We start from the raw sequence: 53,162 nt of genomic DNA, 5'->3' as shown, positions 1-53,162 counted from the left end.
GATAAACTATTAGACAGGGATCAGCAGGATATTAATCCTTAATACTGGTTTTATTTATTCATGAACTGGCTCGCAGGTCTAATTCTGGTCTTTGCTTTCTGGTCTTTCTCCTTGATGTTGATTAAAACCATCAGATCAAACCGGACTGCAGAGACCAGCTCCGGGCTTCCCTCTCACCTCCTGCGTTCATTAATAAACTAATTGGCCATTTTGTTTCGCATTAGCGTTGTGTGTTCAGCTAATCTGTTCCACTTAAATACTTGGAAAATTTCACCCCATTATAACGGGATGGGAAAAGTAGCACGTCGCTGCGTTTGTGCCACCTGCATGAGAAGTGCGGTCGTTTAGCCACCTGTGCGGGACTCCGCTCCTCCACCGGCTCCCCCATCAGCATAAACAAACATCCCACTTTTAACACGACCTGCAGAAAGAAGTCAGTGTTCATATGCAGAGAAGTTGCCTCCATGTAATCTGCTTTATCTGCGATGTTTTTCGTATCTAAAAGACGGTTTTAACCACCTTATGTCAATGGTGTAAACCTGAGCCTTTATAAAAAGCGTCACGTGACTGCTGAGTTTCACACACAGGCTTTATCCCCGGTGCTGATAGTACGTAGTAGTACGATTTTTTTCGTTTTATTCGTTGTGCGTAAAAGACGCACGTTGGATAAATTACGCGTTATTCGGGAAGCAGCGGATTCCTGGTGAGACACAATTGGCTCTGTTGTCTCTGTTTGGCCTTTAGCTTCCCTCGCGGTGTTCTCTGTCGCTGAACACGACGTGAACAGGAACTGCTGTTTCCTGGGAGAAAAAGACTCTGTGCGCCGAACATCAGGACGACCGCTTGGCTCGTCAGTGCCCGTGTCAGAAGTCATTGTGCATCTCAAATGCGGCCCTTTCACGGCGAGACAAAGGGCGGCTTCTACTTCAAACGCTTGTAATGAAAGCTAATGACTATTAGATGGAGTAGAAGGGCCCTCGGCTTTGCAAATAAAATGCAAAGGAGGATTTTTTTTTTATTATTTTATTTTACAATCGCCTACCCTAAAACGCGCGTTGGTCAAATGAAGCGCGCTCTTCATCCTATTGGAGGTGGAGGTTATTGCTCTCCATGAGAACTTTCACACCTTCTCAGAGCTACATTACATCTGAGCTGAGTCATGTGACCAATGGCATTTAAATTTAGGGAGCACAAACAACAGACACTTGTTTATAGGTATTTAAAGATTCAGCTGAGTGACATGAACTCTAAGAAACACCCAGTGATGATAATTAAAAGCTATATAACACAATCATTTCATATACATTTGCATGAATGGGATTCATCACCAACATACCCTCATTAAACTTTCTATTAAAAAGTAGATCCTTCATTTAGAAGAGCTACTTATTTGACCATTAAATACACAGTAGAACAGAGCTGAAATATTCTGTTATTTATTCATTCAAATATGAGGATTTGTTGCTTTCCTTTGTCACTTGATAGTAAACTGAACATCTGTTGGACAAAACCAGCAGTTTGAATATGCCTCCTACAGGTTCTGGGAATTTGGCACAATTAATCAGTTAATGGAGAAAATAGTTCAAAATAATAATTAGTTGCAGTTTGGTAATGTCTGTATTTGTACTTGTCTTTATGATTCTGATCGACGTAATGCTGAATATCTCGATTAAGGCTGCTAATAATTCACCAGCTTACTTGTACTTGCACTAAAAATGAGGATTTAGATGAAACAGGAACAACATAATTGAAAATTCTGAATTATTTTCACTATCTGTTAATCTATAAAATGTCAGAAATTTGTGAAGAAGACAGTCTTATGATGTCTTCACATGGATCGTTATGTGTGACCAACAGCTGTAATCACATAAGACCAGGAAAAGCTGGAAATCCTCACATTTTACAGGCTGAAACCAGCGATGGTTTTCTCTTGTCACTTAGAAAAACATCTTAAATGATTAATTGAGTTGTCAGAATGATTTCAGATTAATTTTTGACCAATCAACTAAATGTTTCAGCTGTAGAAGATTCGGTACACACCAGCAAAGACACAGTATTGTCTAACGGGCCTGTGAGGACTAATGAAAAGTACCTGCTGTCTCTGCCACCAAGACAAAGTGTTTAAAGCGGTGAAGTCAAAAGGAATCAGAGCTGATGAGAGCAAATGAAGACGTTACAGTTGCCTCTCATAACAAGCTTCAGTTCAGAACCTGTAGAGAGCCTTAAGAAACCCAGCCGGCGTTGGCATGTTTCCAGCCGTTAAGGTGCCCTGTGCTAATTGGGACGATGAGCCCGGTGACCCCCGCCCCCCCCTCCCCGGGACTCTCCAGGTTTTCCCAGGCCTCTGACTGCTTCTTTCTTTCCCTCAATGGGATTACGTCGGGCTGAGGAGAGAGGAGAGGAGGGGGGAGCTCTGACTCCCGGCTGATCACATCAGAAACGGCTCTCTGGGGTTTTTACACAAATTCTGCTCCTTCAGCGGCGCTTCAGCCCTAATCAGACGGAGCGGGGACGCCAGGAGAGAGCAGGCAGGGGGTGGCGGACATGAGAAAGAGATCAGCTCTGTTACTGTTTATTAAACTTCTCTCTTTGATACTGTCACCAGCCGTCGTCTGCAGCCGCAGCAGAGCTGAGACTGAGGAGGGGGTAGATGGAGTGTGCCTTTACACTAGTTTGATGTGTTTATTATTATATAATTATGCAATCAACACACTAAACTCTGTTATGTACAGCAAAGGCAGAGAGCTGTAAGCACAGAGACAGTGAAATTGGGAAAAAAAGGTTTGAAGTTTGGCAGCGATTAACCAAATCGTGAAAGATGCATGTGTATATATCAGGGGCAAAATGCCAATTTTCTGTGTTTTTCAGCTGATAATTAGTTGGGCTGGATATTGGCACTGATCTCCCGTTTTGATCCAGTTTTAACTGACCAAGTCCAGAATCACTTTGTTTAAAATTGTAATGTTTTTAGCCCAAAGTTACACATTTTTATAGCATGATAATTTCCATTTGGTTAAAAATGTCAAACGTTTTTTAAGATAAATCTGAGGGGTCATATTATTTTTTTTCTCTGACGTTGTCCCTGTTTTTTTGTCCTTGTGAAATACTGAACGCCTTCAAACAAACAACCTTAGAGGAGGAAAACACTTTTTGGATGAACTGGTCACGGTTTCTGTCCACACTGAAGGCCGTTACCTGGTTAGACGTCACAAGTCGATCTTACTTCATTTTAAGGGGTGAAAAGCAACAAATGTTGGGAGCCACTGATGTAAATGAATCCTGAGAACCAAACATTATCAGCAGGACAGTAATCAAACAATATGATTAATTCAAGTTTGAGCTAGCAGCTGGTTTTATGGGAGTTTCAGGCATCTGGAGTTTTGTCCTGTTCATGACATTTGATTAGTTTCCTGTTTCTAAAAGCTATAAAGGGAGCTTATTACTTTGTTGGATGGGTAAGCAGATTCAAAGTCAACCTGTTTCTGTTGAGTCAGTTACAGATAGTCAATATTAGACAGCAGGTTTATATGTAGCTCTTCTGGTAAATCCTGCTCTTGTTAAGTTGTTTGATACAAGCTAAAAGCAGATGACAACACAAAAATATTTCATGTGAAACCCTAGAGGGATAACAGAGATGGAAACCCGCCGCTCTGTGTCCCATCAGCTTTCTCTGTTTAATACGGCCGAGTTATCCACAAGACAGGACTTTCAGCTTGACCACCCCAATTAGCTGCTCTGATGGACTCATTTGCTGCATCCCAATCCTTTCTACACGCTGTCTTCTCCTCTGTTTTATCCGTCATGTCTGCCAGGCAGGCTTCAGCGGACAGCATGAGTCCCTTTCCACCTGGAAGGAAAGACGTCGAGTTTGAATAGAGCAGAGACAGGACACCTGCCGGCCGTGGGTGGGCATGTGGGAGCCCCGTCCATTGAGAAGCAGTGAGAGCAGGCGTATTGACCGTTTAAAGAGATTAAACAGTGAGACCCAGCTCTCTAGCCCCGAGACAGACTGACCCCTACCACCCCGGGTTACAGATATCCCAGCTAATCCCTGAGCTGGTTATTTATTTGCTTAGCTTAAATCAGAGGGGAACCCAGTCAGTCCCAGACTTCAAGCATAAACGTGCTTAATTCAGACCAGGGAGGAAATGTCTCCATCATCTCCAAACTGGGCACAGAGAGAGGAGGTCAGAGGGTAGGATGATGGGTTGATGGGATACAGGAGACAGGTTCTCTCTCTCTTGAGTTAAATCAGCTCATTCATTCAGCTTTTCAAATTAAAGGTGAGAAAAGTCTCATTTGGTTGGCTGAGCTCAGTCTCATCACATTTTCTTTACTTCTTTGTAACATAAGTGTTTTTGAAATTTAGATGTAGTCAGACAGCATCAGCTGCTAATTGGACAAAATGTATGTAAACCTGTGCCCTGTTTGTTTTTCTTTAACACCCTGAAAACACGGCTTCAGATCTTCAGCATTTAAATGCAACTAAATAAGCCCTGAACCATTTTGAAATGTAATTTATTAAGACTTTAACATTCACGTTAATCTGCTTCTGTGTGTGATTTCAGTGAGAATCAGAGGAAACATCACAGACAGAAAACCCATATGAGGAAAAACTGTCTAACTTTGGAGGAAAATTATGCAGCAGAATCTGGTTGAAGGTTTTTTGTCAGGTTTTGTCACCTCAACTGTGTCACGTGCAAATAATAAACACAGATTTCTATTTTTAAAATGTCCCCCTTAACTTCTGAAACACATGGCTGAATAAGAAGAATCAATAAGACAAGGTTTCCAGTAATGTCATAAAATATATTTCTGAATATTTCATTCAAATATACAAAAAACAACATGTGAAGTGAACTCATCAAAGAGCAACGAAATGTAGAAAATTAAATATATACCTATACATCTATTAAATAGTCATAGTCGGAGACACAGGCCTCCTGTCTCAGCTGTATGTACAGAAAGTCTTTTCTAAAGTCCAGTGGTGTTGGCTCAGCAGTGGTCGGTAGAGTCATCGGACACGTCAATATCCACGTCCAAGTCGGAGAACTCCTCATCCTCATCCCCTTCATCCCCGTGGCCTTGAGATCCGGGACTTTTCGGCGGAGCAGCCAGGCCCAGCTTGGCCAGCTTGGCCTGCTGCTGCTCCAGACTCTGTTTGCGCCACTTGATGCGTCGGTTCTGGAACCAGACTTTGACCTGGAGACAAAAACAAGATGCATATCAGATCGACTGGATTCAGCAGTGAGTGTGTAAATATATTTCTGAGGCTACGCTTGAAACGCCTGTAATGGTTTCGGTTTCTGTTTTCTTACCTGAGCTTCGGTGAGCTGGAGAGCCGAGGCCAGGAGGAACCTCTCTGACCCGACCATGTACTGCTGCCGTGCAAACTCCTTCTCCAGCCGGGAGAGCTGCTCGCTGGTGAAGCTGGTGCGCATCCGTTTCGACTTGCCTCCTTTAGTTTTGAAGGAATGCAGCCCCGCGTTGACTTTGGACATTGAAGCTGCAAACAGATGACACATTTAATCACACAGCCAAGTCAGTGTGGTTTCATACTTGACACTAAGACTCATTTTGTTCTTTTAGTTTCACTAAGTAATGAAAAACAATCCATTTACCTTGTGCGTAAAATGCTCCACGACACGATGACTGGTAGGTGAAAGGCGGGCAGCAGTAGACTGAATATCCAGGCTGTGTGTGGAGCGCTGAGTGCAACATGTTCGGTGAGTAGACGTAAGGTGCTGTTGCTATCGGTAAGCCTACGTGTCCGGGGAGAGGCAGAGCTGGAGCTGCTGGTTGATATTTCTCTCCGCACAGAGTAGGGCTCGTCCGGCAGCTGCTTGTGTCCTCCGGCTTGGCGAGCAAAGCGTCAATAGTGAAGGATTTTCCACTGGGAGGCTTCGTTGACGACGCGCACTGGCTTCCCGGGTACTGTGGGTACAGCGACGCTGGTGCGTAATTACGCACGGAGTATCCGTAAACTCCGACTGGTCTGTTGGGAACCTGCATTCTGTCACTGGTTTAAAAAAATGGAAAAAATAGGATCGCGAAAGTCTTTGCAGAAACAAGTTGTTGCTCCAAGTGCAGCAGGGTAGTGAATGCTGCTCCTCCGTGCAGAGGTCGCATTTATAGTCCGGCCGGACACAGAGGTGTCAACAGCCCCCCGTCGACCCTTTGTCTTTCTAAGTAGCAGATGAGAGAAACGAACATCCCGACAACGTATCCAATTAATTGGTGGAGTAGTACAAGCTGGGATTGTCAAACATCCTAACCCTTTGAATGACAAGGCTTTTGAAGAGTCGTGGGGGCAGGGAACTCAGGAGATTTACTGGGCTACAAATTCTTGCATGGATCTTAAGTCCAAATGTAATCATTACCGCTGGGAAAGCCTTGATGTTGCCAAATCATCTTATTTGGAGCCTTTTAAGTCCTGGCTGGCCGACAGATGCTTTAAGCAGCGTAACAAGTCGCTTCACGATTGGAGGCCGACTTCAAGCTGTACAGCTGACAGAGAATCCACTGTTTTCTTCATTTACACCATTTTTTATCCTCTTTGATTCTTTTTGACGCACTTTTTCAGCCTCTCAATTTATGAATATTCAAGGCTGTAACTTATGTTTTTCTCGACCAGCTGTAAACCAGGAATCCCTCCTGTATGTAAACAGTCCATAATCTTTTTCCTGTATAAAATGAATGCGCTCTTTTTCCAAAGTGTGCCCTTTAACAGCAGCGGTGTCGCTCCTAAAATTGAATAACGGCCCTGCGTAATTGAGGCGTCAAATTCAGCGGGTCGGGTGTGGTGACAGAGTGGTGCTGCTGGTTTAACCAAACTGCAACTCCACTAATGTCAGCCACTGCGTTAATCCACACGTTGATCCACCCCATCCTTTGAACGTCGCTGCTCAGACTGGGAAAGGCCTGCGATCAGGTTGATTCCTGAGACAATCCAAGTTGCTCTAAAGCCTTAAATGTGAGGCTGGATTTATTTATTGCGTATAAATACAAAATGTGAATGACATGAAAGCCTCAAGCAAACCCGCGCACAGTTGGATCAGAGACCTTTATTCTGAAATATATTTTTGCGCAGGAAATAAAAACCTGAGCTGCTTCGTTTTATGTTTCCTCATTAAAAGCTTGGAAGATGAAGCGCTCTGCGGCTTCTTTAAAGGAAGTGATTTGCTTTCTTACACTACCCGAGGACAAAGACATCCTCTCTTTCAACTTGGATTATTGCCAGCTCTGCAAACTTTGCAGGCTCATTTCCATCATTTGGAGGTGGCAGCGAGTTTCTCCAGAGCCTTAAGTAACTGTTAAAACACATTTAAACACCGAAGCGAACCGCTCTTTCCCTTTGACCTCGGAGCGTTTTATTTATTCTCTTTCACTGACACTAGAATGTCTAATGAAGAGGGCAAACACAGACTTTCTCGACCTGGCCTGAACAATAAGGACGCTTCTTGTGATGCGTCTACGAGCGGACCACCCACCCCATGACCGCTGTTTGCTGGCGTGCACTGCAGAAAATCTCCCTCCTGACAAATCATTCAGTTCACATTTAGAGTCGAAACCTGCATTAAACATGAAAAGATTCAAGTTGATAAGTTCCAGATGTTTCTTTGTCAAATCAGCTCAATTATTTTTAATTTAGTGAAGCATCAGTTTGTTGTAATAAGTGAGACTAATCAAAACAAGTGGAATGAACTTCAGAATATTTTTAAAGAAAAGACTTATACACTAAAATTGTCTTGTTGTGGACACCTGTTGCAGTGTGAAACCATTAGTCGATTAATTGATCTTTGATGGACAGACAATAAATCACCCACTTTTTTGGTGACCAGTTAATCCTTCAAATAAAATTAGAAAAGTCTCTAGTTCCAGGTTGTAAAATGTGAATATTTGCTGGTTTTGGATTAATTTAAGAAGTGTTGACTGGTGAAAATAAGACATTGGAAGACATCACAAACTTCTGATGGACATTTTTCACTTTTTTTTCTGGACATTTTACAAGATAAACAATTAATTGATAATGAAAATAATCCTAGTTTCACGCCTACTAAAAAGACTGAGGAGGGAAGTCTTTTTGCCATTTTCAGCCAAGTGCTCGTCCTATATTCTGCCTCACAGAACCTTTTTTACAATATTAGGAGTGAAACCTCCAAGAGCTGCACCTCCGCTTCCTCTAACGATGGAGCTGCTGTGGTGCTGCAGCGAAGGCAACACGCCCTCCTTGTGTATTGGAGCCAGACAAGGAATACGCGGACCATTGTCCCAGAGAGTCCCTTTTCATAGTCATGGCCTGAGGGGAGAAAGAAGCTGAGGGGCTGCTCTCTAATAGCTCTATGGGCCATCCTCCACAAATGAGGCTCTCACTCCTCATCAGCTCTCTTTCATGCAGTATCTGTGCTTGGTTACATGCAAAGTAGTGGCTCTTTTTTTTTTTTTTAGGATTTGTTGTTCCAAATATTCAACTGTGACTTTTCCTGAAGCAACTTAGTGTACAAGCAAACCTACATTTATAAAATAATGCAAATTAGACACACAGGCTGAACATGACACATCTCGTCGATGTGCACAACACACCAATCGGTCATGACGGTCAAACATGTCATTACAGTATATACTCTGGAGTCAGATCTCAGTCAGCAGCACACTGAGTCTGCAACAGGATAAACGAATGACTTCACCTGATATGTAAACGTAGTGGAGTTAAAAATACAACGTTTCGCTCTGAAGTCTAGTGGAGATGAAGAGAAAAGTTTTAAAGAAACATATGAGATTAATGTTGAAGTGTCTAAACACTTTTCTGCATGTAAAAATCATGAGGTTTAAACTTCTATGTCTGTTTCTGCTCTGATTTAGAGCAAATGCAGCAGCGGCGATCTTTAATCCCTCTTTAAAGAGTTTTAAAGATCAAAGTCGTGATCTCAGTCAATGGATGCTCTAAGTAATCCTGCATCTTACGACATACGACAGAGTCTGTTCTGTCTCACCTTCCAGCTCAGTTCACACATGATTGAATGGAACAAAAGCATGAAGAAACACTGTCATCATTATTATTATTGAGGTGAAAGGGGATCGTTTTCTCACCTGCCCGACACATTTAACAGGCACTGTAGCCTCGGCCTTTCCTGTCCACGCACATCCATGGCTAATGAGTTTATGAAGTCATTTACAGAGCGACCTGCCTCTGCCACCTTGCTGCTGGGACCGAGGGCTCATTACTGGGACCTGCTGGGCCTTGGCCCTCACCTTGACTATGAATGGGAGTCTAGTAAAAGGCCAGGTATGCTCTGTCTGGCTCCAATACACATTCAGGCTCTGCTGTGGGATGATAAATGTGTGGTTGTGTCTTTTTTCAGCCTGATTTGATGCTGTAGGTAAAAACTATTTGTGGCAAAAGAAAAAAGATGCCTAATTTAAGTGAATTTTGATTTGGATTTGTTGAAGTAATACATCTGTTCTCACCAACTTAGACAAAAACAAAATGAGCTATAGTTTTTCCAGTTAAAAAGAAATTTTTGCTGTAATTTTCCTTGATAACTCAACACGATCCTCATGTCTGGATAACACTTCAAACAGAAAAACTACCTAAAACGTGTCTGAACATGCACGCCTGTTTGCAGTCCAACTTTAAACATTTATTTGTGACTCCATACTAATACATTTAAAGTATTTGTATTCACACGGATGTTATCAGAGTTTAGAACATCAGATCACAAACACACAAAATACAGTTTGTCATTTTAAAAAGTGAAAGTTTTTGGCTGCAAATCCATCTTCTTAAAGCAGGTCTTCGTCTGCAGACCTTTGCACTGATAACTACGGTGGCCTGTAGAGCTCAACACACTGCAGCTTGACAAAACATCTTCACGTGAGCAGCTTTTGGAAAAGATCCTGCAAAACAACCAAATACAGAAAGTGACATGTCGTAAGTTAAATCTTACAGCAGTCAAGTCTAAAGTCCTCATTTGAACTCAAATCCAAGTTGAATCTACAGCTCTATTAAAAGCAGCCTACACTTTGAGATTTAAGCAGTTTATATGACTGTACTGTACTGTCATGGACTGTGGCTGCATGTGAGTAATGTTACTGTTCAGGACCACCGCCTGAAGCTAGGAGAGATCTTGTGTCCCTCTTCCAGTCCTCTGTGCTGTCGGAGCCTTTCAGCCTTTCAGCCCTGCTCTCTCTCTGTAAGATGGGCAGCATTAACACACAATCAGCTAAATGGTTAAATGTGAAATGAACTGCTTAATTCCAGCATTGATTCGGCCTCTTTTGCATGTCACTATGCAGATTGTGTGTGTTTTTCATTTACATGTGTGGCAGAAGGGGGGACCGCCACTCGCTGCAGCTCGGTCCTCCAACCATTAGCATCGACACCAGCGCCGTGAAGTGCTACTGTACGAGCCGCTCTCCTCTGGGCTAATAGCGGCCATTCAGGCCAGAAAAACCTCCATCCATTCACAGAAATGACCGTCCATGTCATTACCAACTTAATGAGGGATTAACTCTCTCCCGGAACGGTTTCTGTTGACTGACATGACGGCCCCGTCCTGGGAATGGAGGATGTGTGTATTCGACCTGTCTGACACTCCGTACAGGCCGCTGCACCTCTGAACCGAGGACAAGGATGCCTGCAGTGAAGTCCTGGTTTATGCAGGAAGAACATTGTTCAGCCAGGTCGTTTCTGGTAACACGATAGCTTTTATTTGGCTCGTAATGGATGTTTTCTGAGTGATTTGGTGGAGGACATCTTCAGTGTAATGCAGGCAGGGAGACACGACACAGTGACAGTATTTGAATAGCAGCAACAATACTGGTCTGGATTGCCTTGAAATTTGGTTCAGACATTCGTGTTCCCTTCAGGATGAATTGTAATGACTTTGATGATGTTCTGACTTTTCATTTAGCGTCTTCATCAGGTCAAAATTTCCTCTCTGTCTAATATGTTGGTTTATTCTCGTCGTCACATGTCGCTTCAGCTCTTGTGGCTGCCGGAGAGTAAGCTGCTCAATCACCCCACCCTCCTTCACTCAGCCTCTCTGCACCTTGCTCTGCTGCACCTACATGAGCCTGAACAGCAGGTGTGTTTGGAGATACAGTCCGTGCACCCAACACCTGCGCTTCTGATACTTTTGATCCATTAAAATGTCCATTTGGCCTTTTTTCTTTTAAAGCTCTTAAAGTTTCCTTATATTCCAACGTGAGCTGGAATCCAACAAAATGTCGTGAATGTCAGCAGACTCGCCTGAAGAGGTTCTCTCTCTCTCTTTGTGTTGGTTTCAGACTTTGCATCGCAGCAGCAGAATCTGAGAAAATAACTGTTCAGTTTGCTTTAACCTCTTCTGTTAAGCTACGCTAAGCTGTAGCTTCATGTTTACCACTCTGATAAGAGTGGTCTCCATCTTCTCCCTCAGTTCTGAAGAAAGAGAGAAAATGAGCTAATTTTTCACAAAATATTGCACCATTACTTTACGTTCAGCATCATCCAGTGTGCAGATGCTGTTTTTCTTAAAAAGTTGTTTTATTTACATTTCTGCTGTTTACACTCAGGAACATTTTTTTCAGACACAGCATGAATGGTTTGATTCGAAGCTTTTTCTTATCATCGTGCATTTTTTACCTAAAGTTTGGTCAACGTCAGACCCCAAACCGTCAGAGTAATGTCAAAGAAGTTAAAGGTCAGCTGGGAGCTCAGAGGAGTTTCATTACTGATTTTGTAGAAAGTTTCTACTCCTTCACGTGGTCGATATCTCATCTTAAAATCAAACTTTTAGTCTTTTCCTTCCTCTGTAATCTGGGTACCATTGCCACCAGTTTCTAGATAAATGTATAAAACATAAAGGTCCTGTAGACATTTCACGTCTTTGCTGATGTGTAAAGCTACTTTATGAAACCAATCATTGCAGTGTTTTAAAGGGGCCCCTTCCCAGGTGCTTTGAGGGCTCTGTGGAGACCCCCCCCCCCACCCCACCCCTTTAATGGAGGTGAGAATTGGCGGGTTGGACTTTAACACTTGACCTCTGTTTACACTTCCTGTGGGTGTCAGGGCTCGTCCATAAAGCGCTGCTCGCAGGCTTCTGCTGCACTGAAAGGAGTCAGAGCGCTCGAGCACCCCGGCGCTGAGGGCTGAATGCACTGCTGCTCCTGGCCTGTGATTATGAGGGCAGGCCATTTCCTCTCTTCACATTCTCTGTTTGCTTATATTACTGCCACACTTCCTCGACCCCCCACACGCCTCCTCGGGCCTTTTAGAGGAAGATGATGACAAACCTGCATATTCAACCTGACTGTTCTCAGCTTCAGTCTGGTTTGTAATGAGGATTTAATGGCTGTTTTCAGTCAGAAATGGAGAATTGTTTTAAATGACTGTTGTACTTGTTGTACAGCAGCGACTGGTGATCGCTGCTTTCCTTTAACAGCACTCAGTACACAGTACACAATGTAGTTGTTGTGTTCAAAATGTGTCAAAAGATGCATTTGTTTACATTTGGAGTGTGTCTATAAAGTTTTATTTTAATGGTTTTCTTATTGAATTAAATTTTGTCTGTTATGGAGAGTATTGCTAGCTTTCTGTAAGTGTGAGGTTTTCTTTGCCTTGGCCTCCAGAAAGACAGGCCTGTTTTTCAGCCTCCTCTCTGCACTGATGTAGCTTCAGGTTTACAGTCGTCCCACCTTGTTTGTAGTCTATTGTGTCTGTCCATGTAACTTTGAGCTGAACAGGGGGAGACAGCAGATCAAAGCAGTGGTCTCCCTGGAGAAACGCCAAACAAAGACAGGTTTTCCGACTGTGTGGACTGTGATGTGGAGGCTGAGGGTCGGGAGCAATAATCGGGGCAGACAGCCCACCTAAAGGCGCGTTACACCTCACTTCCCCGTCTTTTAACTCATGCAAAGAGCGAAGGACACTGCAGCTAATTTAGTGTCTTTACAAGAGCTGACTGAACACTTCAAACAAGACCACACACACAGGCTGACAGGTAGACACCAGGCCTGCTGAACCTCTGCTGACATCTGGTGGACAAAAGAGGGTCAAGCGAGGAAAAAACAGGTCCCGTCGCTCCTGAAGAAGTACTCTTTTACTCAAGTAAAAGTAGTAATACCACAGTGTAGAAATACTTTGTTACAAGTAAAAGTCCCACATTGAAACTCTTTATCAGGTGAAAGTACAGATGTGAAAGTGAAAGTACTCATTATGCAGAAATATTGATTCCAGAATAATTTACTAGATTATGATTAGCATTAATGTTGCAGCTGCTAAAGTTGGAGCTAATTTTAATCACTTTATCCAAAACTGAGAGCTTAATCCATAAAAATATACCAGAATTTCTTAGTTACTTCTATTTAGTTTTAATAATCTGAATCTGCAAGGTAACTAATGTTGTCAAATAAATGTAATGGAGGAGAAGTATAAAGTAGCATGAAATGGAAATATGCAACACATCAAAACTGCAGAAAAAACAGAATACGGAAAAATCATAAACATACACTGACACACGTTATCTCACAGCAGATGTTTGTGGAGTGAAAGTGAAAACCTGACAGACCTTTTTACCTGCAGACACTCTGAACGGTGAGACACTAACGACACTGTTAACGGCTGGAATGGAGACATCATCAATGTCCTCAGTTCCTCCTGAGCTCGTCCAGACATGTCAGAGTGTCTGCTGTGAAAAAGGTCACATTCATTTGAGAAGGACACAGAATCATTGTCTGATGCTCGCAGCGTGTGAAGATCCATTGAGGAAAGATGAGAACAGGGAGGAAAAAAATAACTGCTGAACGCTCATTAAGCAAACACATCAGCCGATCCTACATACACGGATTCTTCCTCGTGTATTTGCTGTCAGTACAGGATCTTGATCTGAGTACTTTTCCATCACTGGGCACTGAAAGCATGACTCATGTAGATTTTTATCTTTATTTTTTTATCATAACATCTTTCAGATTGTTTTGATGGTAGACGCTCAGTGTGTTCTCTGCTGTCATGTCAGAGTGTGTTCTCTGCTGCAGTGTCATTCTTGATGTGACCAGTAGATGGCACCAAAGAAGTGTGTTTTAATACCGACAGCCCAGAGGCCACACAACATCACGTTTACAATTGATTAAGTCCAGCCAGCAAATATGTTCTTCTTTCCAGTTTGACTGGACAGTTTTTTTTTATCTTGGGCTTATAATTGGATTTTTATTCACTTGTATTGAAAAACCGCCTGTTTTCAGCTTTGTGGCGATGCATTTTCAGCTGATCTGAGAGGCTTTTTAAAGAGTTAATTTTGCTGAGGAAGGAGGAGAATTTTCTCAGCCCATAAAGAAACATGTCATCCTTCAGTTTATCACAAACATTCAGCACATTTGGAGATATGTGGTTTTCTGGATGAGAATCAAAGTACAAAAAGGTCCAGTATTTGCCTCTGAGATGTCGAGGAGTAGAAGCACAACATTGCATAAAATGGAAATACTAATCTAAAACTAAATCTAATCTCTCTCTAATCTAAATCTCCCACCAGATTTCCCTCCAGTTCAGGGTTCTGCAGCAGCTGCTGCCACCATTTTTGTAGTCCTGATTTTCTTGTAGTCCTATTTTTGAGCTGACCCAACCCCGCAGTGCCAGGATTTTGCAGCAGGTGGCGCCATGCTATAAATAAACCTTTGGTCAAGTCTCTCAACTGCAGCTGTCATCACATATATCTCATGAGTGGCTCGTGTGCAGACTGTGATTTGGATGAATTAGTGGTGAAAAGCATCAAAATGAAGATAAAATGTAGGAAAGTTAAATTGTCAATGCAGCTGTTTTACAAATTCAACACCGATTTACACCTCCGTAAGACATTTTTCAACTTGCCAAAAGATGAAAAATGTTTGATTTCGGTTAAAATAACTGCTGCAATTACCAGCACAGAGTGTATGTTTGCCATGAAATTAACCCGAGTATAAAAGGGACTGCAGTTAAAGACCCTTCAGTGAAGAAAATGTTCCTTTAGGACATTAAAAACTGTTTGAGGATGATGTGAATTTATTTTACCTTTGTTGGTTTCTAAAGATGCTAAAAGGAAACTGAGGTGTATTACATGGCTTTCCTGCGGTCTCACTGAAATACATAATGATGAGGTCATATTTTAATGCAAATGAACTCAGTAGATGAGAGCAGGTGTAATGCCCACAGGAAACGTCCTCTGACCTCAAACACTCTGCTGTGGGACTCTTTTACAAATTAGCTGTAAATTATAAAATGATACCTGAACGTCCTCTGAGCAGGATGTGTAACCCCGCAGGGAGGAAAGGCTCCACACTCAGTCCAGCTTCAACCAAGAAGCAGTCAGTTGGCACACGATAGCCGAGCGCTGCTAATTGTTGAGTTTATGAACACTTAATGACGTTACCTTTGATACTTGTTGAACTTATTAACTTTTAATCCGTGCCCTCTTTCATGATTAATAACTCTCTGTCTGATCTTTTTTCAAACGAGGCCCCGGCTCTGCCTCTGACAGATGGGCAGCCCAACTGCTGCCAACTGCTTTCCATGCAATATTAAACATGGATCACACACACACACACACACACACACACGCACAACACGCGTGTCCGTCACTCTTATTAGCAGTCGAACAAAGGGGGAGTCTCACTGCAGCGTATTATGAACAGGAAGTCACTCTTTGCTGTTAGTTCATCAGCGAGACGGAGACACAAACCTCATTTACATGAGAAAAGCAGGGAGGTTTAATAGAGAGAGCAGGAATCAGAGTCAGTGTAGGAGACATTAAACAGCTTCTCTGCACAGCAAACACGAAACGAACCATGAAATATTTGCCCTGTTGTTTAGATATTCTTCAAACAAACAGGGAAAAGGCTCAGTTTTCCTGAGTTTTCCAGTTTGTAGGATTTGGGAGATCTGTTGGCAGAACTGTAATATAACATTCACAGTTATGCTTTCATTAGTGTGTCATCACCTGAAAATAAAAATCATTGTGTTGTTACCATAGAATGAGCTCTATATCTACAGAGGGAGCAGGTCCTCTTCCTCAGAGGCTGCCATGTTGCACAGCCATGTTTCTACAGGAGCCCAGAACAGACAAACCAAACAGTGACACTAGGACACTTCTAACGCTGTTTTCAGTAGAGCTTTGAGTTCAGAGTTTTCTGTCAAACTTCTGGCTTACAGTTACATACTAATGTGTTTCTATGCTTCTCGTAAATGTCATATTAATAGTGTTAGACCTGCCTTTGTTGTATCTGTATCTATCACCTTATTTTCCTTTAAGAATACACTGAAGACTCAACATTTTATAAAATACAAGTACACACACGTCTCCCTCTTTGTGACATTTTTGACCAAAAGTTTGAGGAGCTCCTGATCATAAAGGTGTAAGCGTGTTTGGCCCCCCTGCACACAGGCTGCATAGATAAAGATCAGCCAGCTAAAGGCTCTAAACAGTCGAGAGCATTCACTCACAAATTCTCAGAGCGAGGTTGTGTTTTGTTAGTTTGGAGCAGGAATCAACAGACAGACACCAAACAAGCCGCTCAGCACAAACACACCAAAGCCTGTTTGACGTTTGTAAGTCTGCAGCAGAGCGAGCAGAGCGGATTCTTCTGCACGTTTAGACGAGATGTGGACGTCTTCTCACTATCAGCTCCACGCCTGCAGCAGCCTGCAGAGCTGCTGGAGGTGTCTTACTCAGTATGATGTGATGTGAGTTTATACTCTGACACTGGTGCTCCAAACTGCATCAGAGGTGTTTTCTGACTACTTTAAGAACTAGAAATCTTCTTGGTTCAGAAAATTAAGTAGTCAAATTGTAATGTGATGTCGTACCAGCACATTTCTACAGTCAGCAGCAGCCATACAAGCACTCTGTTCTTGCCAGCTTTTGGTTTCCAGGAGTCGACTTGGTCGGCTAAAGCGCTCAGCTTTAGTAGTGTTTGATGCTTCTGAATCGTCACCATATGATATGAAAAAATGCCTTGTCAGGATGTGTCACTGCACTCTATAAACCTCCTCCTTCCTTTCTTTAACCCCCACATACGTCCTCCACAGCCTCCCGTCTTCGTCCCCTCCTCATCTTTTGTCTGTGTTTCCCTCCAGAATTCCTGGCCAGAGGCTCGAGCCTTCTCCCTCTGTGTTGTTGTCCATCTGTCGGCTGCCGGGCCTCCTCCACCAGCAGATGTGCACTCCTTCTTTCTTGACCTGAGCCTGGAGGTGCGTGTGTGTGTGTGTGTGTGTGTGTGTGTGTGTGTGTGTGTGTGTGTGTGTGTGTGTGTGTGTGTGTGTTTGTGTGTGTGTGTGAGTGTGTGAGTGAGTGTGTGAGTGTGTGTGTGTGTGGCGGGGGGTTGGTTGACCAGTGGAGGGGTGAACTTTACCAAAGAAGAGTCAGCTTTGACACTAGTGGAGACAATTAGATGGAACAATGGTATGGATGAACACCAGGGAGGCGGTGGGGGGCTGCCTGACCGTCTCCATGCATACGTACCTCCAGTCCTCTGTGAAAGGAGCGTGGAGACATCTAGGAAGAAGTCTACGTGGTTACACATTAAACCTGTAGAGAATCACGATGCAGCTTCAGGACATCCATGAGAAGACAATCATTTATGGTCAGCGTCTGACCAAATGGTCCAATGTAAATCTGCTTCATTTCAGGCTCTAAATCTCGACCCATATCCACCCCAAAAACTGGACTGAAACTCAGATCCTTACACCAGGATCAATCAGAAGACCTAAGAGCAGATAAAGGATGATGCTAGGCTACATTAGCTGCTGTCAGCGCTGCATTGGTGGCCCACATCCTGCTTTGTTCTACTGTAGTGAAAAGAAACACAGTGTTGTGACAACACATCTGCATCGGCTCAGTTTACAAAAGCTTATCTTGAGAATCCTCTTATCTGCAAAGTCTACCAGCAGAAAACTAGAAATCCTGTGATGAGGAATTTCAAAGCGCTATTTTAATGTAGTTTTTTCATTTTAGCTTCAAGAATAATCAGATTTGGGAAACATGCTTATTCTCCCTCCTGCTGGGAGGTAGGTGAGAAGATTGATACCACTGTCTTGTCTGTAAGCTAAATATGAAGCTACAGCCAGCCAGCAATTAGCTTAGCTTAGCATCAAGACCAGTAGGTAGCGTGACTCTGAACAAATTTGAAGAAAACGGTTTTTGGCAGTTTTGAAATTTCTTAGGTTGGACTAGAGCACTTCTGATATTAATGCAGGACGTCTTCATGTCAACGCTTTTATCTGTGGTTAAAACATGATTTACAGATTATTATCTAATTATTCACTGACTTTATTACCACACTTAAGTTGATGCTACTTTTATGGGCCAAACTTTGATCGTTGTGTGAAACAGCAGAGAGTTTATTTGTGCTTTTGCTTTGTGAACAGCAGAGCTCACACCGGGTTGCACAGGGTTAGCACTACAGTGAGAAAATAATGATTAACTTCTGACAAACGTGACAGCTTTTTGGCCAGAATCTGAAAAGTTTGGCACTAAACCGTTGATGCTGACAGTGGAGTTCACCCTCGTGTTTATAACCGTTGTGCTAAAGTGGGTTATGCCTTCCTGATAAGATATCAGACTGTGAATTACACCTGACTGCACATTCAGCATTGTGAGGTCTTTCCTGAGAGCAGCATGCGATGATAATTAGAGTGTGGCGTCACCAGTCAGCGGCGGGAAACTGTCTCCTCTGTCCATGTGACAGCCAGGGCGCTCTGTGATGCAGCTTCCACCGAGTCTGTGTTAATGACCCGTTTGAACTGGTGTCAATGTAAATGCTGCAGCAACAACACATCTCCAGATGAGACAAATGCAAATGTTGACTAAGTGTCCAATCAACCGCTCATTGAACTGTTCCCCCATCAGTACCCTGCCCTGAGTTTGTGTCCAGTATTTCTATTCTCTGCTACATTTCAGTGGATATTGTGTATTTGAGAGGCACAGTTACTAGTTACTTTGCTGATCACTTTATGAAGTATAAACAGTACATAAAGTAGTTCAAATGGACTCCCTCCCAACCAGCTACAGCACTGAAATGCTGCTTTCATGTGAATTGATCTGCAGTAACAATCAAAATACAACACACACAGTGATGAAGTCATTCCGCTGCGTAATGAGAAAGTCAGATTACTTTTGAACATTAGGCACATTTAGCTGATTCCACTTTTTGACAGGATCTGGTGGCTTCTTCCTGTTCAGTAAAAGCATCAGCTCGAAATCTTGATGAAATATTTGCACTTAATGTAATTTAATAGACTACTTTTTCCTTTTTTCCTCAGTGTAATTGAAATGACAGTGAGGTATGTGAGGAAAAAAAATCATTGTTTTTAGTTTAAGTGGAGAGTTGAAGCCACATGTGGGTCTAAAGGTGACTTCAGAGGTTTTTCATACTGACAAGGAGAAAAGAAACTGGCACGAGATCATGAATCTTTGTCATTTATTGCGGAGAGCAGCCACAGTCGGTTAGGATTTCTGGACCTTCTGTCGTCAAACAATTTGTCATTTGCAAAGGTCACCTAGAGAACGGCGCTTCACAACTACAAACTGTACTGGGCAGCGAGTGTGTGGGTGTAAAGCCCCCTCCCATGCAGCTACACCCTCCACCAACAGCTTGAAATGGAGGGTTTGAACACTCCTGATTGTTTGAGTGTCCCAATTATAGGTGACCACAATCCAACACAACAGACTGTTTTCAAAGAGCCACACGCTGTTTGTTTGAGTGAGTCACATTGTGTGATAAATACAGATAAGATTTGGCGCAGCACTGCATTAGTAAACTGTACACACGGAGCATTTTTACAGCAGCAGTTACTAAAGTTTAAACAGTCGTGTTGGTTCTACAACTTCCTGGATTCAGGTTGGTGGAAAGTTTTGGGCTGCTTGGTAAAACTCTCTAATTTTAAAGGACACTGCGTTTGCAAGTTGTAGCTGACACATTTTTAAATGTGTGCAGTTTTAGGTTTCTCCTGTGTTTTCTGTTCCAGGTGGCCATTGATTTCCATTCATTTCTGGACCTTCTGAAAATCAACAGATTCCTGAAACTTGCTGTTGTGCTGTGTAATCTGCACAAATTCTGATCATTGTTGCAGCTCATGAATGTTTCGATTCATCTGCTGATTAATTCAGCACATTATCGTTTTGTCAATAAAATGTCTTTAAATTGGAAAAATGCCCATCACTGAGTCCAAAGTGCTGTCTTGGGATCTTATTTTATCACAAGCAAAAGTCCCAAATCCAAAGCTAATCAGTTTAGTATCATATAAAACAGAGATTGATGCTGATTCATCTTTCTGAAGATCATTCCAGGTGGCTGGAGCATAAAACGTCATTCCCGCCTATAACAAAGTTTGCCCAGAATGACTTTATGAATAAAATACCAATGACTCTCCTGATATGATGCAAAGTGCACTGATGAACAAACAGAGGAAGAACTGGAGTGATGTGATTCCTCAAAAGTTTGATAAATTATGTCGGATAGTTGTTTTGTATTTCGTGCTAGCATCATTAGCTTTGGTACATCAGCACATTGTGAGTTTTGCTCCCCAGTTATTTGTCTGCTGGTGTGAGCTTGTGTAAAGAGGAAATGGGTCGGCAGAGGGCCGTCAGTGCAGGTTTGGTGGGAACAGAAGGTGTCGGGAGGTTTGAGGAGGTTTTATTCGGGTTGAGGTGATATCCCTCCCCCTCTCTGTCTCCTCTTTTGAGATGTGGGGTGGGGAGCTCAGAGTCACAGGCCTGTGCTCCTACTGCTGCAGGGAAGTTCATTGAACTTCATTTCCATTTGTGATGCCAATCACACAGATACTTTACCTGAAGAAAGACCGTTCCAGTGAACAGTGGCTTCTACAAGCCAAAGGTCAGCACGCCCCCGTGCTTACAAATGCAGGTTTGCGAAAAATGAAACTGAAAGACCTTCTAGTTGGAATGCTAAAGCACTGTTGTTGTGCTAAAACGGGTACTGCCTCCATGATAAGATATCAGACTGTGAATTACACATTCAGCATTGTAAACAGAGTGAGGTCTGTGCAGGAGGAACATGGACTTCTGCTGGAAGAATTTCAAAATGAATCAAACTGAGACCTGAGGCAAAGCTGCAGAAACACAAACATCACATAAACCTCATGCAAAATACTGAGGTCTTATTCCTGCTGACGTGTGTCTGGTTCTGTCAGTCGGACTGCCTCAGCGGTCTGGTTGAACTAGTCCGCTGGTCAGCAGTGTTGTAATAGACTTTACAAACATGAGGCTTGGTCCCTGTTTGCAGTGAGTGGTGCTGTAAACTTTCAAAATGGAGTCCTGAGGTCGAAGCCTGTGGGCGACACTCTGCTTTGAAAGCTTTGCTTCTGATAACTTCACACTGGAAGAAGTTAAACTACAACAAAGCTACCCTATAGGGTGAAGACCAGTTTAAATAAAGCCACTTAGAAACAGTAGAATTGGTCAAATTGATGTACATATAATATGAAATTATAATAGTGTAAAATACAAAAAAAAAAACTTGGAGTTTAATTGAGTTCAAAGAAGTTCCCACTTATTCAAAAAAAAACAAAAAAAAACAAAACCCCACTATTCATGGAGGAGGTGTAAGAATTGTCTGCTCATTACACGAAGCTCGCAGTACTTTATTTATTATCCAGTTAGCCAGACAACTTCTAAAACATGATGCAACAACCTGAACATTTGTGCCTTTTATGGCCCAAAATTGTTTAATTCTTATTCATTACACAAATACAATTAAACTAATTAGTGTAAAATCCATATAATTTACAAGATTTCTCCTACATATAACCACATGCTCCATGGTTCAGATGAATGGAGAAGTGTGGTTTTGTGACATTTTGTACCTCTGTTGTTAGTGGTTTCTGCAAATTAAGTTGCAGTTTCTGTCACATTAGGCACAGGAAGTGATGTGCGATGTAGGAAAATGAACTAAAACCACTTTAAAACCTGCTTTCTCTCACACCAACTTACACACAAACCTGCAAATGCAAACGCATGCACATGGACACACATTCAGAAACAGCAAGCAGCATCCAGAAGGATCCATCTATTCTTTGATGCACCTCATAAAATGGTGCAGTAATCTTATTTCCTTGCATGTGTGAAATGGATTTTGCAATGCTCTGTCCTGTTTTGCTTTTTTCAAATCTCCTATCAGCATCAAAGTGAATCTCATTCCACAAATAGAAAATAAAGAAGTCCTAGACACAGATGTTTTTATCAGTCATTATTATTGTATTTTTTGACTATTAACCGATGAAAGTTACAGCCCTCAGTTCAGAGCCTGAGAACAAAAGATATCTGAGAAGAAAGATGACAATTTTAAAGGCTCGCGTCACATCCTCTCTCTTCTCTATCCGGTGAGAGGACAACAGCGGAGACTCGTTCCGCCCTCTGATTGGTCTAGCTGATGTAACAGCAGCGCCGATTGGCTGGAACGTTGCACTTCTTGCGCGTCTATTTTGAACATAAATACAGGCAGCTTCAGCCTCTTTCTCAGAAACCGGGGGCTGTCAGAGATGGAGTAAGCTGTGCCGCAGCTCTCTAACAGAAAAAACAATATGTGGCTTTAGTACTATAGCAAGACTGAATCAAAGTTTTACTCCGCACGGAACCGCCGAGTCTCTTCCCGCCGGTGTTTGGAATCGTATGTTTGGAAATGTTTTCTTAAATTGTTGCTAACTGACTGGTTAGCTTCCGGGTTAGCTTGAAGTTTGGACCGTCTTGCTAATTCTCACGTTCCGACCCGAAATTCAAACCAAATCTACCACAAAGCAATAACGTCTGCAGGATTTTTTCAATTCGGACAGTTAAAGATGGAGTCGGTCAATGCTTTTGGCAGCGCAAGTCCTGCAAACAACGTTTTGAAAAGTAGGCCCGACGGGATCCCCGAGCTTTCCTCGCTCACTCTGCCCGAGCTGAGCACAAAGACCGCGCACTGTTGGAACCTGTTCTCCCCCGGACCCGCCACCGTGTTGTCTCCTGTCACCAATCTGGCTCTGGACATGAACAATTTAGCTGGACTCGGAAGGTATTCTTATTAAAGTTTTATGTTATTAACATCTTATATAAACTAACTTTAGCTGCTATTTTTTGCAAGCCATGGACAAAACCTTAATTTAACTCTAATTGCACGCAAAGTCCGGTTTTCTGTCGCCGGTCATCGCTGATTTTCTCTTTTGTTCATCTTTTTCTCACGCAGCCAATGTGATACACCGAAAAGGAGAAAGCATGCCCCCCTTGAGAAGATTCCCTCCTTTGCTTCTGACGTCTCATCTGATGCTGGTGAGCCCCCCCACCCCCCAAAAAAGCTATTGTCTGTGTTAATGGATGTCATTAGAGCTGAAGCCTCGGGGCCTGATGTACATGTGTTGCATCTGATTTCATTATCAGGCCCATTAGCTTTAAACGTGGCCGTGTGTTAAATATTGGCAGTGGTTGTCTTTTAGTGCTGCAACAAAGTGATTAATTAATCATCAGACAGTTAGTTCTCAACTCTTCTGTTCATTTTTTTCAAAAGGCAGTGCTCATCCGCTGGTATTCAGCTGGTTATTGATGCCAACCTGTGCTGTGCTGTCGGTTACTTTTATTGATCTGTGACGCATTGATGTGACACAAACCTCTTCCTTCAGGCCTCGGCATGGATCTCCCGAGCCCCATGGATGCTGTTGAGATGGAGGACACGTAAGTTACGCTGCCCTCATCATGTCTGTTGCAATCAATCAGCCTGTGAGCTGTGCCCCTTTCTGCTTGAACCCCCTCCCCGACCCCCTCCTCCACCCTGCGCTTAGACTCAGCTGAGCCAAGCGCTGTTTCTTATCTGTAGGATTATTGTTTCTACCGTTAGCCTTCAGATGACAGCTTCACTCATTTTGCTAAGAAGATTAGCTGATAAGTGCACGAGAGCTGAACTTTCTTTAAGTCATCAAGTGAAAAACAGGTGGGATGCTGTGGAATCAGCTGTTGACTATTTTATGTGGTAACTGTCTCAGTGGGAAGTGAACACTTGGGAACAGATGCAGAAGATAAAACACTCAGATGCGTTTGAGCTGCTTATCTTGACCAGTTTATCAGCAAACCCGCGGCTTGCTAATCTTGGGTGGCCCGTTTCTGAATTCTCAGTTGGGCGAGTCTCTGCAGACATCTGCCGCCGTCTGATGTGCGAGTTCCTTTACAGCAGCATTTGGTCCACAAGACCCCATTCACCTCCTTTACAGCTGCTCGGTTGCTAGGAGTTTCAGGCTGGGGGAGGACGTGCCCCACGCTCGGGTTTAATGACAGCCCACCCCCTCTGGGTTTTGGCACACTCTTCCTATGCACTGTTATTTCAATAAGAAAAGGGGGGCTGGAGTTTTTTCTGCGTCAGGGCTATTGAAATGAGGGCACCCCCAGAGAACAACTGCCCCCCCCCTCCTCTGGTGTGCATTGAATGGGACACGCTCTCTCCTCGACAAACAAAGGGCTCTTGCAGAAAAGGGGTTGGCGGCGTTGGCTCTAGTAGGCATATGTTGGATTAGCTGATCTCTGCATCCCTTCTCATGCCCCCCCCCCCCCAGCTCTCCACTCATTTAGCATACAGGTGGGCATTACTCCAATGCAAAGTCCACCTCTTGCCTCTGTGCATTCACCCAACTTCCTGTAGTCCAACCGTTCTCTCGCTTTCTTCCACAGAGCTGCAGGTTCTTTGTCTTTGTCGTTTATGAGCACAAGGTGTTTTTGGACTGACAGCGACGGCCCTCCAGACTCTTTCCTTCACAGCTTTTATTGTAGACACGTTATTAGTCCCCAGTCAATGAATTGATCAGCAGAAAATTACCAGCAGTTTTGGCTTTAGAAATTCAAGGGCTCTAACAAAAGAACTTAAAACGTGAGAAATGAACACGAAAATTGTTTTTGGAGGAATTGTTTTAAGCGTTTTCACTTTACTTAATGAAACTGATCGTTGCAGTCTGGCTTTTCTTTCTTGCACAGCTCTTTGTCTCAATCTGTTCTTTTCAAACTTTCTCAACTAATCTTGTGTTTTGTCATGTTTTCAGATTTGAAAAGGCCATTGCACAGTCGAGCAAACTTATCAACCAGTAAGTCGCTTCCTTGTCAATAACCTAAAAATCATTAACTCGTGTTTGGTTGTTTGTTTATTTGGAGAACATTGCTCCCCAGGGAGTCTTTTACTCCTCTAACTTGAACAGTCTGCCTGTTGATTGATTTGTATTGACTACAATTCCTTCATTTTCTTTCCATCAATTATAGGAAGATGCCAATTCGAAGAATCAACTCGTTGCCGGTGAGCAGATGTCTCGTGTTTGTTGTTTTCAGTCCTGCATGTCTTTTTTTAATCAGTCAGATTTTTGGCTGATGTTCAGCACTGACAGATGGTGTAAGATCTGGGCTCTTAATCAGACTGTCAAACATCCATAAAGCAACAATAATCCCAACTCGCAATATTTTCAGAAGAGCTTTAAAGTAAAAAGATCTTAAATGCACATGGACGGAGGACAGCAGAGAGGACTTTTTAAAGGAGTCCCAGCTGGCTTTTAAGCCCTGCAGTAAGATAAACGTCAGACTTGCCGCTGCGTTTAGGTAGCAGGACTTTGTCCAGGGGGCAGTTTTTCATATTTAATGAGCAGAAAACGTCCTCCAGTGTAAACCCTCCACAGGACAGCTTGTTTACAGTTGCTGAGCCTCTGCTGACTGCTCTTCCTCCCCAGCTCCAGCTCCAGAGCTTCAGTCCATCTCTGAAGGGACAGGAAGCAGATTCCCACCGCTATGGAATATTCAGCCAGCAGTCCTCCCAAATGATCGCCTCCTCCTCTCAGCGGGACAACAAGGAGAACGTGCCGGAGGTCAGTGAAGCACTTTGTGTCTCTGCTACAACGTCAATGTACGACAGAACCGACGTGTCGGCTGGTTCAGTGCTGTAGCTGCTGCAGAACTTCAGTAACGCTCAGAAAGCTGATTTGTTGCCACGACAGCTTTGGAGTTTATTATGTCACTCACTTATTATTAGAACAATGTTGTTAAGGTTGGAAACGGCTAATTAATGCCTGCAGAAATATTGTGTGTACAACAACAGATTAGCAACCAGTGAGTTTGAAAAGTTAACAAAGGGTTTGGTTTGCTTCAGCATTATCTCTAAAATCAACACTTTTTTCAGGAGTGTTTCGAATTCAAGAAACCAACCAAGCCGGCGTCACGGTGTCGCATGCGCTCCTTCAACGGCGGCCAGTCAAAGGACGCGTTTGCTAGCCGTCCCAGCTCAGCGCCGGCCCTCATGGTACGTCAACGTGTGGAGAGTCAGCGTCTGCTTGATCTGGTTCCGGACAGATTCTGCTAACACTCCTCATCTTCTCCCCTGTCCAGCTTTCTTCACCTCCTCCAGTCCAGCAGCTTGACTTCTGTGACTCCCCCATGTTCCTGAGACGTTCCTCCCTCACCTCCTCCCTAAACGACGACGAAGACGACGGCTTCCTGGACGTTATGGACGACAGCATGGAGGTGAGGCACAGTCATTGACAGGATTTGTGGAACGTTTTGAAAGCTTGGAAAATGCTTTAACTGTTGTGTTTCCAGGGAGAGCTGATGTGAACAGCTGGTAGAATAAACAGAGTGACAGTATGTATTGATGGCTGTGGGTGTAAATGTGTAAATGCACTCTGTAACTTTATTTTTTGGAATTGCATGTATAGTAATTTAGATGATGATAAAGGCTTTGAGAGTCTGGAACTTCTCCTACCTTGTCTACCTTGAAAGTGCTTGAAGAGTGCTTGAATTGCATGAACAGTGATGCTGACGTCTGTGGAAAGGATTTATCTGCTGAATGGAGAAAAATATTCCAAAACCTCTTGAGGATATCTCAAATCACTCCTCGCCGCATGGTTTCCTTTCATCTGTGGTGTGTTTGTTTGACAAGCCTCCCGTGTCGCCTACAGAACGACTCCGGGATGCCGATGGGGATGGCCAGCCTGCTCACTGCCCCTCTGGTGGCCGACAGTGCAGGAGAAGACTCTGTAAGTCCACCAGTCGTGGAGTTCAAAAAGAAACAAGCACAGCATTCCCACTTGGCTGATTAAAAACATAATTCTTTTCATTTTAATGTCAGAAAAAAAGATTATCGAGCTTAATTGTTTCTGTCTGTGCAGCCCGTGATTCGCTGCCGGCCGCGGAGCCTGTTCCGCTCCGACTCCACGCCCAGTCCGGTGTCGCGACCCTGTGCGAAGCGCCCCGACTGTCCCGTAGACGAAAACACGCCCATCAGGGTGAAGAGGCGGCGCAGCCTGGCGGGGACACAGGTCACCACCATGGAACAAAACCCAGAGTCCCCAAGAATGGTGAGACCCCGTGCAAGACTTTGTCCAAGTGTTTGTCTCTATTCAGAGATTAAGTCTCAGCGTCTGTAACTGGAGCCCAGCATCCTGCCAGCTGAAAACACGGTCTCCTGAAGGAAGGGCGCAGAGCTGAGCTTTTGATGCAAGTCAGACGAGGTGTTTGAGTGCGTGACATCTGACGGCCGCTGTTCTAAACTGTGGAGTTGGTCGTTGGTGTGATGCTGGATGTCATTTGATCACCTTTGGAATGCATGAAGTGATCAGATCAGGCTTCTGAACCATCCCCTGAGGCTGACTGGCCTTCATCACCAGCTTCACCGATGAGCTCAAATTGCCTCATTTTCTCCTCGACCGCCTCCTCATATTCCTTCCTCCTCTCCCTCCAGAGCGGCTCTCTGCTCCAGAGGTCCAAGTCCTTCTGCCAGACAGAGATCGAGAAGCTGCTGGACGGCCAGGACAGTTCCAATGAGCTAATAGGAGATTTCACCAAGGTGAGGACGATGGCTGCGCTTCTCACACTGAAAACTGAACTCACTTAAATTCCTCTTCTGATCCACTTTTGTGTTTTCTGTTTCAGCCTTTTGTTCTACCCACAGTGGCCGGCAAACATCAAAACCTCAAGTACATTACCTCAGAGACGGTGAGTGGAGGCGCTGCTGCTTTCTCTTTGTGTTGAAACATTCAGTCCATATTTTCACAGTTTGAATTAAATTGGGTCGTTTGGTCCTCAGATGGTGGCAGCTGTGTCCAACCAGTTTGTTCATCTAGTCGAGCGAGTCATCGTCATCGACTGCCGCTACCCCTACGAGTTTGAGGGAGGACACATCAAGGTGAGTCACAGTCTCTAAATCTTTAGTATTAAAGTCCATGTTTGGAGAATCACATATTGTTCATTTCCTTCCTTTTAGACATTTGTTATTGACTCTGCAAATCACTGACTGCAGTAGAAATACTTGTGTTTCTGCCTGATAGTTAAGTGTTTGGGTTGGTCTTTGTCGTCTCAGGGAGCTCTGAACCTGCACCAGGAGGACCAGGTGGAGGACTTCCTCCTCAAAACCATCATCAACCCGTCCAGCCCGGACAAACGCGTCATCATCATCTTCCACTGCGAGTTCTCGTCGGAGCGCGGCCCTCGAATGTGCCGCTTCGTCAGGGAGCGAGACCGCGCCATGAACGAGTATCCCAAACTCCACTACCCCGAACTCTACATCCTCAAGGGCGGATACAAAGACTTCTTCCACCATTTCCAGGTTGGTGTTGCTTCGAGCTTCAGTTCAGTTCAATTCATAAAATAAATAAAAGTGAAATATAACCTGTGATTTTTACCTTTTAATTTAGTTTTTTAATTCATTTATTTGCTTGTAATCTATTACTGTGTCCTTCTTATCACACTCTTTGACCTCGCCTCGTTTCTCTTCCTGCACAGTCACAATGTGAGCCTGAGTCCTACCGGCCCATGCACCACGAGGACTTCAAGGAGGACCTGAGGAAGTTTCGCCTCAAGAGCCGCACCTGGGCCGGGGAGCGCAGCAAGAGGGACATGTACAGCCGACTGAAGAAGCTGTGAGCGCCGCCTCGTCCTCTCAAACTGCCTCTGAAACACGCTGCCTCCCCCTGAACGGACTGCGCACAGACTCCTCTCAGAGCCCGAGTTCCCGCCCCTCCAGCGCGGAAGGATCGCGCCACCAGAAAGGGATTTTACAAAGCCTCTGAAAGTTTGATTCAACTATAGCAAAGTTACGTATTTATGCAAATTTAAATGGGAAAGACATGAAATGATGGACGCTCGACCTAAAGACGTCACTGTGGTGCAGTGAGCAGATTTCACGAAGGCGATCAATGTGATCCTTCTTAAAAACCACTCGGACCCACCGCTCGCGTTGCCCGTTCGATTATGTCGGAGCACAGATCACTGCCAGACGGCTCCAAACCGCATCGCCACGTCTGACGTTTCAGCCTCCTCGATGGACGTTTCTTTTTCATTTTGCATTTCTCATGTCCCACCTTATTTAAGCACTTAATTTAAATGCCTTGAAGTGGTGTGGTGCTTTTTTTTTTATATTCTTTTTTTTTTTTTTAATGATTTTTTTTTAAAATGAATTGTTTGCTCCATTTACATTTGTTGAAAGTATGCCTTTATTTAGACGTCCCACAACGCTAATTGGATATTTTAATGACAACTTTTAAAGTATAAGATTAATGAAGGTTTTTTTGTTTGTTTTTTGTTGTTTTGTTTTTATTTCATGGTGATTTTTTTTCTTTTTTTTTCTTTTTTTTTTGAGGTCAGAAGATACCAAAGCAAACCAACTACCTGTTACCTTTGCAGTGAGATTTTTCTGATGCTGCAGGTCAGCAAGTGTGAGAGGGTTTTTGATCCAAGACGAGCGTTTGGCCTTGCTTTGCTTTGACTCCTTAATGTTTTGAGAGAAAATGTCTTCCCCTCTGTAGAGCTACTGTTGTCAGTTTAGGATGATCGGGGTGGTTTGAATATGTTGGTGCAGGCTTGTTGGGGAGCTGAAATAAAGAGCCAGCGTGTGTTCAGCTGTGATGTACAGAATCTTTATTCTTTGTTTTCGTGCTGTGAGTGTTTGTTGGGAGGGATCAAATACGTTTATTACCTGGAAAACTTGCAGAGTAAAACCAGTGATGTGTTTGGAAATTACTCCCAGTTACAGTTACTTTGTCATTCAAATCTTCCCTCCAAAATGGCCATGATCAAACACATGTTTGCGTAGCTTTGCAGGCTTTTTGGCTCTAAGTGTAAATTAACATATAATACAACACCTGATGGCACCAAATGATTCAGAAATCACTTGAATTCACTGAATGTTTATTATGTAGAGGACGGTGAAGAAGGCAGTGATGATGGACACAGCTGTGAAGCTTTACTTTTTCATTATTTTAAAGTTAAGCAAAAAATGCCAAACAGTCTCTGGTTCCAGCTTCTGTGAGTGTTTTCAGCCTTCCTCTGTGTTTTTATATCATTGTAAATGTCAAACCAGCAGCATGAACCTTCTGAACAAACAGCTTTGGGTCCTGGGAGCTTTTTACAGACTAAATAATCATCAATAGGAGGCAAACTTTACATGAAAGTCCTCTTTCCAGATGTAATGCGCCTCTAGTTTTGGTTCAGACTGGCTGGGTTGCTGTCAGGCCCTCAGCGTGCAGGATCAGTCAAAGCAAACCAGACCGTCCACATTTGAACTGTGAGAATAACACGGCTGCTGTTTTTGGTCTTGTCATGTGGCGGGCACACAGCTTTTCTCAGCACGCAGTGCATTTCCTGTTTTTCAAATTTTCCCTCTCCAGCCGGCTCTGGGAGTGGCCCTCCGCTGCAGCACGTGCCTCGACACACACGCAGGCATTCCTGTACGCGGCGGGAGGGGCGGCGCCTGGCCGCGCCCCTGACGTGTCCTGACAGGAGGTTAACAGCGCTGTTAGAGGAGGGGAAAAATCAGAGCCGCCATGTGCTGCAAACACGTGACCGATCTGGAGGCCAGAAAAGCACAACTCCCTCCCTTCTGGCACTTTTCCAAAGTTTGAACTCAGGCAGTTTCCCCGCGGCCATGTGAGTACGGGAGAGGGAGCGCAGGCCTTTGTTTGCATTCCACCGAGCTCTGAAGGCTAATTTACAGCCAACAGTCTCGAGCTGACACGAGTGTCTGTTGGTTGTTTGCGCAACTCCTTAAACTCCAAATGCTTTTATTGTTTCCTAAACCCTGAGAATAATCTGAGCAGGGTCGTAAAGATTAAATGTAGATGTGAGAGACGTGAAACACAAACCTTAATTTTTCTTTGAGTGATCTTTGCATGTATTAGTCAGGGGTCTGCTCCATTCATATCAAGCTGCCGCCTTTGTCCTGGAAAGCCGACTAATTGGCCGTTTGCTGAGGTTTAAGAGGCCTCGCACCTTTACATGAGGCATACATAATGCAACACTTGCAAGAGCCTTTCAAGATGAGCTTCATTTTCCACTTCAGCAGTTGGTTTTTAATGTAGATGAGTGCTTGGCAAAGCTGAGCCAGGTTTTACAGCTGGACTCATCCAATTAGGAGCTGCAGGCTCAACAGAGAAAGAAGAACTTGAAATTTTGCAAAAGGTGCAACTTTTGTCCAGAAGTTTAACAGTGTGCGCTTTCTGAGCTGCTTGTTTCAGATGCTTTCAGCTACAGACTTCACAGACAGATTACATACAGATTAAAAACTATGGATTGTTGTGGATGCTGAGTGCTAAAGCAAGTTAAAGGAACAGTTTGACATTTTGGGAAATGTGCTAACTTGATTTCTTGCTGAGTTACCTGATGCCACAATCACGCGCTAAATATAAAGCTACAGGCAGCCGTTTGTTTCTCAACAGATTGTACAAACCAGATATAATCTGTTATAAATCTGTTATCTCCTTCTCAGCCACCTCACCAGCACCCTGCCCCACCCTTCCTATCACCATCTCTGCTTTGTGAATCCACCTCTTTGCCCCAGCCTGTCCCGTCTTCATACCCCACCCCGGGGTCCTGCAGGCGGCTGCAGGGCTGATCAAAGCTGCCGTCACGCAAACCGCCAGCCTGGGTGTCGCCTTCAAACCCCTGTTTGCGTTAACCTGTTGACATTGACAGCAAACTGACAAACCAGCCTGTAAAAAGGTCCGAACAAACTGGCGAGGGTGGTGAAGCAGCATGACACTGTGGTTTCAGGGGAAGGGTGGAGGTTGTTGTTGTGTGAGGTGAACTTCCTTTTTGAATGGAGGGTCGGAAACATGCCGACTTCTCAGCAAAGATCTTTATTCTCTTGCGTGTTTCTGGTTTCTCTGCAGATGATTTCACCGTAAGTTTGAGGAAGTTTTCATGTGTCTCTGCTGAGAGTGCAGCCGAGACAGAAGGACACTTCAGTCTCCTCTTCTGTAGCTTCCTTCATTTCAAACATGTGGGCCTCGCTGGCATTGGTGCGTTTAAGCAGCTGATACATCCTGTTTTTGTCTTTATTCAGCTGCTTGTTTCATCAGAGGGAACTGTGACTCATAGTTCAACAACACCAGGACTTCTCTTGTGGTATTCATGACACGAGTGGCTGCACGTCCTTCATGCTTCAAAAGCTCTGCGCTGAACATCTGATCCTCTGCGTGAATCAGAAATTTAAGTTTCACACTGACCGAGAAATCTGGCTTCACTTTCACATTGAATTTTCTCACTGGTTTTAGCTAATTATTACCCGCGGCGTTCCCTCTCATTCACTCCTCCACCGTTTAAGAGGAGCGCCTGCAAACCAGTCGGGGCTAATAATTACACACGATGTGGGCGCTGCAGAAATACTTCTCCTCCTCACCTTCTCCTCATTTCAGTTACATAATGGATATAACGAGGCTGATCATTAAGCTCTGGTTTCCTGGTCAGAGTATAAATCAAACCAGGTCAATTCAAGCTTAAAGGAACGTTATTCTCTGTCTTGCCGAGTGTTAGATGAAAATATTAATAGCAGTCTCAGGTCTGTATGATAACTATCCAGCTACAGTCAGCAACTGGCTAGCTTAGCTTAGCTTAGCTTAGCAGGAAGAATGGAAAACCATGGGAAACAGCCAGCCTGGCTCTGAAGGGAATAAAATCTGCCTAAAAAGTGTCATTTGTACACTTTGGTTTTGTTCAGACCGACTTAAAGCTGTAACGTGTTGATGTAGGTGGAGTTTGTTGCCTGTGGACAGAGACAGGCTCTTTATCTTAAGCTAAGCTAACTGACTGTCAGCTGTAGATTCATATTAAGCATCCAGGCGTGAAAAAATGTCCAGCTACTCTCTTCAACTTTTGCTGCATTAAACGTTGCATTTTCCCAGGAAAATGAACTAGATTTCATCAGAGTTACTGAGCGTCAGCCCACCTGTCTGACAGGTGGTGCTTGTTTGTCGTCACTGAAATAATCCAAACAAGACATTAATCTCAAATCAAATTCAGTTTAAGCCTTCATCATCCTTTGGCAAATCAGTTCACTGAAGACAGGTGAAATCCAGGACAAGTTTAGCAGGTTTTGACCCGATGATGCTGCTAAATAAATACTGAGGGGATCACCAGAGTTCAGTGTGAGTCACTCTTTGGTAGACATGAAAGACTGGAGCACATTTCACGGCAATCCATGAAATAGATGTCAAAGCATTTGACACAAAGCCAAAAATGTGAAAAAGTAGAGGAGAAGTCAGGACGAAGGAGGGAAGCGTGAATTTATTTGTGCCAAATTTTTTGCAAACCCATCAAGTAGATGTAGAAGTGCAGCATTTCACAGGATAATAAGACCATTTCCATCTGGCTCCTCAGAGCTCCAGGCTGAGCCGTCTTTAGTCCTGGAGAAACTCTAGTAGCTTTCCAGAAAATCAGTTATTGTCAGGAATCGGCTGAATCTGTGGCTCGTTTTGGAGGATTCGATTGGATGATGCCTCTTGATGAAAAGTCAGTGGATCAACAAAGTTATTAAGATTCATCCTCTGTGAACATGAATGCTGATACAGCAGATGTTGAGGCAGGTCCCTGCAAAAGTGAAGACTTTTGGCCTGCTAGTGGCGCTAGATGACAAAGGATCATTTGGATTAATCCTCTGGGAACAATGAACGTCTGTGCAGACTTTAATGGTTATACATCTAATAGTTGATGAGATATTTTACTCTGGGCCAGAGCGGGACGCCAATCCACGCCATCCAAATGTAGTTTTAAAAAATTTTGCTGTTTCCACTTCATTTTATCTGCAAACTGAACATGCACATGAAAAGTTGCCAGCCTCCACAGCTCTAACAATGACACAAGCAGAATGTCGTGAAAGTTTCCATCAAAAAAAAAAAAAAAAAAAGGGGGGGGGATCCCTCAAACCGGCAGAAGCAGCTCATCCTCATCCTCAGGTCTTATTTCAGTGTGTTTCAGTCTCAGCAGGTCTGTGCAGGCCAGAGGGCGAGGAGGTTAACAGGACAGTGGAGTCAGTGTTAACAAAGCCGGGTGAATGTTTTCTTCCTTTCTTTTCCCTCCATCACTCCTTCACACACACACACACACACACACACACACACACACACACACACACACACACACTGAGCAGGGCCTCTCAGAGTAAAGAAGCGTGACCAGCAGCAGCTGTTGGATTAACAGCTGCCTGTGTTTGTCTGCTGAGACCCCGACACACTGAGATCTCTGTCAGCCTCCTCCCGTCTCTCAGTCCTGTTTTCATCCACATCTACTCCAAAACTCCCCCGCCTCAAATTCTGATCACTCATGGGTCTGACGCCTTAATGATTCATCGATTAGGCTTTTTTTTTTTTTGAGGAAAAAGCATTTCTTTCTCTTATTCTAAGTATTCCATGACACTGGAAAGACTGATGGACATTTCTCACTATTTTCTTACATTTTAGAAATCCAAATGTAATACGGACCTAGTAATCTACATAATCTAATTATTTAGACTGCGGGCGCCATCTGGTGGTTCAAATAAGGCACAGCACGATGGCCCGGAGCGGTCACCTGACCAACGCGGAAGTGAGTGATCAGTAGAAACATCTCAATGCAAATAAAGGCTGCTCGCGAGGAATAAGCGGCTTTTGGGTGCTTTTTGTCCACTTCTGGCGACATGGTTCGCTGTTTCCTCATCCACACCGTGTGTCCGGTCAGTGCTCTCGGTCCCGGCGAGGCTCGGACTCTTTACTCCCGGGTTTTTGGACCAGATGAAGGCATGTTGTCCGAGCTCAGCCCGGAGGAGAGGCGCCTCCTGCAGAAGGAGAAGATAGCGGTGGTCGCGAGGTGAGTCTCATTTAGAGTCTTTTTCACCTTCACCTCCACGGACAGACCTCTCTACGTGTAGTTGGACACTGTTAACCAGAAACACACACAGTCAGTTTAACTACAAGCTGGAAGGAGCTTTTATTCTTTCTGTTTCCAAATTAATCAACCCAAGTTGGCCCCGTTTCAAGAGGATGCAGCTCTTGTCTGCGTCTTCCTCCTCCGTGTTTCTCCGTCAGGATCTGATATATTTTGGCTTTGTTACCTTGACTCTTAAAGGAACAGCACCCCCTTCCTGTTTTCTGCGGTATTGCAGCCTCGTTTCTCTGCACCCTGCTGATTTCATGATGGCTCATAATGTAAAAGCGATGATCATGAAGTCCAGTGGAGGCCGTCAGTCTGTCTCCTGCGTTCGTCTCATTTGTTCTCAGTAAAGAAGCTTTTCTCTCACAGTCTTTGTGTCGTTTTCTCTCTTGACGACCTGTAACTCCTGATTATGTGTCAAAAGAAAATGCTGCAATCATTTTCCAGCAGGAACGCTTTATTCTGGTTTTAAGAGCTCTCCATGTGACAGTGACAATATGACAAATCCTCAAATCCAGTGTTTGCTTTATTCTGTATTTGTGAGTCAGGCAGGTCCGGAGCGCCGTCTCTCTGTCCCGGGAGGCTTCGGGCCGGCCGCTGGTGGAGGCGGTGCCCGGCGAGGAGGCGCTGGCGCTGCAGGAGGCCGACAGCGGAGTGCTGCGCCTGAGAGCTGGAGACCCCTTCTCTGAGGAGATGAGCGCTCTGTGGCTGGGGGTCCAGAGTCTGGGCTTCACGCTGGTCTGTGAGCCCCACGAGAACCTCCTGCTGGCCGAGGGGACCCTGCGCAACCTGACCCGACACTGCCTGGAGCACCTGCACCTGCTGGGGCAGGGCAGCGAGGTGAGTGCCCGCCCCAGACAACTGAAGGGGTCCCGTCTGTCCTGTACAGCAAAAATCATGTAACGAGTCAAACCTGGACTAGATTAACATGCAGACTTGATCGAGACTGGGTGGACAAAAAGATGTGAAATGGGCTTTTTACCCTTTAAGATGCAACATTTGCAAATCTCGATGTCAGAATAATCCTGGTTTTAATCTAGACCTGGTCTGATGTGGTCTGAATGAAGACGAAGCTGCCAAATCGCCCTTTTTCTCTTTTCCTGAATGGAATAAATGTTGTGTTTGACTTACTGTTGTCCAGTTTGTGAAGCAGGGATTAGAGGAGAACAAGATTTCATAATTGGAGAGTTTAGCTCTGTCACTGCTATTTGGGAGACCGTGTTTATTTCGGTCTTAAAGGATAAATCCGATGATGTTCAACAAATCTCACGAAAAGACCGAAACCACCGGTGAATGTGTCCCGCTAACAAGTATTGTCTGCGTAGTAAAAGCCTGATGTGTCTTCTTCCTCTGGGCCTTAGAGCTCCATTATGACACTGTGGCACTCCCACACACTGTAGTTCATTTATTCTCAGTCCCACATTCACTGTCCTGCTGCAGAAAATCACTCACTGCAGTGCCAAAAGTGGTTTAATCCGCTGCTGAAAACAGTCCCAAATAAATGTGCTTTTTATTCCTGCATGAGGAAACTTTGTGTCTCTGGTGTTGGTTCAGTTTTCACCAGTTGCAGCTTTAACATCAGTGATCTTTGTGTCTACACGGTGACTCAAATCAAGCCAGTGCAACAGTTTGCCCCCGCAGATCTGTTGCTGCGTGGTTGATAGTCAAATGCTCAACAGCAGCCGCTCATTAGAGGTTATGGAAACGGCAATAAAAAAGGCAACGGCAGTGAAACAAGACTGCAGCCGTACAGATTTTATTAGCGTCTCAATCTAAGTGCGATCGTTAAGAAGTCTGCACAGGCTCGACACTGACGCCACTTTCCCTCCAGGTCCTGCTGAGGAGCAACCGAATCGATGCTTTGCTCAGCCGCCTGCTTCCTCACGGGCAGCTCCTCTTCCTCAACCACCGCTTCGCCCAGAGCCTGGAGAAGGAGGTGGCGGCTTACATGGCCAAGTGAAGCCCGCCGCGGCCTGAGCGGCCTGAGCCGCTGCTAGCTAAACGCTAGCCTTCCGACACACAGGCCGCCTGTTGTTTAGCCTCTGCGACATTTCTGCGGCGGCAGAAGAAGAAGAACGGACTCGTGGCAGCTGCTGTTTCAGATTGCATGAGGTGGTAAACACGTCGAGTGGTAAATATCTCCCTCAGCCACTCGCAGCTCACTGTTGACTGTTTACTGTGTGGGAGGCTTCAGTTCAAATCCTGTTTGTCAAATTGAAGAGTGGAAAGAGAAATGTGGCAGATTAAAGAGAGCAGCTGAAGAGGCCAGAGAAAAGCTGCTCGTCAACATCAAAGACAGCAATTTATCTGATTCACCATACTTGAAATGTCATCGTGTGACCTTGGGGAATCAGACGTGACCTTGTTTTTGAGAAATCTGGGAGCATAAATGAATCTTTATTGCCTCAGCGTGACTTCTAATGCACCTTTTGTTCCTGAAGAGTAGGAGGACACCAGGACGGGTTTTTTTCTGATGTTTTTGTGCAGTACAAAGTATGATTCATCTCACAGTAACAAACAGCAGAGATGGAGCAAAGAAAGATCAAAGTCAGGCCTGTTTAATGTCATTTTGAACCAAAAATGTCATGATTCCTGAGACGTGGAGGGCAGTGAAGAAGGCAGGAAGTGACATGAAACGCTGTCAGAAAGATACGCAGAGATGTTCGTGTGCAGAATCAGAACAAACTGGGAAATGATGACAAAAACAGCAGAAGCATCCAGACACAATGAACAGCAGATATACTCGTGTATCGTGTGAACATCTGCTGCTCCTCCTCCTGGCCTCATAAAAGCCTCTTAAACCTCAGTTTTTGTGCTGGCAACCAAATCCAAAACCAGAGCGACGATTTTAGGTCGGTGAAAACATCTGTCTGGATGCCAACGTCAATTGCTTTGATCCTCTCCTTTTTTCTGTATTAAAAAAATAAAACTAATTTTAATATTACCCAAGGCGTATTCTTTGAAACTTGTGTACTCTGCAATCAAGGACACACAGCGCGCTTCTCAAAAACGAGGCATCAGGGATTGCACTTTAAAGATGATAAAACGCACAAGAGAAGGATTTAAAGGTTGTGTACATCTCACAGGGAATAATAATAATAATAATAATAATAATAATAATAATAATAATTCAGCCTCAGCTGGATGAAAACACCTGCAATAACACAACTGAATCAGGTAACCAGACAGTTCCAGTGCACGGCCAGCAGAGGGCGGTGTTGGTCCTGTGAGCCTCACTGAGCAGTTGAAGGACGTTGTGGAGGAAACTGATGGGAAGTATTTTAAAGAAACAGCCTCAGATAGAACTTTGTAAAAGCTTAAAATGGACTTATTGTAAACAGTGCTGCCAAAAGTATGTGGACGCTCCTTCATTTAGGTCTGTGTGTGTCGTGTCCGGGGCTGGTTCATGGTTAGGGGCAGGTCCACTGGCTCCATTGAAGGGAATTCGCTTTCTGTTTTCATATACCAGGCAGTGCAGTCATTATGTTCATCTCTTTATTGAAACAGCTGCAAGAAAAAGTAATAAAAACAGCATTAATAACTGATATCAAATCAAATAAGTTTAAATAGTTAAAGGTACAGGTTTGGAAGTTAAAGCGCAGCAGAGAAAAGCAAAAAGAGCCAGAACACTTAGTGCATGTTGGTGATTCTCAATGCATTTGAATCAATAAATAAAGGAAAATATTCACATTTAACAGATGATAGACACAGATGTACAACTGTCCAGTGTTTTCAGACATTTAGAGGACAGTCGTAAGGAGAAAGTTCTTCTTTCCACCTTAAAGATGTCACAGATTGTGTCTGTCCAGTCATCAGCTGAGTATATTTCTGGTGTCAGCCCAGTTTTAATGATGTGCTTAGACACAGTGTGCCTCCAGCGTCATGGCAACAGTTTGGGGAAGACCCTCTCACATTTCAACATGACCCCCCCCCCCGAACAAAGCCAGGTCCACAAAGGACTGGCTTTCCCAGCCCCCCTGCCCTCACCCCCCTGCAGCACCTTGAGGATGAACTGAGAGGCTGACTGCGAGCCTTATCAGCCGACATTAGAGCCCGAGCTTATGAATAAATCAAAGCCCTCCAGCGAGTTCAGGCTCCTTAACTTGCACGTCTTACTTTTCTCACTGCCAGATATTTCCAGTGCCCCCTTTTCATTAGGATGGTGTTCTTAAGCTGTCAGTGCTCTGCTCACGCTTGCGCTGCACACCTGCTGCTACATCGCTCACCTGAAAGTTAAGCTGTCACCTGCTGCTGCTGCTCATACAGCTTCTCATAAGTCCCACCTCCACCCCAGCATCCACCTGTGCACTCTGAGTCTGCCGTCGCCTCGGGGGGAAGCGGCAGATTAGCATTCATGGTTTAGGAATGAGATGTTCAACACTCACAAATGGATGTAATGCTCAGGTGTCCGCATATTTGTGGCCATGTAGTGCATGTCAGTCTAAAGGAGCATTCCCAAGATGCCACACGTTAATTCTACATGTATTTATTGATTATCATTTGGTTATACATTCTGCTCAGATTTCACTGAAGGCTTAAAGTCCATGTTTTCCCTCATCGTTGCTTCAGTTCAATGTTGACACGTGCAGAGTTTGTCGTTTCCACATCCGTCTGCTGAACCTCTGCAGTCACTTTAAATCTCAGTGCAGCACATTTACATGCAAGATGACGCTGTGACGTCACAACTGGTGTTCAAGGCAGTCGTGTTCCAGTTTGCAACGTGCAGAAGTTTGATCAGGAACCCCGAAGCTTTCAGTGCACCGAGTTAAAGAGGAGACATCTTGTGTTGAGGAGCTAAACTTCTGAAATGGAAGATATTATATAACACAGCATTTTTGTGGAAAGCGCATACCTGATACAAATTAATATTTAAAGCAGAGTATTTTTATTTGTCTTGCAGCATGTCTGGAGGCTATCTTTCATTTTCCCGAACTGCTAACTTCAACTGAAATCTGCTGTTTAAGCTACGCAGTCAAGACTTGTCAACTTTTCTATAGCTTATTTTAGCACCTTCTGTACTTCTGTAAAAACTGTGTGTGGATTTCTAATGTTGAAAAACGACATTTGGTCTCATTAAGCTGTCTTCTTTGACTCATCCAGTTACTTCATTCACGTCACTGCATTAAACTTTCCCAACAAACTGCAGTGTCAGGCGAGACAGAGCAGGACGCCTGCACTAGGGGGCAGTATGTAGCCAGACACGATGAGAGCTGCAGTCTTTGCCGCTGATAATGAGGGACAGATAGTGACACTGGAGCAGAAATCCACCAGGCAACAAAATCACGAATGCTGCTGCTGCTTCGAAACGATTTAAAATGAGCTTGTAGACATCAAACAAGCAGCGCTGAGATTGTTTTCATGTGTGTGAAATCAGCTTGTAATTACAGCTAATTACTGATGCAGAGACATAGGAAGTTGATCTTTGCCTGCAAACAGCTGTTTGATAAAATGCATGAGTTAATGTCAAGTGGAGATTAACACTACAGTATCTGTGTGTATGTTTGGCTTTTATCCGGTGTTATTGTTAGGTTGAAGGACACATCGGCGCGGCGCAGCCTGGTTTGTGGGAAGGATTATCAGTAAGGACATGTTAGTGTACAAATAAACGTGAGTGGATCGAAAGAGGGGAAGTCAGAAGGGCAGAGAAGTTGATGAGTGTAATTGCACAAAGAAGTCTCAGGGCTGGGAAATGCAGCGATGCTACAAAATGAGCATATTTAGCTGTCTTAGCTTTGAAAATGGGCCATCAATGGGGTCGAAGTTAAAAGATTAAAGAGTTAAGGTTAGGAAGAGGTTCTCAGCTAAGTGCTGCTGAAACCCAAGAATCTGCGAGTTTTTATTCCAGCCAAACGCTGCAGGTGATTACTCCCTGATGACACACAAGCTCGTCTGCGAAATCAGCTGCTTTAATGTGTAGTTGAAATGAAAACCTGAACACTCTCGGGCTTCAATAGCACTTACAGAGGGAATAAATTGAGGCCCATTAACTGAAGTACATAAAATTCTCATAGCAAAAACAATCTTGCACCATTAACTAACTTTGCAAAGTGCTTTTTAGCAGCCCAGCACTGAAGAAACCAACCCGATGGAGAGTCAGGCGGGTTTCTCGAGGGGACCCAAAGGTCAAACGATGAGAGGCGGCAGAGCCGGTGGATCAAAGGCAGAATCTGGTTCAGCTGCTTTGTGCATGAGCGGGAAGGTTCCTGCAGACCACCAGACACTTAAACAGCAGGTCACAGAGAGCTGGTCCAGCACAGATTTTCCAGACCAAGGTGTGAACCGGCAACCTTCGGGGTCATAAACTGCCTTCTCCAACCACTCGGCGATGACCTCCTGCTCTTGTTCGGCGCTTCAACCCTCCCTCCTGCCTTTCATGGTGGAGCTGCCCTCATATTCACTCATCATCCAGGCAGGCGGACCAGACCAAAGCTGACATTGTCACAGTCCATCTCAGTCACTCGCTCACGCTTTTCTCCTTCCTGAGTTTTGTTCTCTCCCTCCCACCAGCCCGAAGCTCCAACAAAGGATTTTCTCATTGAATTTAGAAGACTGGCCATTGAATATGCCAACTCCTGGGTTTAAGGGTTTTCCTCTTAATATTTTTTTCTCCTGCCTCATTAGATGTCTCCCTGACTATTGTATGGCTCATGGCGGGAGCACTGTGGAGAAAATGGGCTCGGCTCCAGCCAGGGATACAATATGAATTTCAATGTGAGTTGACGACTTATTCACTTTAGCCTCTGTCAGGGCATGCGGCGTGAAATACCTGAATGCCACGGCTCCCATTCATATACATTAGGCATCATTTCTATTCCTTTTCATGCGTACATTCCTAGAATTTCAAATATTGCTCTCACAGGCGAAAGCTTAGTGTGGCTTTGGTTGAAGTGGAGATTTGGGAATGGTCTGCGATAACAGCGAAACGCCACTCATATTAGGTGTCACAACAGATCTTTCTGATCTGTAAATTTCTGCATTCTTTGCTGCCTGTGTGGGAGGGAGATTATATGTTTGAAGTACAGTATGTAGGCACGGGCACGCCAAGCACGAGTGAACCGCTCCGATGTATTAATCGTGACGCTTCATTGGCATAATTCTGCAAATTGTACCTGGAGTTCTCTTAAATTCACCCTCTTTCATGCACAAACACACACACAAACACACACGCGCAGAGGGAAGTGCCTTTTCCCTCCAGTCGATCGAGCATCAGAAGAGAGATGTTCTCTCTTAGCATCTCAAATCGCGTTAGATTTCCAATTTCAAGCCATTTATTTCATGTTATTTCCCCGGCCCTTGAAAAATGTCTTTTTCACATTTCAAGCAATCTGCATGAGGCGCCTGCTGTCTAAAGGTATAGCTTGTCAGTGTGAGACTATCACAGCACTTCAAACGACTCAATTATTTGAAAATATAAGTCAATTATTTCTTAATTAAGCTCCCTCCACAGTGTGATTCCTCTGTAGGTTTGCTGTTGTTGCTCATTATCAACGGAAAGGCAGCGCCGTCTGCGGGGAAACAGTCGGCTTCACCAAATAGATGAAAACAAGGACTTTCATATCTTCGATTTTCTGCTGTCTTTTGGCTCTTTTTGTTTTTCCCCACAAATTGATTTGTTGATCTGTAAATAAGCTAAGTGATAAAGTAGTCTAGACTGAAAAAGGCCACATGCTCCTGATGCTCCGATAGCGACTCAGAGGAGATTATCAGGCAAACAGGATCCCATCTGCCTCTGCACACTCTGTCTTATTATATCTCACCATTATTCAAATCAAACTTAGGTAATTTCAGACTCTTCTGCCTCAAAAGTACTGACAGGCCACCTCTAACACAGCGCCATCTTTAACTCCAGCCTCATTAGTAAAACATACTCATATTTTCGTCGTGCAGGAAACCTTCTGCTTCCTCACTGCTTGCAATTGGTCATTAATTGCAATTTTTAATAGTAATTAAAGTAAACTGTACGGAGGTTATGGCTTGTTTGCTGTAAAACACATCATCTGGGATCATAATCTTAACAACTCGGAGAAAATGTGATCATATCCTGTACAAAGTACCAGCTGTAAAATGTTACGACCTCCTCTATAAATTTACATCTGAGAATGGCCGACTCTTTTATGGTAAAATTACACTGTCGCTGTATTTTACTCAGGCCTGGAGGGTTTAATGGGTCATACCCCTTTATCACACCAACACTCCCTTTCCTCTCCTCCCTGCTCCTCATGCTCCTCTGTGCATCATTCAAAACTGTGCAGGACGAGGGAGGTTTGAAGAGGGTGCTGGCTTCAAACTGTTCAAGCTGTTTAAGTTTTAGAAATAAAGTGTCACACTGTTGTTTTGTTGATATTGAACAATAAATGGAGATTTGCAAGATTAAGGGCTACCAGCTGCATGATGCCAGCCAGACTTAAAGTGGCTTTGATTGATTTTTTGGCCTCTAGGAAGCAGAAACATCTGACAGACAAACACCTCTGACATACCTTTCAAAGTTACGGCTAACACGTTAGCATAAAACATTACATATCGACACGTTTAGCAGACAGATTCATCTGGAGTCATGTTTGTGTCCCCCTGATTAACATCAGTCCAATATTTTTAGCTCTGGTTTGGTTTCCACCCACTCCTGAGAAAAATATCTGGCCCTCAGACGTTTCTACTCAGTTAATCAGACAGAATCAGCATTTTGTTTCACTTTATTCATTTAGCCTGACCTGCAAAATCAATGAGGCAGCAGCAATATGTTGATTAAAGTAATCGTTAGTTGACTTACAACAAGAAAAAGTTATGAAGAAACATGTCACCATTCTTAAACCCACCAATAAAGCTCTGATGGGTCGACTGTTTCTCTGACTGCTGGAAACAGCTGTCAGATTGAATTTAATCACTGAACTGAGATGGTAATTCAGAGGTCTGGAACCAGCCGCTCGCAAACTTTACGCCATTATTGAAGCTTTTTTTTGCTGAAAATACTGAGAAGCGGAAAGACTGAAGCAGGCAGTAGACGTGTTGTTAAACCAGAGCAATGAGTGAAACCTGGCTAAAATCTCCACAGAGCTGCAGAGTTGGTGATGAGTATTATTCAGTCAAACACCGAAACACTTCTCTGCCCTTTCTTGGATTCAATCCTGCAGTCTGCAAGTCACAAAATCACTTGTCTGATCTTCAGGCTGCTGCCACCCTCAGCTAATTTGCAGAAATAAATCAGGCAATTTGCTCCCCTTTAAGATATGAATATTCTGTATGTCTCCAGCTTTTTGCCCTTACGCCAGTTTACCACAGTCCATTAACAGCTTCACATCCAACCACACAGTGCTTATGGCACATGAGAGCCCCGAGTGGGGAAATACTGTGCAAAAGCGCCTCATTATGGCTGCTTTCCAAATTAAATGGAGAAGATGTATTATTCATTTGTGGAGAATCCCCCGTGAGTGAGGCTCAGCAGGAAAACAGGAAGTGTCAGAGGTTTTCTCTCTGCCAGCCACTTAGCGATTGGTTGATGCACCCAGTTGTGCAGTTGGGACCCGGGAGCAACCATGCAGCATTCACTCATGTGAATTACTGGATGGCCTTTTCAAATTAGATGCCCTCTCTTCATACCTCATAATTTCTGTGTCCACACACAATTGATTTTTTTCCAGTCAATTCCAGTATAATATCATGAAAAACATATCCCATGTCAGGGTCTGCATCCTGTGCTAGTCTGCATGTTTAGGCTGGAACACAACATAACAAGCCAGCACCTCATTTCAAAGCAATGCTTTTTCTACAGCTTGGAGGACATACCTGATGTATGTTTAAGCCCCAGCATCCCACAATCCTCCGTGCACTGATAAGTTGTTTAGTGGAGCGTTCTGGAGATCCTAATCAAATCGTAAAGTCGAGATATATCACAAGACCACATCAGCTGCTTAGATGCAAGTGGTGATCTGTCAGTGGTGAATGTATCACTTGAATAAGATCAATGAAGAAGACACTGCAGGCTGTAAATAATGGAAATCCAGGCAGGAAAAATTCGCTTTTTGCCCGTGTTATCAGCCTCAACATGTTAATAACAGAGTATCACAGTGAAATGGAGGAAACGTGGACATCTTTAACACGTGGTACACGAAGGAAATATCACAGTTCATACTGCAAACCTCAGTATGACTCAACTTGTCCCACTGGTTTTTCCCCTTTGTTGGCCATTTGAAGGTGGCTATCTGGTGACAGTTTTGACTTTACAAGTTGACGTGACGTGCCTGAATGCACCATTAGTTTTGGCCTCTGGGCTCAGGTGGTCCCGTTTGTGGAGGAGGAGCAGGTCTGACTTTGTCTTCTGTTGTCCTTGTGGGCCACTTTATTCAGAGCATCCAGCCCCAGAATTCCAACACAGACACAAACACATGAGAAAAAGTATGGCGTAGAGTAACATTGTAAATATGTAATATATGTGTGTGCTTCTCCTCTTCTTTGATAATAAAGACTGATTCCCCCTGCGTTGTGTGTGATCTGCTGCAGACCGTAGCTGTGCATTGAATCATCCTTTGTGCAAAGTAATACAGTTTTAAAGAGGGAATTGCAATTAGAGGGGGGAAAGTGGGTCACTCATGACACCAGGGATGTGCAGCAGAAAGCACTATGTGCTTGTCATGTCATCTCTCACTAAGCTGCAGTCACTCAGGAGCGGCCCCCGGTGTCAGTCGCGTCAGTTTGGGCAGGTTGAATCCACTCTAAAAGCAAGCCTGTCCAATTTTCTCCTTACTGGCCATTACCTTTCACAGTGAGAGCCTCTAATATGTTGGCTGACAGCTGTCATGTTTTATGCTGCCTAACGCCTGCATACATTTGAGGAGATTAGAGTTCTGTCCAAGCTTTACATGTGATGTGAATTCTCATCAGAGCAACGTGCAACATTTTGAAGCAGCGGCCTACACGGTGCAGAGGTTCCAGTTCTGAGGTATAATATGACAGTATTTTAAGTGTTAAAACATTATTTTTTTATCCTTTATATGTCACCAATGTGATGTTTGGTTATTTAAGGATACACAGCAGAAGCCCTTTCAATTTGTAATGGCAGCTTAATAATTACCTGCGTATGTGTGTGTGTGTGTATGTGTGTGTGTGCGTGTGTGTGTGGGTTGCTGCATTTTTGTCACCCGTGTGACAATAATTGCTTTGAAAATAGCTGCAGCCTTATTTGAACACATGGCAGGTTACCCTTTTGACTGATGCCTTTTTCAGTGGCGGCCAGAGCTGGCCAGAGTCCAGGCCCTCATGATTCAGTGTGTGATTTATTCTGAATCCACGAGGTGAAAGGATGCAGGCTGGATCTGGGAGTTATGGAGCCCATGATGGCTACCAGGGAGCGTCTCTGGAGACTCCTCTATATTCCTTTAATTACTACGCCACCATTACTCAACAAATGGGAAACATCTGGGCACGGTGTGTGAATATTTACCTCAGACCTCAAACAAATGTCTTCATGTTATTTACAGAGGAATCGATGGCAACATCTTTAACATAATATATGGAAATTGGACGTTTTGTTCCTGCTAATGAACTTGCAAATCAGGCCCCCTGTTCAACATTTGCCCACATTCTTGCCAATTTGTGCTTCAGTTTTAGTGTCAGGCAACACAACAGCAGCTGCAGGTTTTGGGTTTTCCTCAAAAACGTTGAGAATTTGACATTTAATAAGCACAAATGTTTTGTTTTTTTTTCTTTCAGTTTAAGTCTGTCGGGATCTAGTGTCTCTCTCTCTGGTCCTAATTTTTCGTCCCCCTTCCATCCCAGTCTAATGACTTTAGTCCCGGTTTTGTCCTGATCCGTCCCTTTCACAAGTGATTCTGACTCAGGTTATACACGGGTCCTCCTTCTGTCACTTTGGGTCTGTGGGGAGTAAAGGGTGACACAGGAGTGAACAGTCCCCCCCTGCATGGTCCAAATGTATTTTTTCCCATCTGGTCTTAGTTTAATGAGTTTTGACCCCATCACGTCCCGATCCATCACTTCTACTTCCGATCCTGTTTCAGGTTTTAAGGGGTCCTCCTTCTATCAGTTTGGGACTGTGGGGGGAGGAGGGAGATGACACTGAAATAAACAACTCTTCTCCTCCAGCCTGTTCCCAATTTATTTTTTTCCCTTCCCATTCCAGTTCTTTGACGTTTGTCCCCGTCTTGTCACTTTTACTCCCGATCCTGTTCAGGATTTGCAGGGATCCTCCTTCCATCAGCTTGGGTCTGGATGGAGACCCCCACAGAGGGTGACTCAGGAGAGAAATATCGCTCACCTCCTGCATGATCCCAATTTACTTGCTGCCTCAACCAGCTGCATTGCATTTTTCAGGTGCTAAAGGTGCTCGAAAACTCACAAAGTCTTGCACATGTGTCAAAAGCAGTATGTTTTTTGGCTCTTGAGCACGGTTGTGGCAAAGTGGCTCATCAGCGCCCCCTTCAAAATGTCGATGACATAGTCATCACAATAACTTTGACATATATGTATGAAATTCAATATGCATGTGTGACACCCTAAGACTTAAAAAAGCCTCTTTACCCAACAGGAAGTCAGCCATTTTGAATTTCCTGTGCAATTTGTGTGCATTTTTTTTCTCTTTCACAGGTGTTGTACTTTAACAAACTCCTCGAGAATGAACCAGATCAGCATCACATTGGGTCAGTGCAACCTAAAGACCTTAATGATGAAAACTTACCAAACTTTTGAGTTTCCTTTGAACAGCGTGGCCGATTCCTCACTCCTGATCCTTCAGCTGCTTCCTCTCTGCATCCCCCCTCTCTCACCTGCGATGATCTGCCTCTGAATTGTTAAAACAGGCCTCTATCGGACCGACTTTCTGATTTTTGTAGAGAGATAATTGCACATTGTTACCCTGTGCTAAAACACTCGGGATATGAATGCTTTGTTTTCTTGTCTTGTCCTGATCCTGATGGATTAATCTAACACCCCTCCCCCAGGAGTCGTGCAGCACTCACAGGACCCTCAGGGTTCTTTTGGGATCAGACTGATATTTCTGATCCAATGAAGTCACTTAAACCAAAATGACACCTCAGTCATGACGGCCACATAAGCTTTTGTTTTCCCTCACATGATGCTACTGTTTTTTTCCTAACAGTGGGGATGGATTTATAATTTGTGCTAACAATGGAGGTGGCATCCATCAACCCCCAAATTACCTTTTCCTGGCAAGTGTAGACAGCGATATTTAATAGCTCATTGCTCTTTACTCTCGGTCTTAATGAGGAAAATTTCTGTCCACAGCTTTCCAACTGTTACAGCTCATTATAGCCCTTTTCAAAGCTTCACCTGCCTGAAGTTTGATGTCTTTTCAAACCGGAGCTTTCAGTTTGTCGACTCAGTCTCAAAGCGAAACAGTAGTCAGGTGATTGCCACACTTAGTGTGATTTCCTGAGAGTTCCAACCGTTCCTAATTGCTCTCAGTGATATCAGTGATTACTTTCCAATTATTCACAGCAAAAGGCAAATTCCCATTGTTAAAAAAATATTTTTCGCTGCTCGCTTATTGCTGGGTCGTTCTAATTTGTTGTTGCCATTTCTTCAAATTTAGGTTTAGCTGGCCCACATGCGTCTTACAGCTTGAATGCATTTAAACACTTTCATTTTTAAGAGCTGTTCTATTAGTAAAGATGGTTCCTGGTGTTCCTTGCTCAGCATTTCAAAAACACATGCTAATGTTTTTCTTACATTGTTAAAAGCTCTAATTACCTTCAGGCACATTTTTGAAGATAATTATAGCTTTGATGAATATTTCACAGCTAACTTTTGTCGGTGTATTTTTTTAAAACAATGTGGTTTTTATCCAACGTAGAGATTAGAGAGAAGTGGAGCATTAGAGATGTATGAGAAGAGATGATGTGATCCTTCTCACCAACCCAGAAAATAGTACAAAGTAAGATGTTAAGCTATTATGTTTAATATTTTTGCCTGGTAGCACCGTTATTTGCTGTGGTGAGCTCTAATTTGGTCTTGTACAGCTCTATTGGTGGAGTGGGACATTAACAAGGGAGAGGGTTAGTGCTTTGATCTGCACAGGGACTGCCCATATTAAAAATTTCCTGCAAAATCCCTTAAAACTCAGTCGAATCAGCTTCAATCAGCAAGTTGGCGATATGTTTCGTCCCAACCTCCCTAATGAGATACCGCAGATTTGCCCTCTTTGCTCACATTAAATGCTGGTATCAGAGAAGAAGAAGAAGAAGGAGAAGAAGAAGAAACAGTTCAAGCAAATGCAGAAGAAGCAGAGCTGACCTGCTTGATTTCCTCTGGCAGGTTGCTGCAGAGTCGAGGAGCCCTGACTTTGAACCTCAGAACCATAGACTCCTGATTGGAAAATAATAATAATAATAATAATAATAATAATGATAATAATAATAATAATAATAATAGATTTTATTTATATAACACAATTCATATGTGTGATAAAACAATAAAAATTGGGAAAGTAAAAATACAATAAAATAAAGTAGCATTAAAACAAACCGATAAGTTTCTTGTTTTGGGACAATTTCTGTTAGGTCATAATTTACTTTGCAAATTAGTCAGCCAGTAGAAATAGTTAGCTACGGTATCTGAAAATGAAGAAGTAGTTTTCTGTCACCTTTTTTCAGTGGTTCTTTGTGTTAAATGAGTGTGATGGTCTCTGGTCTTTCTGAATTAATGGCTGAATTACAATGACATGAAAGTCACACTTCTGTTCATCTCAACTACAAGGAGACAAAACGCATTTTTTCAGTTTGCAGTTCTTATGGAAACATACTTTTCAGTGAGCTGTTTTATACTATCATAGTCTCTTCTCGTTATGTTAATTGCTTTTGCGTAACACTGAAGACTAGCTCTGCCCTCTAAAGACTAACGGCACCACTGTATATCCACACAACGCCTGTTCTCCAGTCACTATGACAACTTCCAATGTGGTACGAGCCTCAGTTTAATGCTGCCAGATCTCTCAGTACAGCTGCACAAGGTTAAATACTCACAGAGAGATTAAACACATGTCAGGGCTGAGCGATATGAGAATATATATCAAGTGACGATAGAAAAGAGAATGTATATCAACGTATTTGACCTCATCAACTTCATTGATTTTTGTAAGTATATAAAAAGTGTGCTGTGGTTTGACGAGTCCACATTTCAGATTGTTTTTGGAAATCATGGACGTCCTGTCCTCCAGGTGAAAGAGGAAAAGGAACATCCAGATTGTTCCAAGCACAAAGTTCAACAGCCAGCATCTGTGATGGTATGAGGGTGTGTTAGTGCCAGTGGCATGGCCAACCTGCACATCTGTGGAGGCCCCATCAAGGCTGAAAGGTACACACAGACGACTTTTTCAGGGACGTCCCTCTTTATTCTAGCAAGATAATACAAAACTCCATTCTGCAGTGTTCCAACAGCATTTCTTCATGGCCGAAAAGACAACTAAGATCCTGGACTGTTGAACAACTGAAGTCGTATTTCAAGTAAGTACAGGAAATAATTTCAGTTTCCAAACTTCAGCAGTTTGTGTTCTCAGTTTCCAAACGAGTTCAAATTCAGAATGAGCATCCAGTGCAAAAAAAAACAACAATAAAGTTTAGCAGTTTGAATATAAAATGTTTTGTCTTTGCACTCCAACTTTCTTGGAATCGTAGTTGTAAATGTGTGTCTTAGTTACCTTGAACTAAGCTCAAAGTTTTCTAACTTTTCTAAAACACGGACCACCGACTGTGAAGCAGCCCGTTTGAATCGGTTGGGGACGGATGAGTCTGTATTCTCTCACCATCACTTGGTTTCAGTTGAACATCGTTACCTTTGCGGTTTTGTCAGATCTGTGGCCGAGCAGCCATTGACTGGCATCTTTTATCCACTCTTTAAACTCATAATTCACTGTAGGTTCTGTGTTCCTTCCAGCTGCTTTGTGGCTCTTGTTTAGGCTTTGAGATATTAAATGAACGTTCTTTGATTAATTTAGTGCTGCTCTGGTTATGTTTGCTGTAGATACTTTCTACCTCTGTCTCCCGCAATATATCTTGCTCTCAATGTGACTAAATAAGCTGAAGAGTATATATAACAAAGCCAGCAGTTATGGGAGCCATCTGAGGCTAATCTGTAGCTAATACAACATTATCGGTAGCTATTAAATTACTTCTGAGTCAACTCAGTTGATGTTATACAATTCAGTACTTTTATTATTCCTTTTTACTTTTGCTCTTGACCCTGGACTCTCGTTATAAGTCCACACTTCTGTGAATCCAGTTTTCTTATTATTGTACTTGTACATACATATTGTACATTTTTAGCCTTTGGTCCAACTCTTGCTGGTGGAATCTAGTCTCAACAACTCACTATGACTAAATGTGTTTGTTTTATTTAATATTGTATTCACAGCTTGACAGTTACCTACAATAAAAACTTGATGGACAATTCTGTCTTCATCTTTTATTTTTAATTCTTCATAGCCCTGCGCCTATATGCAGATAGACAAGTTTATTTAAACTGTATTTCCCCTCTGGTGGGGGGCAAAAGAGCTGAAAAGACCCCTGCTGCAGCCACAATGAGAAACACATCACCACGGCCTCTCTGCATTGACATTTTTCTTTCATCCCAGCTGCATTGACTTTGTAGGCTTATGTGAATCATTGGAGGTTTGGACATCATGTACATGCATTTACTGTGGGTCTAAAAACCCTGATAATGGTAAAGCAAGCTGTGCATTTTATATTCCAGGGTGCAAAGTTAAGGTGACAAAGAGAAAAACTGACCATACAGCAGCACGTTGAGTTCAAATGAAGGCAATTTCTTTTGCTCTGCAGTTCATAGACGAAATCAAACCCCTGCAAATTCTGATACGCTCAGACTCAAGTGCAGCCCCGGCTAGTCTCTCACATACTTCTTCAAAATGCAGACGGGATATGATATGAAATATAGCAATTTTTATACAAAAGTATTAGGTTAGGAATTGACAGTTTTATGGGTAAGCTCATGTAGGCGTTTGGGGGAATGAAACAGTCGATCAACTTGCCAAAAATGGATGAAAAGCAAATCAAGAAGCGTTGACAAAACCAATAAGTAAGGCTGAAAGAAAGTCGTTCATTTGGAACAAAATGATGATTCAGTGGCAGAAGTTATGGGATGAAGACACATTCGCATCAGGTCCAGCAGGAAGTTGGAGGGGGAGGGTCCGCTGGGAAAAGTAGGGAGGAGGAGTGAGTGATTAGCAGGTCTATACGAGGCCAAACTAAACTACATTCATCTTTATCATGACACAAGTAGAGTAATAACAAGGATGAAAGGGTTCTGTAGCACTGTGGCTAGTGGTGATATTCACCATTAAAAAGACAAGAAGAAGAAGAAGAACTACACTGACTCGGCCTCCACTATAGGGCGCTGATGATTGGCTGCTGCCCCGGAGCGTCACGGCCGTCGTAGAGGTTGATTGGCTCCGGCGAGCGCGGGAAGCTCATTTGTTGCTAGGGCTGCTGTTGCGCTCACAGGTGTAAAAAGTTTGATTAGCTAAAGTCGAAACAGTGTGTTTTTAATGGCGGTGCGGTCGGTTGGAATATATTTTCTACATATTTGACGTAATTTCGGACATGGAGGATGTCTTTTCGAGGAGGACCGAGCGGTTAATGAGGAGAACTGAGGCTCCAGCTGCACCTGCGGCGCGTTTGGATTTTAAACCCGGACTCGTCAGCTGCGCAGGAAAGAAAATGGACTTTTAAGGTCGGGGTACCTGGACCCCAGAGGCCAAGAGGCTCTGCAGAAAAACTGGACTGCGGATGTAACTGAAAAGCTGTTTAAACGGGGTCATCGCTCAAACCAGATGGATTCATCCGCACTTCAGGACCCACAAGGTGAGCTGATTCCTACACCTGTTCAGTAGATTTGATGCTTGTTAAATCACGCAAATGAGCGCCCAGCATGGCGGCGTCTACCGCAGGGGCCCGAGCTCAGTGGGCTGTTTAATATCTTCTCATATCATTATTCAGAATATTAAAACGTGTGGCCTGTATTTTACTCATCAACTTCACACTGAACCGT

General features: G+C 43.7%; 3 protein-coding genes across 3 annotated transcripts; 2 read left to right on the top strand and 1 right to left on the bottom strand.

The window, feature by feature from the left end:
- Positions 1-4,995: 4,995 nt before the first annotated feature.
- On the bottom strand, positions 4,996-6,012 carry noto (notochord homeobox). The gene is made up of 3 exons (XM_076747990.1): positions 5,622-6,012; positions 5,319-5,506; positions 4,996-5,202 (listed from the first exon to the last, which is right to left on the bottom strand). The coding sequence occupies exons 1-3, from the start codon at positions 6,010-6,012 to the stop codon at positions 4,996-4,998; spliced, it is 786 nt and encodes a 261-aa protein (XP_076604105.1).
- Positions 6,013-22,464: 16,452 nt separating this feature from the next.
- Positions 22,465-29,853, top strand: cdc25b (cell division cycle 25B). Its single transcript, XM_076747938.1, has 15 exons — positions 22,465-23,019; positions 23,191-23,273; positions 23,621-23,672; positions 25,025-25,066; positions 25,239-25,272; positions 25,697-25,831; positions 26,143-26,262; positions 26,349-26,483; positions 26,918-26,995; positions 27,128-27,316; positions 27,700-27,804; positions 27,891-27,953; positions 28,045-28,143; positions 28,318-28,563; positions 28,740-29,853. Exons 1-15 carry the CDS (start codon positions 22,805-22,807, stop codon positions 28,878-28,880), a joined length of 1,737 nt encoding a protein of 578 aa, XP_076604053.1. The 5' UTR covers positions 22,465-22,804; the 3' UTR covers positions 28,881-29,853.
- A 4,954-nt stretch (positions 29,854-34,807) lies between these two features.
- Positions 34,808-38,079, top strand: ap5s1 (adaptor related protein complex 5 subunit sigma 1). The gene is made up of 3 exons (XM_076748873.1): positions 34,808-35,072; positions 35,684-35,975; positions 36,967-38,079. Exons 1-3 carry the CDS (start codon positions 34,903-34,905, stop codon positions 37,093-37,095), a joined length of 591 nt encoding a protein of 196 aa, XP_076604988.1. The 5' UTR covers positions 34,808-34,902; the 3' UTR covers positions 37,096-38,079.
- The last annotated feature ends 15,083 nt before the right edge of the window (positions 38,080-53,162 follow it).

Source organism: Chaetodon auriga, chromosome 14 (assembly GCF_051107435.1).
Source record: "Chaetodon auriga isolate fChaAug3 chromosome 14, fChaAug3.hap1, whole genome shotgun sequence".
NCBI lineage: Eukaryota > Metazoa > Chordata > Actinopteri > Chaetodontiformes > Chaetodontidae > Chaetodon > Chaetodon auriga.
Note: the sequence above shows the minus strand (reverse complement) of the source record. Positions and strands in the feature narration are given on the sequence as shown.

Bases quoted from the DNA above. Each gene is read 5' to 3' on its own strand.
- noto (XM_076747990.1), bottom strand. From the start codon at position 6,012: ATGCAGGTTCCCAACAGACCAGTCGGAGTTTACGGATACTCCGTGCGT. The intron at 5,507-5,621 runs GTAAATGGATTG...ATCTGTTTGCAG, and splicing joins TGGAGCATTTTACGCACAAG to CTTCAATGTCCAAAGTCAAC. The intron at 5,203-5,318 runs GTAAGAAAACAG...TTTTGTCTCCAG, and splicing joins TCCAGCTCACCGAAGCTCAG to GTCAAAGTCTGGTTCCAGAA.
- cdc25b (XM_076747938.1), top strand. From the start codon at position 22,805: ATGGAGTCGGTCAATGCTTTTGGCAGCGCAAGTCCTGCAAACAACGTT. The intron at 23,673-25,024 runs GTAAGTTACGCT...TCATGTTTTCAG, and splicing joins GCTGTTGAGATGGAGGACAC to ATTTGAAAAGGCCATTGCAC. The intron at 27,805-27,890 runs GTGAGGACGATG...TTTCTGTTTCAG, and splicing joins TAATAGGAGATTTCACCAAG to CCTTTTGTTCTACCCACAGT.
- ap5s1 (XM_076748873.1), top strand. From the start codon at position 34,903: ATGGTTCGCTGTTTCCTCATCCACACCGTGTGTCCGGTCAGTGCTCTC. The intron at 35,073-35,683 runs GTGAGTCTCATT...TTTGTGAGTCAG, and splicing joins AAGATAGCGGTGGTCGCGAG to GCAGGTCCGGAGCGCCGTCT. The intron at 35,976-36,966 runs GTGAGTGCCCGC...CTTTCCCTCCAG, and splicing joins TGCTGGGGCAGGGCAGCGAG to GTCCTGCTGAGGAGCAACCG.